At 43.6% G+C, this 72089-nt stretch overlaps 1 protein-coding gene across 4 annotated transcripts; it reads left to right on the forward strand.

The window, feature by feature from the left end:
- The first annotated feature begins 13041 nt into the window (after window positions 1–13041).
- Window positions 13042–42789, forward strand: LOC147898502 (histone deacetylase 19-like). 4 transcript variants are annotated; one of them, XM_087378886.1, is made up of 8 exons: window positions 13042–14197; window positions 14317–14757; window positions 14926–15159; window positions 15298–15428; window positions 16777–16855; window positions 16985–17050; window positions 42022–42078; window positions 42185–42423. In XM_087378886.1, the coding sequence occupies exons 1-8, from the start codon at window positions 13673–13675 to the stop codon at window positions 42293–42295; spliced, it is 1644 nt and encodes a 547-aa protein (XP_087235012.1). In that variant the 5' UTR covers window positions 13042–13672; the 3' UTR covers window positions 42296–42423. The 4 variants fall into 4 exon arrangements, with proteins under 4 accessions (XP_087235012.1, XP_087235013.1, XP_087235010.1 ...); XM_087378887.1 differs by having other exon boundaries at window positions 42164–42323; XM_087378884.1 differs by having other exon boundaries at window positions 42022–42789.
- The last annotated feature ends 29300 nt before the right edge of the window (window positions 42790–72089 follow it).

The following is a 72089-nucleotide window of genomic DNA, read 5'->3' on the forward strand; positions in this document are numbered from 1 at the left end:
ACCATGGCTTGTAGGGCATCCTTTCTACTTTCTACTAGAGCATTTTGTGCAAGGAGCTGTTGCTGCATTTGTTCTGTCATGCTTTCCTTAAGCTTAATAATTTCAGTCTCAGCACTTTGCAACTTGGTTTGGAGTGATGGGAGCATCTGTCTTTCCATTTCTCTTTCCTGCTCATCTGACGCCATGGTAGCAAAAAATTGAGACCATTGTTGTAACTGTTGGCTATGATGTTGTATGATATGGAATGTGCTATGGCCTTGTTTGTAATGGACATACAATTGACTCCCATGTGCCCATGTGGAATTTTGATCTATTTCTTGAACAACGGTCTGGTGTATGGTGCCATTAGAGACATTTGGGGGTTGTGACTTTAGAGTTGTGGAGTCGTCAACATTGGTGACTTGTGATTCTTGGAGAGGCATGCTATTTGGCTCTCTTGAAAAGTCATTATGTGGCATGGTATCCTCTTGGATTTCCACGCTCGAGTCCTTCTATTGCGGGAGCAAGACTAAACTGAGTTGCAGTATTCTTTGGCAAAGTTCCACATTGTCATTCTTTGGGATTTGTTCAGATTGTTGCCCATCCAAGTTATTCACATTGAGAGTAGGTGAGGGTCTAATTCCCATTCTGGCGATAATGTCAATGTTTCAAAGTCCTATATATCTTGTGTTGAGAGGGGTGTAGAGTCTTCCTATTGCTCTATTGCAAACCCAATTATTATGGCCAATAGATGGGCAATGTAGCTTTTGCCATGATGTGTAGTGGATACATAATTGGTTAGCAGCAAGAATATGTGTTGAGCCTAGTCTTGTAGTTTTGGTCTACCAAGGAGTGTAAGAGTTTTTATTGACATATAATTTTTTCTCTCCTGTATGATTGAAAATGTCAGCCAAAAACTTAGCTGCCTCTTTGCATATGGGATCTAGAATCATATCATAGCGTATTCCCCTGCTTTGTGACTTTGTGTTAGGTGGGAATAAATCTTGAATTTCAAGGAATCTTGCATTTAAATGTTTCTTTGGATATTCTTCTTGTGCCTCTGGAAATGAGAAAGCCTCATGCATAGTGGATCTACTGAGGTAGATCTGTAAGGGCTTTTCTTTATATGTTACTATGCCATACTTATCTTTCTCCAACTCTCTGCTTTTATATGATGTTATGAATTGACAGATGTATTTTGTCATAGCAGGTGTTGGTAAGAAGGATTTTAGCTTCTCAAAAGGACTACCTAGTCCCTTTGACTACAAGAAGTTGCAAGCATCGGGTGACATGGCGAACGTTGAGACTCATGGCCATACAAGTTGTATTGTTCCATCAGTTTGCTAGCTCTTTGTTGGTCTAGTCATCAAGGTGTTCTGCACCTGCATCCTGCATAGTCAATTGCTTTGCCTCCGTTTCTCCTGCCTATATATGCTAGTGAGTGCTCGTGATACAATCTAGTCCTAACTATGGAAGACTTGGGGCCCCCAAATCTTCATTATTGTTGAGGATGGCTTGCATGTTGATGTAGTAGCACTTGAGTCGGCTTCCATTTACTGTTGTGAACTAGATTGCATCTAGTGTTTCTAGCAACACAGCTCTGATGGGATTCATTTTTTTGACTCTATATCTCATACGTTCTTGTACTGCTATGCATAGACTAGGTATTACAAATTCTAGTGGGACCACAACTTCAAGGCTGTACACCAGTTGAAAGGGTGTATTTCTTGTACTAACCTTGAGTGTGGTTCGGTATGCCCATAAGGCTGCATTTAGTTTCTCTGCCCAATCAGAACGCTTTAGTTCTACTACCTTGGTGAGGACAATGCATAATATTTTGTTGGTGGATTTTGCTTTTCCATTTCCTTTGGGGTAGTAAGGCGTGCTCTTTCTATGGATCACCATAAAGCTAGACAAGAGTTCTTGGATGACCTCATTGATAAAATGTGTGCCTCTATCTGACACAATTTCAATGGCACATCCAAATTGGGTAATCACATTCTCGTACAAGAACCTTGCTGTGCTTTTGGCATCTGACTAATTTAGCTTTAGCCCCTTTGGTAAAGTAATCAATGGCCACAATGATGTAGCGTGCCTGTGTTCCCTTTGCTGCTGCTGGATGGATGGGACCCACAAAATCAATCCCCAATTTTTCAAAGGGTTTTTGTGCAATGACTGTTGTTAGGGGATTGAAGTCTTTGTGTTGTGGTTTAGTAGTTCGTTGGCATACATCATAGCTTTTGACATATTCATAGGCATTTGACCAAAGTGTTGGCCACCAGTATCCAGCGAGAAGGACTTTTCTCGCTATTGCTTCTCCTTGGAAATGTGCACTTGCAATGTGCTTCACTAAGGATTGGTATGATCTCATGTGGCATCACACATCTCCTTAAAACCTAGTCCTTGCCCATCTTATATAGTTGTCCTACAATGAGTTAATAGGGTGCAACTGTTAGAATTAGTTTCCTAGCATCCATTGCTTTCATTTCAAGAGGTGGTCTTCCTGCCATTAAGTACCCAATGATGTCTGCACACCAATCAGGCACAGTGTCTATTTGAAATAATGCGGCATCTGGTAGGCCATCTTCTATTCCTTCTAGCTCTTCTCCTGTCCTTAATCGTGACATGTGATCAACAATGAAATGTTGATCTCCTTTTCTCACCACGATTTTGAAATTGAATTCTTGTAGCAGTAGAAGCCATCGAGTGATCCAGCCTGTGGTACATGGCCGATTCACAAGGTATAATAAGGAGTGATGATTTGTGTAGAAGATAAAGTCAGTATCCAATAGATAGTGTCAAAATTTCACCACTTTGTAGATCATTGGCAAGGCTTCTCTTTTTGTTGGTGTAGTTCACCTCCACATCATTTAGTTGTCTCCTTGCAAAGTATATTGGGTAGACTTTGTTATGTTTGCCAGGTTGACAAAACACTCTCCCTACTGCATAATTGGAACCGTCAGTATGTACATGAAATTCTATGTCCCAATTTGGTGCCATTAGAACAGGCGTTGTGATCAATCTCCACTTGAGGGTTTCGAATGCTTGTTCACATTCGTCTGTCTAGATGAAGTTGACTAGGAGCTTATATAGGGGCCTTGCAATCATGGCATACCTTAGTATGAATCTTCTATAGTATCCGGCATGTCCCATGAAGACTTGGACTCCCTTGGCATTTAGTGGGGGGGGAAGTTCCATAATGATCTTTATTTTGTCCATGTCAGTTGCAATCCCATGTCGAGAGACTATTCCAAAGACTACTCCTTGTGTGACCAGGAATTGGCATTTTAGAGGATTCAAAGAGATTCCATACTCCCTGCATTTTTTAAGGACTTCTTCAAGGCATTTCAAGTGATCCTTTTTTCCTAAGTGTATGCATAAGTCATCGAGGAAGACTTGTAGGAACTTATTGAGAAATTCCTTGAAGGCGGTGTACATTACCCTTTGAAAAGTAGATGGGGCATTGCATAAGCCGAATGGCATGACTCTGTATGCAAAAATGCCCCATTCTGTGGCAATCGCTATCTTTGCCCGATCTTGAGGTGCAATTTGTACTTGGTTGTACCCGCTGAACCCATCCAAGAAGCTATACACTTCAGATCCCGCTACCCTTTCTAAAACTGTTTCAGTCAATGGTAGGGGATAATGATCTCTGATTGTTGCTGCATTGATGTTCTTGAGATTCACACATATTCTGAGCTTCTTGTTTTTCTTAGGAATAATCACAATTGCTGACACCCAATAGGTATGCTCGATCTCATAAATGAAACCAGCATTCAGCAATTTTTCTAGTTCTTCATAGACATGGGTGCCATACTTGGGATTTGTCCTGTAAGGTTCGCATACCTTTGGTTTCGATCCTTCCCTTATTGGTATGGTATGTACTGCAACTTCTAAGGAAATCCCTTTCATTTTTTTGTAGGACCAAGCCATGCAATCTCTATATTCCATCAGCAATGCTTTCAATTCTTTTTCTTCTTCTAGAATGAGCTATTCGCTGATGTATACGGGATTTTCTTCTTCTTTGTCCAAGGCAAGATTCAGTTTCCTTGTCTTGGCTGGTCCTTCATGAACTGGGGTATCCTCAATATTCTCTATTTCTATGAGCTCTGATTCCCTAACTGCTGGCCTAGGCATTGCTATTGTTGCTTCTCCCTAGTGTAGTTTTTGAAGTAATCGGGAACTTCCCTTAGGCCTTCATGGCATTTTGAGGTGCTTGCTTGGCTGCTAACTCCACTAGAAGATATTTGGTCCAATTCACCTGTGTTCTTTTGTTCTTCTTTTTTGTTACTATTCACCATTTCACTCCATTCATTCTCACATTGGGTTTGAACTTTCTAAGCTTTTTGCTTTGTGAGACCAGTAATGGATTTTCAATGGGAGTCGCACTCCCAAGGAGTGGTTCTTCAGCCATACAAACACCTTCAAGCCCTTTAGGATCCCATTCAAAATTTGGGGACTCGGGTGCTTTTGTGGGCTTAGTTAAGTACAATTCCACCACTCTGGTCTACATTCTTTCGAATTGGTTGAAGTGCTCTATCTTGGCCTTTTGCTATTGTATACCCTCCTTCTTTTTCCTGGACCAATTGCTATTTTCTATTGCTTGAGGGTTGATCTTGGGGTATTCTATGTCCATTAGTGCTTGTAGGATTGCCAAGTCATTGTCAAATACTTGGCCCTCCAAGGTTGCATTATCAGCTTCTGTTTCCATATCCCAATCAATGTTGGCACCGTAGCCTTCTATTATGGACTCTTTAGGGTCACTATCCCACTCGACGCTTGCCATGAAGACTGGCATTTCCACTACTTCTGATTCATCATCCTAGATTGGTGCTTCTAGTTGTATCATTTGGGCATCCACATCTGGCAACATTGGATGTGTGTTGTTTTACAATTATCTATTGTAGCCAACGTCTGTGTCCAATTATTGATGTCACTTTGTGTGTCCCCTTCTATGGGCTTTAGTAGATTGGTAGGTATAGGGGATGCATGACTGGTGGCTGTAGTGGAGGAAGTGTCTTCATCATTTCTAGGAATAGTGGATTTGATTTCCCCTGTTCCTAGATTTATCTTGACAATGGTTTCTCTATTTTGGATAGTGATTCTATTAGTGCCCCAATCATTTAGTACCAACGATTCCCAAAGACATGGTCTTCCCAACAATATCTGGTATACTGTGGCTCCCTTGGGACAAGAATTTTTGTTGACACATTGTCAATGATTCCCAATGGCTTCATTTTTGTGTGGTCAGCTAGGCAGATGTTAAATGTGGCCTTCTACATTGGAGGTAGGCCCCATTCTTCATATAGCTCTCTTGCCAGAATGTTTACTCCGGGTCTTCCGTCTACTATTGCCGCATATTGACCAAAGGCTTTATGCTCCAGCGGGATGGTTACATTTTTTATGTCATCCCTAGCACCGAATTTTACTGAAATTACCTTTTCCTCTTCTTCAGGTGGGGGGGAGTATTGTGAAGATTTGATCCATCCCTTGAAACTCTCCCACATTGTAGGTCAATTTCTTAGTAAGGTCCCAATTGGCATCATGATGGGGTAGCTTATCAAGCTTGCTAGTGCGGTGCCATCCAATTGGGGATGTTTTGCATGTTGCTCTATTACCCATTGGAAGTTTTTGGGATCAATCATTGTGTCAATGTTGGGTGTTGATGGTGCTCTGACCTCTTCTACTGCCATCCTATCTATCTCAAATTTTTCTTGCTCCTGTTGTACCCATTGCTTCAAGGCTTGGTAACGCACCTTTTTCAGTTTCAGCATTGGGGTATGCTTCCTTGGCTCCTTGGCATTTTTCATGATGTGCTAAGCATGGTGTCACTATGTTATGGGATTGGCATGGCTTGTTTTGCCAGAGGGCTCTTTGCTTTTCTAGCAGAAAGGAGTTTTTGCCATGCGGCTTCTTTCTGCTATCTTGTTATGATCAAGACTAGCTATGATGCCACACTTTGTGTTGCCACATTGTGATTTTCCACACTTATCATCCCAAGGGGTACATCAAGCTTGACTTCCATGGTTGGTTGAGGCTTTGTTCTTAGTGGGCAATCTATGCAAGCATGCCGAACTCTGCATTCCCTACACAGGTTGGAATGTAATGGGGTTACCCTTGTGTGGGCATTCTGCTATGCGGTGGTTTTCTCCACAACCAAAACACTTGATGGGTGTTCAATATGTGGTGGGCCTTACTTAATTAGCATACACTAGGATGAGTCCTTCGGCACCATCCATATAGTACATAGGGTATTCTATTTCATACTCATAGTGAGGTTTCAGCTCTTCAGGTTGGAGTTGTCTCATCGGAACTACTAGAGCAAGATTGGGAGCCTGTGGATATTGTGGAGGATTGGGATTCCTCATTAGTTGAGGCACTTGTGTTCTCACTAGGAGTGGGTTGAGACGTGGCACTTGTGCATTAGGTGCTAGTGCCGGTTGTCTGTACACTGGGATTGGTAGCTGTTGGTATTGTTGGGGCCGGGGTTGGGCTACCCTCATATTGTAGAAACAAGTATTTACATCATGCCCTGCAACATTGCAAATGGGACACCATAACCGTGGGGGCTGAGCCACTTCTGCTGGGTTTAGTCTGTTCCTTAATATTGGGCATTCATTGGCTGTATGGTTGGCCATACAGTGTGGGCACCAAACATTTTCTCTTCGTGGGTACTGTGGTGGGCTAAGAGACATGCAGCTTTTGCTTGATGGTCTACATCATTTCATCTTTTACTCTTAGGGCCATGGCTTCCACTCTGTCCTTGATGGTGTGATCTTTGTTGGAAGTGCCTCCCTTCTTTGAAGATTTCTTGTCGTGTTCACTTGATTTATAGCCATCACTATCGCTATTAGAATCGTTCATGCCATCCTCAATGTCAATTGCAGCTTCATGAGCGTCGCTAAAATGTGCATAGCTGGGGTGCTGACTTTTTTCATGTCCTTACGAATGGATTTTTTCAGGCCAGAGATGAACCATGCTATGAGGTACTTGTCATCTAGACGGGGATCACACTTTGCTATTAATCTTTTCATTCTTCCTAAGTATGTTCTGACCTTTTCTTTCTTGCGCATATCTATATTGCCTAGTTGTAATGCGGGTTCATATTGCAGTCTTTCTATTTGGAATCTTCTTCCAAACTACTCAGATATCAGTGACCATGTGGTTCTTTCCTCTACGAGAAGGTCAAGGTACCATTTCGAAGCCTCATCGATTCGGGCCATCAGGAACCAAGTCCGATAATGGCAAAAAATATGCAATCAATGAGTCAAAATCAACGCCTACGTAACGATGACTATTGAGACTAAAAACGATGGTAAAAAGACTTGAAAATTATCGTTTGAGATTGAATATTGCGTGAGTGAATCTTGGCATCAGACTGGGTGCGATTTGATCTTCAAACGGCCAAGATACATGCTCCCAAAGGAGGAGTAAAAAATGTTAGGGGGGTTAGAAATGCGTTAGTGTAGTAGGGACCATCGTGTAAAAAATGTGCCTAGGATTGTCCAACATGAGTGGGAAAATGTGCCGCTATAGACTGATTGTCAATCAGAGGTCACAGTGGAATCTTATGAGCAAAATAGTACAAAAAACGATCCACACGGGGACACAAATTGACGAGTGTTATGGATGCCTAAATGGTGTGGGATTGGCTAGAAAAAGTTCTCGTAGCTCAATGGTTTCGTGTCTGAATTTGTGGTTCAATCCGAGTCCAATTTGGGTCCCAAATAATCAAGTTATAGACCTTTAAAGTTAGAGGAATTTAGGGGCCCTTTGGTCTTTAGGTCCAAGTGTGAATGGACCTAGACCTTAGGCCTAACTAGGGTTGTGAGGTAACTGCTAGTTAGTTGGGACACAGTTACTTTAACTGGTCTTTATCCTAACCTAGTTAATCTAACTATCCAGTTAGTGTGACTATCAATTAGTCGAGCAAGTGTAGTTAGTCCAAGTAACTATAGTTAGTTACTAACTAATCTAGAGGTAACTTGACTCTAGCCTCAAGTTAACTTAACCTATGATCATCTAACTTAACCTCGGTTTCACTAACCTAACTAAGGTTAGTTTTTAAGGGTTAGTTAGTCTCTTTTTTTTTTAACTGGTCACCTACAGTCGTGTCATTGCTCGTTGTAGCATAGGTCCTCAGGTCGTGTTTCGGTGAGAGGTGTAGGCTAAAGCGTGGAAAGAAGAACTCATGCGCGCATGAGTGAACAAGAGAGATTGATCATTACGATTGATGGAGGCTCTCTCCTCCACAAGAGTTCAAGGGTTTAGAAGGGGATTTTAGGGTTCGAAAGGGAGACAAGGTTATGAGAGCTAACTAGGAGCTCCAGGGTTCAAAGGGGGTTGCAGGGTTTAGGAGGAGTCCAAGGTTGAGGAGTGGAGAGGTAGTCTCCTTTGCGGATTCGAGGGGTAAGGGTTGAGGAGAAGGGACAAGCAAGGAGGAGGAAGAGAGAGGTGAGTGGAGGAGGGGGGAGGAGGGAGGAAGGAGGAGGAGATGGGAGGAGGAGAACGAGGGAGGAGGAGGAGATGGAGGAGAAGTATGAGGGAGAAGGAAGGAGGAGGAAGGAGGAGGAAGGAGTACAAGGGTAAGGGCATGCTAGAACACGATAGTGTAAGAGAGCATGGACACAATGGAGATCAATTGCATGAACACAATAGTGAGCTTGAACACTGAACCCCAAAGAGTGGGAGCTTCGTTCCATTGAGAGATATTTGTACATGTTGGTCTCTACACAATTCGTAGGTACCTTCGTAGTGGGACCTCTTTTGTAGGAGACCTTTTGGACAGGAGTCCCTCCACTTTTAGGGGGGACGTTTTGGGTCTCTACACAAAGTGGGGGGATCTTTTGGGTCTCTACACAAAGTGGGGGGACCTTTTGAGTCCCTACACAAAGTGGAGGGACCTCAGAAAGTGTAGGCTTTTAGTCTCTCTCTCTAGATTTAGTCCTTCTCTCTCTAGATTTAGTCTTTCTCTTTCTCTAGATCCTGATTTTGTAAGTACGATTGGATCTTTTCTAGAGACGATTTTGGTTATCCTCATCCTTTACGATTCATCATACCATCTTTCAGGCTCAAGATATTATAAGCGGAGCTTTTCCGCTACTCTACACACATAATGCTCTCATAGTTGTTGTCCTAGACTGCACTTCTGGCCCTTGTTGCCACAGGGTTAACATAGACAAAAATGAACATGCCTTTTGTAAGATGCTTAGGGATGATGTGGTGGTCATGCCACACCTTTCATCATCATTGAATTACTTGCTAGGCCCACGTTGCTCTTGCTCGAAGTTCATTAAGCTCAATTAGCTGATTGAGTCATCTTTGGATGGCTTTAGGTTCACCAAGTTTATGCTTTATTGCTACTGAGAGACTCCAAACTTGGAAATCCATTAGCGAGCTAGATGTCAAGACTTTGTTGTTTGCTTTAGCTTGCCCATTGCAATGTGGATAGTAGGTGGCAACTCGATGTGGAGCCATAAATTTGCAAACCACAAGGTCAAAGGCTTTGGTTTTTGGTCATTGACAAACTCGATTTGGCAACCAAATCTTCAAATGATGTGCTCAAAGATAAACTTTGCAATGCTATAGGCATCTAGGAGTGCCTTGGCTTCTACCGATTTCATGGTATAATTAGTAGCCACAAGGATGAACTTATTCTATGCTAGTTAGGCCACTAGTTTGAAAAGCCCTGTAAAGTCTAAGCCCCATCTTTGGAAAGCTTCCCATGGCAAGCTCTATTGCAATGACATGCAATATTATGGGAGGGGATATCTAGTTCTTTGGCATGTATTGCAAGAGGTGCTAAGCCCATGGCATCTTGAAAGATTGTGTTTCACCACAATCTGACTTGCAAAATTTTTCATGTTGTCAGCTCAACGCCAAAATTGCCATCTACTAGTCCTTGGTGCCCTTTGAAAAGCACCACGATCCTTTTTGCAGCAATACCCATCACCTCAATATAGCATCTGTACCTTGATGTTACAGCTGGCCACCAATGAGGATGTATTACCCAGCTTCTAGGGCTAACTACCTTTACTGCTCTTGGGCATCTTGTTGGGAAAGCTTGCTATACAAAAGTATTAGAGCAACTCGTCCTACTCCAGCTTGGGGATGTCAACTTGCGATACCCAGGTATTGGAGCAACTCATCATACTCCAACTTAGGGATGTCAGCTAAGAACAAGTGTGAATCCCAAAGCTCAATTGAGACTCCTTTGTCTTCTTGAGGTGTTAGAAGCCAAGATATGCAGTTTGCACCCACATGTGACTTTTGGGGCTTATGGATGATTCAAAATTAAATGCAACAACAACAACATCCAATACATTGGGAATCCTTGTATGATAACTGTATTTATTAGTAGGTACAACAAAGTTCGGTGGTCAACATAAAACATAAATGATTTTCCAAAAGATAATACTCGAATTTTTGAATGTTGTAAACCATTTTGAGGGCTTCATGCTTAATGATGCTACACTTGTTAACCATTTCAAATGATGTAAACCATTTTGAGGGCTTCATGCTTAATGATGCTATAGCTGCATTCTAGAGGTGTCATCATTTTGCTGCATAATAGTCAGGCTGGACCAAACATCCATCAAGCTGCATAAGGGTGTATGTTGAAGAAGATGCCCCCTTTGGCTTCCCAAAGGATTGATGTTGTGGTTTCTTGACCTTTGTAGGCTATAGCTCGAGCTTTAGTCCATTGGAACTTTGTCTTCTTTTGGTTCAGCTCTTGTAAAAGGTGCAGCGTCTCGAGTAGAATCTTTGATGAATCAACAGTAGAAGCTGATAAAACTAATAGATAAGCAGAGTTGATGTAGGTTTGCTTGGCTTAAAGCACTTGCTTGATTGATCTTGGAATGCTAGGTTATTATTCCTTCTTGAGAAACAAGGTGACCAAGTAAGATACTAGACTTCACACAATGAGACACTTTATGGATTTAGTTAGATGCTTACTTCATGACAACTATTCAAGACTTTCTTCAAGAGCAATATAAGTGATTATTTTCCCTTGTGTAAACACAAAAACCATCTAAGTTCAAATGGCATGACCTTACATGCATAGGCACCTCACTTAATGATGAAAAGTTAACTACAATTCATGGTGCTACTTGTTGGAGTGTGTGGATGCAAGGAGACACAGAGTCGTGAAGTTGGAAACTCAAAGTGGATAGAGTTGGATTGATTTAAGGGACAAGAAATACTCACATCGACAAGACATGCAAAGTACAACCTAAGAACACCCCATAGGTCACATGAAACTATGCTAAGCACTACATAACACGGGGGAAAAACCTCCACTAGTTGGAGTAAAAAGTGCCTCAACTCTACGCCGCTATGATACCCAAGCTCCCGTAACATGAAATCTTACAAACCCCCCTTGAGAGATGTGGTGACCAAGTACTAGGTAGATGTGACATCATTTGCCAAAAGGGCATGAACTACCCATTAAATAAATACCAGAAGTGGACATTCACGTGTCAAAGCAGCTAGCCCATACTGATTACAAAAAGCATGTAGTTGGGGGTTGAACAAACCAAGGTGCTCACTACCTTGTAAATAGCCTTGTAAATAGCCTACAAATAGCAAACAATTCGCTTCTAGTGCTTACTTCATAGGATGTGCATAAATCTACTCAACTGTGACACCCCATACTGAATGTTTGGCCTCGTATTGTATAAATAAATCAAACAGTCCATAGCCTACTAGTAGTCTGATCAACTGGGTTTCCTGAGTCCTCAAGACTAAACCTCATACCTGTCTCCATAGGTGTGGCAAACTGGCTTGCAATCCTGAAAAGAAAATTATTGTAGCAGCTTTTGTATATACTTTGTATGCATCATGAAGATACCATCTGCTCACTATAAAAATTGTATCCCTAAATAGAAATGCAACAGGATGAGTTCACTCATCTAAATGAGGAATGTAGCTCAGCCTTAAAGGTTGGAATGTCTTGCTCATGGGGTGGTCGTGTGAGCAAGATAAGTGTGCACCTTCTTGTAGGATGCTCCACCCTTCAACACAAAACCATAATGCTAAGATATATATACCTCCTGATGCAAATTTTCGTGCAAGAAAGCAATCTTTATGTTCGCCTGATGTATATGGTGAGCGAGTGCCCAAACTACATATGGCTCGTTTATGTATACATCCAGATGCAAATTTCATGCAAGAAAGCTGTCTTTATGCCCAATTGATAAGTGTGCATCTTGTTGTAGCATGCTCTACCCTTTTGCACAAAACCATAACATTGAGATATGTATATCTCTTGATGCAAATCTCTGTGCAAGAAAGTAGTCTTTAAGTCCAACTAATGTATATGGTGAGTGAGGGCCCAAACCGTATACGACTCGTTTCAAACCTTAATCATGTTCAGGCGAGGCACCTTTACACAAAAGTTTGAACAGAAGCCTGGTGCAAAAAACGAAGAAATCTTATAAGAAATGCAACGTCCCGCTCCGAGCTTATCGCTTGGACGGGATATCGTTGTTCGGACGATGAAGAGGTATGGACAGGTGAGAAGCCCGCCTTATTCAAACTGTAATCTCCTTTGGACGCGGGGCAACTTTACACCAAAGTCCGAAAGGGAGCCTGGTGGCAAAAGGAAGAAATCTTACAAGAAATGCAATGTCTACTTGGAGCTTAAAGCATGGGGCGGGATATCGTTGTCAGGACAGTGATGAAGTCCAGACAAGTGCTCGGAGCTTAAAGCTCAGGACGGGATATCGTTGTTCGGACGGTGAAGACATCCGAACACGTTAATCGTGTTCGGGCGCGGGGCAACTTTACACAAAAGTCCAACAAAAGCCTGGTGGCAAAAGGAAGAAATCTTACAAGAAATGCAACGTTTGCTCGGAGCTTAAAGCACGGGAGTGTGAAACCCGACTAAAAGCTGCCCCTCGTGCTCCTCCTCCTTCTCCTCCTCCTCCTCTTGGGCATGCATGTCAAGGCGAGCTTGCCTCATGATTGATGATGATGATGATGATGATGAAGAGGTTGATGGGAAGATGGCATAATTATAGTCATTGTTTCTTTTCTTGTTGTGAAAGTATTTGAAATCAGTTGTGGCTGTTGGAGGGGAAACTCTCGCATTTTGGTGGAAGACGTCTTGCTTGCTTTCATGGCGACAACACGCATAGCGGCAGAATTCAGTTGGATATTGCGAGATCTTCAATCTGCTCAAGCACCGGAAATCGCCAGAAGTCCATGACAATCCGCTGATCAGCCGGAATGTATTACTCTTCAAACCACAAAATTCAGTCTTCTCCTCAGAAGCAATAGCTTTTTCACCCTTTGATCATCAGTTTAGGTCCTTCGCCCGCCAATCTATCCCTTTTCCTCATGATCAGTGAGCTTCGTAGGTCATCGCAGGGATTATCGCCACCCGTGGTGCGCTTTGATCTCAAGTAGCTCCTTTTCGGTTTCGTAATGAGGATCGTAAAGTGTCTATGAAGCCGAATTTTCTCGCTTGCTGTTGACGAGGTGTTGCTGCCGGAGGCTGGTGCTACATCAGTGTCAGTTTCAAGGGACGTGTCGGCAGCAGCAGGAAACTTTTCAGCCACCTGACAAGAACTGTGAGTGTCTTCCTAAAACCAACCGGAAACAATCAAGTTTGCCTCAGCGTTCGAAGTTCGTGTGCAACAGTCGAGCAGAAACGAGCGACAGCGCAAAGTGTCGCTGGTAATTTTCGATCATGGACGGAGGTAACTCGTTGACGGCTGGACCTGAAGGAAAGAAACGGAAAGTAGCATACTTCTACGATTCGGAGGTTGGAAACTACTACTATGGGCAAGGACATCCCATGAAGCCACATCGTATTCGTATGACACACTCTCTTTTACTGCACTACGGTCTTCATCAGAAAATGGATGTTCTCAAGCCCTTTCCTGCCCGTGTTAGTGACCTTTGCCGCTTCCATGCGGATGACTACATTGCATTCTTGCGAGCAGTCACGCCAGAGACCCAGCACGAACAGATGAGACAACTAAAACGGTTTAATGTTGGAGAAGACTGCCCTGTTTTCGACGGTCTCTACTCATTTTGCCAGACTTATGCTGGTGGTTCCGTAGGTGGAGCTGTCAAACTTAACCATTGTCACTCTGATATTGCCGTCAACTGGGCTGGTGGTCTGCATCATGCCAAAAAGTGTGAAGCCTCTGGATTCTGCTATGTCAACGACATTGTGCTGGGTATACTAGAACTCCTCAAGTATCATGCAGTATGTCTCTTAGACCCACCTAGCTATGCTGGAGTAATTTTGACTTACCTTTTTGCTCAAAGATTTGTATAATTTTCCACACTGTTTGATTGATTTTGACATTCAAATGTAATATGCAGCGGGTACTCTACATTGACATTGACATACATCATGGTGATGGGGTGGAAGAGGCTTTTTACACCACTGATAGAGTTATGACTGTATCATTTCACAAGTTTGGAGACTATTTTCCAGGTACAGGTGATCTTAGAGATATAGGGCATGGCAATGGGAAGTATTATTCTTTGAATGTGCCTCTTCATGATGGCATTGATGATGAGAGCTATCAATCATTATTTAAGCCCATCATTTCAAAAGTGATGGAGGTATTTCAACCTGGAGCAGTTGTCCTCCAGTGTGGAGCAGACTCACTTTCAGGCGACAGATTGGGCTGTTTCAACCTCTCCATCAAGGGCCATGCAGAATGTGTGCGTTTTATGCGTTCTTTCAATGTCCCTCTTCTTCTCGTTGGGGGTGGTGGCTACACTATCCGCAATGTGGCTCGATGCTGGTGCTATGAGGTTTGTTATCCATTTACATTATGAAAAGCCACCGACTGCTGGTTTTCTTTCAAAGAATGAAGGAATGCCTTACTCATTAACGAAAGAACAAAGGAATGCCTTACTTATTAACGAAAGAACAAAGGAATGCCTTACTCATGAACAAAAGGTGTATGTTGGCTGACACAGACTGCTGTAGCGGTGGGTGTTGAGCTGGATGACAAGATGCCCTACAATGAGTATTATGAATATTTTGGGCCGGATTACACGCTTCATGTGACTCCAAGCAACATGGAGAATCAGAACACAAGAATTTATCTGGATTCTGTAAGGGAAAAGCTCCTTGATAACCTATCTAAGCTTCAACATGTACCCAGCGTCCCATTTCAAGAGCGACCTCCAGATACAGAACTGCCTGAGCAGGTGTAATTTCTTGCATTATGATTGTCGTTTCGCTATCCAATAATCTGTGTCCCCTCAGCTCAAGTGCTAAATTAATGTTTACCTACTGCTTTTTTCTATCCGATTGTGAGATAAATTATGGTATGCAATTGAACCTAGGATGAGGATGATGATGATGTTCGTGGTAGAGTTCGAAAATGGGACGGCGAGTTTTCTGACTCAGACTCAGAAGAGAATGAATCAAGGCGCCGACATCGGGACACTGATGGTGGAAGTCTCTTCCGCTTAAGGTGTGTATTACAATCGGTTGCTAGTTTCATCTTACCATGGTATTGTTTCTATGCATACTGGCATGCCTTTTTGCAATTCACTTGATATGAATCTTATTTTGCTTGTAATCAGGATTTTTTTTCAAAATGAACTAGATCTGCAAACTTCTACAGGGCTTTCAATAGCTCAAAACCACAAATAAATGTGATTTCATTTGTGATGAAATCAGGAAATAGATTATGGAGCCTCACTCTGACTATCAAATTTGAACGTTCCATTTGTGGCTGGGTTTTTCTGCCATGCTTAGGGGCTATACACTGATCAACTGCAGGCACATATCTGCGAATTTGGGTGAGATGGGATAACCACTTCTTGGAACATTGCTGTCTATGCTTCTATACACAACTCGGTAGCTGATCAAGAATGACAATACCATATGAGAAGATGAGAATAGTGCCTTCAAGGAACCAATTAGGAATCCTTGTGAATCAGTTTACAAGGGCTTAAAATATGCCTTAGGAGGTCCTGTCACAGGAGCAGGCTGGATCACATCCAATGCCCATAGGTGTTTCCTATAGTTCCATTATATTCCAGGTTCAAGAAATCAGAGTGTAACTGCTGTATAGTGAAATTGGGAGAATGGAATCAAATGCCTCTTGGAAGTTCTCAAATGCTGATTATTATGAAGAGTGCCTCCTCATCTGTCTGTGTCCAATCTTGCCCTGCTACTGGATTGGCGGTGTCATGACTCCTTGGATCTGTCGCCCCCTTCAGTGAACCAAATGACTACATAGCTTCACCTTCCAGATAGGATAGCTAGTCCCATCTGATTTCCAAACTTAGGAATTGGCATGTGAGAATGTTGGAGAATTAGGGTCGTGTCTCTGACTTCTCATGAACTTCAAGCTTGATCTGAGATATATGCACATCGTCTCCATCCTATTGTGCTACTCCAAAAATTTTCCAGAAAAATAGGGATCTTTATTGAAGCACAATGTTGCAAAACACTGATTATTGTCTATTCACATTCTTTAAGCAGTCCTTGTGTACCTTTGGTAGCAAGACATGCCTGTCTAGGAAGTTGATTCTTATGTATGTGTGCAACTTCCGAATTTTGTTTGGAGATTATTTGCCAGTGCAGTGGACGGTGTTCTCTGAGCAAAAGGTTGTCTGTGAGATGCTAGTTATTGTACTGGGGTCTTGTTTTCTTGGGGCAGCAAAGTATTACTGAGGGACAATTAGATTGATTGGTGATGAATTTTGAATTTTGACTGGTGTTGTTTTCAATGAGAAGATGGGTGACAGGGGTTGGTTGCTAGTGGGTAGCTTGCAAGAACCTTGTATTTGAAATGGCTCTGCATTTTTCAGGCGGCCTGCACCATCAATTCTGGATCAAACCTCAAAGCGTGTAAAGCACGAGGAGAACACAACAGACATGGCAACTCCAGTTAGCGTCTTACGTTTTATATAATCCTCTTTTTTTTCCTATGTGTAACAATGTGAGGAAAGGGAGAAATCTTTCTTGGAGGGAGATATATACAATGCATAGTTCTTCAGTTGTGGTTGAACTTTGCAGGATGAAAGTGATGGTAAGGAGGATGCAGCTGGCTCTCCAGATTACATGAAAGAACCTAAAGAAGAGGTAAGTTTTTGACTCAATCTCTTCTCTGTGACATGCATATACATCTTGACATGCTTATGCAAATGGACCTCTGAATCTAATACGGAAGTAGTAAAGCTGTGCATGTCTATTCATTACCATAAATGTACGTGAAGGGAATACTAGCTATTTGTGATTGTCTTACTATGTAAATTTATGCTTATTATTTGTAATTGCTGTCAGAATTGGCCAAACCATGCACACGCTAATGGGGATTAGTAGAAACAAGACTATAAATCAAAGTCTCCCAGAGAGAACAGCATGTTGAAACTGATCTTCTCCTTGCAGCCCCGGAAGATTGGCCACTTACTGAAGGTGTGAGCTCATTCTAGGCGTCAGTGTATTTGAGGGAACTGGGGAATACCACCTATTTACAGGCCAGAGACTGCTCTATGTTGACCACCTACTCTGCTGCTTATAGTTGGCTATGTAGGCCACCTACATGGTTGGTTGTTGGCCCACCTGACTGACCAACTATTTGGCTTGGCAGCCTTCAGGAGAACCCACAGAGTCAGCAGCAGGGCCTCAGCAGCATATACAGCCCCTCAGTCATCAGCAGCCAGTACAGCACTTACAGATTTCAGTTCGAACAGTCCCGCCAGCCTCTTCAGCAGATCTCAGCCTTTCCTCATTAGCCCCTGCAGTCAGTATAGTCTTTCACTTTGCCCTTGCCCTCCTTTCATGCGCACAGTTTCCCACAGCTAGCTACAGTCTAGAGCGCCAGCCTAGCCTCAGCCATACAGATCCAGCCTTTAATGGGACCAAGATGAAGCAGCTCAGACCACTTCAATGAGGGAAACCAATTGTTATATGTCAGAGGGTATCTACTGATTGCCAGGCCTAACCCTATGAATTAAGATCAATTTCACATAACTATGTGTGCAACTGCTGGGTGTTGTATCTTATGCATGTCCACAGTATCCCTATCTCTCTTCTCAATTAGAATTCATGCTCTTGCACCTAGTTGTTAGTATGGGCACCGTTAGTGAGAGAGGGAGGAGGAGGAGTTGGCAGGAGGAGAGGGAGAGGAGGGGTTGCAAGGTTGGAGGAGAGGGGAGGAGGAGTTGCAAGGTTAAGACATGCTTTTGGACATGGAGTGCAAGGAAGCATGGACATTTGGAGACAATTGCTTGGAATACCAAGTAGAACTCAACACAATGCCCCAAAGAGTGTGGGCTTCATTCCATCATGGGGTATTTATACAAGTTGGAGATCTTCTCTCTCTGCATGTAGGAATTGTAAGACATTCTCTCTCTACATGTAGAGTCTGCATCTAGAAGTTGCATGTAGGAGTTGCATGTTGCATCACTATGTTGGTATTAGAGCTTTGTAGCCGCTCCATGACTCCTCTCCATCATTCCGTCTCGGTGGGAGATCCACTAGATCCAAGCAGGACCAACTAGTATATGGTGACGGCCTACTTCAGAAAGGCATCATGAGTATAGAGGTAGCAGACAGTGCAAGTGACGATGAGGAGGTGGTGTTCATACTTGTAGGTGGACCCATGCTTGAAGCATCCATGGCGCTAGTTGGTCTGCTAGCCATGATGTAGATGTAGGCACAACAGTCACAGGCTCTTCTCACGAGTGTCTTACAACACCGGAAAGGTTGTGCTAGAGAAGAGTGTTAGGATAGAGAATTGTGAGAAGAACATGACCATGAAGATAGGGAAGCATGAGCACAATGGCACTAAGCCAAAGAGGAGTGGGCTGGGAGACTTGAGACACTAAAGATGAATAGGATCGAGCATTGATCCTGTCTTTGTTTCGTGCCAAAGTAGTAGAGCCAAGAGGACCTATTCCACCCTCCACGAAGTCCTCATTCTTAGGGAAGTTCAATTTTGATAGGTATGATAGGAAAACAGAACTTTTGTTAACTTGTCTCGAACATTTCAAGAGTTACATCCTCGCTTCTGAAGTTGAGGGGGAAGCCATCACTTGGTGGCACACAAATAGAAAGTGGGACATAAGTGAGGTATGGTTGGGAGGAATTCATCAAGAACATCTGAGCTTGATTCTTGCCACCACAGTACATGGACTGTTGTCATGTCCAATTTTTTGAGGTAACATAAGGAGTGTCACATGCACCCCTGCACTTGGGTGCAAATTGACACCTGGCCACATCGACAAGTGCTAGTAGATTCCTAAAATAGGTGATGTTGTTGTATGTCGTGACCTCTCTGTGAGTCCTAGTCCAGGGACAGTCAGGCACGAGCTACGTAAGTCAGTCTCTCAAGCCTTAGTTCAATCCGTGTTCACTGGTACCCACTGGAAAATTTAGTAGGATTAGTGTTTTCGTCTGAGGGTGTAGTTAGGTCTAGGTCATAGCCTAGGGTAGGAGTCCAGAAAAGCCCCCAAAGTCTGGCCTAAGGAAGAGGGCACGAGCAGCCAAGGCAGGAGCCTCAGAAGGGCCCTCAAATGGCAGAGCTCTAAGCAAGGAAAATGGGTAGGGGAAGGCGCCTATTTATAGGCTTCCTTTGCCCCTCCCTAGACAACCCATTGGGCGGTGCTTTATGGCCCAATCAGCCAGCCAACCAGTCGACTGGCTGGTTGGCTATTTTGGGCTGGCTGGCTGGGTCAGCCAAAACAGGCCCCTACAGCCTCCCATTTGAAGGGGGCCTTGCCCCTTCATTCTTCATCCAGTCCCTCTAGCATTCAGCCATCCTCTCCAGCTCTGGTGCAGCCTCTAGTCCTTCTAAAACTTCGCAGTATAGTTGCAAATCCTCAGCAGTACAAATCGCGATTCAAGGAAGGTGTCCACGTAGCAATAGCTTAGGCTTGGAGCAGAGGTTTGGGGCTCTGTTTCAGCAGCTTTTCTGAAACCAGAAGGTAATCTTTACAACACAAAATCATCACTTAATCAATTGGAGAAGAAGAGCACAATCACACCACGAGAGTGACAGCAGACTGGGTACAATCTCCTCCCCCTAGATGAGTGGCTCACGCTTCCTCATCTAGAGTATTTATGATATTTCATAAGAGCACCAAGGAGCCAAAATTATCCCTCTCATCCAAAATGTCATCTACAAAATATACTGCTCAAACTTGCAATAATAAAACAAATACAAAATTGGCCCATGGCCATATATAATGCACTGTGCAACACCTCAATCGGTACCCTCACACTAACTCCAATCCTTGCTATGAGTTCCATCACCTGTACTCAAGCCGCCAATTACATTAGTTATTAACAATCGATCGAACGAATCACCGAATTAACCGATCCCAACATAACCGCGCTCAAAGCATAATAATCAAGCACAACACCAATAACACTAGCGACATCAGTATTAACATGGAATTGCCCACAATACTGACCATCTAGCATGGCAGAAACACAAGCTAGTCAGGCGTCCCCAACTAATCACACAAAGTATCCACTAGGACCCCCGCTGTGTCCGGTGCGCTCCTATGAAGTACTTAGCCATAGTCACACTCGACTAAAAATAATAATGTCCAAAGTAAGATATATCAGAAATATAATTTTCGTAACATCCCTCTTGCTTGGATTGCAACTGACCTCAGTTGCGTGTTTGATTATAGGAACTAAGGAGGTCTGGAAAAGTTCGAAAGAACCGCTCAGGCATCCATTGAGCATCATCTCTCGGATGATTCTTAAGTTTGAGCAAGTATTTAGTATAGACATTTCCTTTTCGGGTCGAGGTCTGTTGATGATCAATAATGCATTCGGGTTCTAGAATTTCTTCTTCATCAACAATCAATGGAGTCTCTTTATAGATAGGATGAATAAGTAAAGGCCCTTTGAAGGGCTTTAAGAGGCTGATATGGAAAGCATTATGTATTTTCCAATTATCAGGTAATTCAAGCCTATAAGCTAGATCATTGATTTTCTGAATCACCTTGAATGGTCCATAACATCTTGATTACTGGCGATTTCTCAACACTCTTCAATCTTCTTTTCTCAATCCGAAGAAGTACATAATCACCTTCCTTAAAAAGCATGTGTTTCCGTTTCTTATTAGCTTGTTTTGTGTACTTCTCTTGGGCGATTGCAATGGCTTCTCGAACCTCTTTGAGAATATTTTGATAGTCATGGGTAAATGCATCTGTTGCCTCCACTCTATGGGTCAATCGTGTGATAGGAATAGGTAAAACCTTCCCATAGATAATCTCAAAGGGTGCTCTTCCAGTTGCAGAATGTCGAGTATTATTATAAGCAAACTGTAAGAGATGAATGTATTTGTCCCAAGTCTTTGGTTGACTTCCGGCATAAGCTTTTATCATATCCAGAATAGTACTGTTTGTAACCTCAGTTTGTCTATTTGATTCTGGATGAAAAGCTGATGAGAAATCTAACTTAGTGCCTAAAGTATGAAATAATGCAGTCCAGAAATTACTGCAAAACTTCGAATCTTGATCAAATACTATAATCTTTGGCAAGCCATGGTGAACAAAGATATGCTTGATGAATAAATGTGCAGCTTGCTGAGTTGTTAAAGTCTTCTTGCATGGGATGAAATAAGCTTGCTTACTAAAGCGATCTACTATCGTCCAAATCATATCATTTTGATTCGTTGTAGTAGGAAAACCCGTTATGAAATCCATAGATATCTGTTCCCAAGGTTGCGTAGGAATAGGCAAAGGCATTAACAATCCTGGGGTCTTTCCTTTGTAACTCTTGATCTTCTGGCAAGTGATGCATTCGGCTACAAACTTAGCTACATCTTTTCTTATAGTAGGCCAATGAAATTCCCTTGCTATCACTTGTAAAGTGGCAGTCACTCCCCTATGTACCATATATGGTGGTTGGTGCATTTCCTCCATCACAATTTATCTAAAGGGTCGAGTGATGCATAATTTCTTTTGATAAAAGAGATATCCATCATTGCATGAATGGTCCAACATAGGATTCCAATTATTATTATCTAATTTGTTCCATATATCGGAGAAGTCTGGATTTCCTTGATAAGAATTCTTCATACCTTCGAAAGGCTGGGTCTCTACAGCAGTGATGTGATTAATACTTGGCTCTTTGCTAAGAGCATCAGCAACTACATTCTCTTTTCCAGGTTGATACTGAATCGTGGGCTGAAAACTCTGTATAAATGATGCCCACTTGATGTGCCTATTGGATATAAGTGGATGAGTCAACAAATGTTTGATACTCTGCTGATCGGTTTTGATAAGAAACTCAGATTCCATCAAATAATGTTTCCACATTCGTAAGGCATGCATAACAGCGGTTAATTCTTTATCATATGTGCTATAATTGCATTCTGCTGGTTTTAATTTTTGGCTCTCATATGCTATTGGATGTCCATCTTGCATAAGTACGGCTCCAATTCCATATCCACTAGCATCGGTTACAACTACAAAGAATGCTCTAGAGAAATCGGGTAGTTGCAACACAGGAGCTTGTGTGAGAACTTCTTTCAAAGCTATGATTTATCTTGACGCTCAGTTCTTAAGAAATGCTTAGCTTTTCTAAGAAGGTCTGTCAATGGATGTGCAATGTATGCGAAATTCTTGACAAACTTTCTATAAAAGCTACACAATCCCAAGAATGATCTCAATTCATGTATATCTCGGGGTTTAGGCCATGTGACTATGCACTCAATCTTCTTTGGATCTACTCGAATCCCATCGACGGATACAATGTGACCCAAATACTCTATCTGATCTTGAAAGAAACTGCTCTTTTTAGGATTAATGTACAATTGATTTTCTTTCAAGAGTGAAAAGACTAGCTTCAGATGTTCCTTATGCTTCTCAACATCTTTGCTAAACGCCAGAATGTCATCGAAAAATACTACCACACAAACTTGGTGTTTAAGAAAGATTCGGTTCATCATTCTACTAAAAGTAGCTGGAGCATTAGTTAGCCCAAAAGGCATAACTAGGAACTCATAATGTCCTGTTTGAGTTCTAAAGGTAGTCTTGTATATATCCTCTTCTACCATAGAACTTGATGATAGCCAGATTTAAGATCTATCTTACTGAAGACCTTGGCTCGTTTCAATTTGTCCAAAAGATCATCAATCCTAGGGATTGTATATTTGTTTTTCACTGTGATTTTGTTTAGTGCACGATAGTCTATGCACATTCGATAGGTTCCATTTTTCTTTTTGACTAATAAGACAGGTGCTCCATAAGGAGAACTGCTGGGTCTTATCAATCCTCTCTCTATCAATTCCTCCACTTGCTTTTGAATTTCCTTTTGTTCTAACTGATTGACTCTATAAGGTGTTGAGATTGACATCTCCAGGTGTTGTGTCCTGAGTGAGGGCCTTTGATGTGGGTGTGCCCGCCCAGTGAGAGAGGTCTCAGTCAGTCAGTATTCCGGCTCCTTTTTCGACCTCCACAGGACGCGCTCCTGCACCACACTAGCACCCACGCGACAGGGCCGAAGCGGGGGACAGCCCAGGCCGACCAACCCTGGCCGACCAGTTCCTGGCCGACCAGCCCTTGCTGGTCGGCCCAGTTGGCTGACCGACCAGCTGGTCGGTCTAGGCCAACTAGACCGACCATCTACCCTGGCCTTCCCTATATAAGGGCCCTCCCCCTCCTCATTTCACTCACCCACTCCAGCAGCTCCTCAGGGCTTCAGTTACTGCCTGCTCTTGGCCGTCCCTACCTGAGCCCCTTAGCTGCCCTGTTGGCTGCCCACGCTCCCTTTGCAGATCCCTCATCCTTGCCTGCTGCTGCCCCTCAGTTCAGTCCTCTTTCCTCCTTCTTCTCAGCCCGGTTCTACACCTCATCTTCCAACTTCTCTCATTGCCTTGAAGTGCCCGCCTTGCTGAGATTCAGGACAGCAATACTCTGCCCTTCTACAGCCCCTCTTGTGCTCTTCCAGCAGGCTGTACCTCAGGTTCTTTATTGCTGTTATTGAACAGTCTTTTACTCCTTTAAGAGAATTGTATCCATGTTTTACGGCTCCATTGAGGGCAGATATACAGCAGCTATTTCAGGCCTACTGGTGTCTCTCATGTTCTTGTATATTCGCTTTCCGCTCTATATGTTTTCATGGTATCAGAGCACCAGAATACTATGTGATCTTGGAGCTCCTGTATTGATGAAGTAGAAGGAGCTCGTCCTCGTCGGCAACTCTCTTTCCCGTTGACTACAGAGCTCTCTTCTTCCCCTATATATATATTTTTGCTGCCTTCCTCTCGTCGGCAGCCTTGTTCTAGATTTCGATCTGCTCACCAGCACCTATTCTCCTGGTTGGCTGTTCATTTCAGCCCCTGGTTGCTGTCCACTCCTTGGTTTCAGTCATGGCTGCTGAAACAAAGGATTCTGCTCCGGATCTTCGCGTTTCCCCTATGTCCAGCTTCTTTCAAGAGTCTGACAAGCCTGTACGCATCCCCACTCTTCCTACATTTCCAGATGCTCGGCAGTTAGATGGGACCAACTATTCCCTTTGGAAAATTCAGATGGCATCTGTATTGGAATCTTATGATCTTGCCGAGTTTGTTGATCCCGGGATCCCTCATCCGTCTCCTGAGGAGGATCCACAGGCTTCTCTTATCTGGGACAAATTGAATGCTCGTGTGCGCTCGTTCATCTTTCTCAATTGTCAACCAGGGGTTCTCAATCATATCAAGCACCTTACTTCTACACGTGCTATTTGGGAATTCCTGATGGCAAAGGGGGTAAACACTCCTCTCGTGTTCTTTATGTTCTGTCTCTCGGCTTTCATCTCCTTTCGGTTCATCAGATTTGTCAAAACAATATGAAGGTCGAGTTTGAAGCGACCTCTGTTACCATCCGCGATCGTGCTACAGGACAGCCGGTTTGGACCGGCCATTCTACCAATGGTATCTACAAGCTTGTCGCCCTTCCCTCCCTTACAGGCACCTCCCTTGGTGACCTTTGGCACTATCGGTTTGGTCATCTACACATTGATGCTCTCCATCGTGCATTCCATGACCAGCTTGTCCTCGGCCTCCCTAACGTCAGCACTCGCGAAGGTCTCTGTCCCTCTTGTATATTGGGCAAACAACATCGCGAGCTGTTCGCCCATCATGCCTCTCGCCGTGCCACCGTTCCGCTTGGCCTTGTTCACCTCGACCTATGTGGCCCTATGCAGGTTATGTCACTGGGGGGCGCCTCGTACTACATGCTCCTTGTTGATGACTTCAGTCGCTATTCTTGGATCTATTTTCTTTCCCACAAGGATCTGGCTTTCAGTCGTTTCCAGACCTGGCTGGCCCTGGTCGAGAAAGAATCCAACCACTTGCTCAAAATTCTTCGTGCTGATAAGGGTGGTGAGTTCACCTCTCTCGAGTTTGATCGGTTCTTGAGTAGTCATGGTGTCAAACGGGAATTTGCCAACACAGGTACCCCTTCTGATAATGGCGTGGTTGAACGTAAACATCGTACCGGCGTTGAAATGGCTCGGACAATGCTGACTCACAGTCAGCTCCCTCAGTTCCTCTGGGCTGAGGCCATGATGACAGCGATCCATACTCTTAACCGCTCTCCGACATCAGCGGTTCCAGGCATGACCCCTTATCAGGCTTACTATGGTTCTAAGCCCGATGTTTCTCATTTTCGAGTATTTGGCTGTGATGCTTATGTTCATATTCCTAAATCTGATCGTGGAAAGCTTGATCCTAAGTCCCACAAGCTCTTGTTCGTGGGCTACAACTCCGTCTCCACTGGATATTGCCTATATGATCCCTGCCGCCGCATAATCTCCGTGAGCAGGGATGTCCTTTTCGACGAGCAGGTCCTTCCGCCATCCTTCGACACTCCTCCTGTTCTTAGAGATCCGTCCGATGCCCCGGAGCCCTCTATCCCTCCACCTGCCTCGTCCCTCGTTACATCTCCTCCTATTCTGTCTCCTCCGCCTCCTTCTCCGGCTCCACCCTCGTCTGCTCCTCCCTTGGAACCCCGCTCGGTACGTGTTCCGCGATGGCTCATTGATACTCTCCGCTCCTCCGGTCTTGAGGATCCCTACTCCGAACCACACCCTAATGATGGGCCTCGTCGCTCTCATCGCCACCCCCCATCGTCCTCTTCTGATCCCCTCCATGTCAATTACGCCCTTATGTCTTGCATCCTCGCCACTCGCGAGCCAACTATGGCCCAGCCTCATTGGAAACAGGCTATGGAAGCGGAAATTCATGCTCTTCTTCGGAACCATACCTGGGTACTTGTTCCTCGTCCCTCTCACCGTTCCGTAATCGGTGTCCGGTGGATATTCAAAACAAAGTACGCCTCTGATGGTTCTGTCGACAAGTATAAAGCTCGGCTGGTGGCTAAAGGCTATGCTCAACGACCCGGCATCGACTATGGGGAGACCTTTGCACCTACCGCCCGGATGAGCACCATCCGAACGATCCTTGCTCTTGCGGCCCACCATCAGTGGCCCATTTTTCAAATGGACTTCAAATCTGCGTTTTTGAATGGCGATCTTCAAGAAGAGGTATATGTGGATCAGCCACCCGGCTTCATTGATTCTCGTTCTCCTTCCATGGTCTGTCGCCTTCGCAAGGCCCTCTACGGTCTCAAGCAAGCTCCTAGGGCCTGGAATCAGCGTATTGATACCTTCTTCTGCCGCCAAGGGCTTCATCGCTCTCTGCCTGATCCCAATCTTTATCTCTTTCATGAAGGACAGCTTCATACCTGGATGATCTGATTCTTATTGGGAGTCATACCAATCATATCCTTGCCATTAAAGTTGCTCTTCAAACTGAATTTGAGATGACGGATATGGGCCGCCTCCATTTTTTCTTGGGTCTCGAGATTTGGCAGACCAAGAGGGGGTATTTTGTCTCTCAGCAGCGCTATGTTCACGAGCTCCTCGAAACTTTCCACATGGCTGACTGTCGGCCCATCACTTCTCCCATGGATCCCAACTCTAAACTCTCTGCGTCTGGGTCCACTGCTTATCCTGATGCCTCCCTCTACCGCCAGCTTGTTGGTTCTCTTATCTGGCTACTTAACACTCGGCTGGATCTCGGCTTCTCTGTCGGCACCCTCAGTACCTTTATGCAAACCCCTTCGCTTTCTCATTGGCAGGCTGCTCGACGTCTCCTCCGCTATCTTCAGGGGACCTCTACTTTCGGGCTCCTATATACTGCCGGTGGCTCCTCTCCTTCCCCGCTCACTCTCCGAGGTTGGAGTGACTCTGATTGGGCTGGCGACCCCGATTCTCGCCGCTCTACCACGGGCTATGTTTTCTCCTTTGGCTCTGCGGCTATCTCCTGGTCCAGTAAACGACAACCCACGGTCGCCCTATCCTCCACCGAGGCTGAGTATCGTGCTATGTGTAGTGCCACCTGTGAGGCTGTGTGGCTTCGGCGCCTTCTTCTCGATTGTGGTTTTCAGCAACACGCTCCTACCACACTTTTTTGTGACAATCAAAGCTGTATCGCCCTTGCTCGCAATCAGGTTTTCCATGCTCGGACAAAGCACATCGAAATTCAGTACCACTACACTCGGGAGAAGGTTCTTGACGGTACCATTTTGCTCCTCTTCAGCACCACTACCGACAATGTCGCCGACATTTTCACCAAACCCGTTTCCTCTCCCCTTCTCCAGCGTCATGCCAGCTCTCTGGGTCTTGTGCCACACCCTGGAGCTGAGAGGGGGTGTTGAGATTGACATCTCCAGGTGTGTTGTCCTGAGTGAGGGCCTTTGATGTGGGTGTGCCCGCCCAGTGAGAGAGGTCTCAGTCAGTCAGTATTCCGGCTCCTTTTTCGACCTCCACAGGACGCGCTCTTGCACCACACCAGCACCCACGCGACAGGGCCGAAGCGGGGGACAGAGGGGGACAGCCCAGGCCGACCAACCCTGGCCGACCAGCCCGTGGCCGACCAGCTGGTCGGCCCAGTTGGCTGACCGACCAGCTGGTCGGTCTAGGCCAACTAGACCGACCATCTACCTTGGCCTTCCCTATATAAGGGCCCTCCCCCTCCTCATTTCACTCACCCACTCCAGCAGTTCCTCAGGGCTTCAGTTACTGCCTGCTCCTGGCCGTCCCTACCTGAGCCCCTTAGCTGCCCTGTTGGCTGCCCACGCTCCCTCTGCAGATCCCTCATCCTTGCCTGCTGCTGCCCCTCAGTTCAGTCCTCTTTCCTCCTTCTTCTCAGCCCGGTTCTACACCTCATCTTCCAACTTCTCTCCTTGCCTTGAAGTGCCCGCCTTGCTGAGATTCAGGACAGCAATACTCTGCCCTTCTACAGCCCCTCTTGTGCTCTTCCAGCAGGCTGTACCTCAGGTTCTTTATTGCTGTTATTGAACAGTCTTTTACTCCTTTAAGAGAATTGTATCCATGTTTTACGGCTCCATTGAGGGCAGATATACAGCAGCTATTTCAGGCCTACTGGTGTCTCTCATGTTCTTGTTATATTCGCTTTCCGCTCTATATGTTTTCATAAGGAGCTTTGCAAGGTGGAGTATTGCCCGGTAGGATTTCTATCCTATGATCTTCAGGTCGAGAACATGGTAGTCCAGGCGGTAAATCCTCTAAGAAAGAATCAGAAAACTGAGAAAGAAACTTTTAGTGTGTAGGCTTAGTGTTTGGCTGAGTAGCCGTTACTGTATTCACCAAAATTAGATATGTCTTCTCTCGTTTCCTAATTGCTCTTTTGGCTTTTGTGTGGTTGAGTAAAGGACTGATCTTAGGTTTCATTGAGCTTTTCAGACATATTTCTTGTCTGTCCTTCTCAATCCACATCTGATGTGAATCGTAATCTATCTTAGGATTGTATTGATGCCTCCATGGCATTCCTAAGATGATGTCCACTCCCTGTAGGGGTGCCAGTAGAAAGTCTCGTATATCCTGTAGGGTTTGATTGAGATTTCAAGATTCTTGACTTCTCTAGTGCAATTGTATTTTGTTTTGGTAAAAGTAGCTTTGACCTTATAGTTAGATGGGAAAGACTCTAGGTTTAGCTTTGCTAAGGTTCTTTCCGAAATGAAATCATGTGTACTACCATCGTCATGCAAAATAACAACCTCTTTGCTATTAATGAAACCTTTATCTTTATAAGAGCATGACAATTATACTTACCTCCCTCTTGCTTGGCTGCTTCGTCATCAATCATGTCCACTTTCGCTGTCGGGGTCTTCTTTCTTTCAAGACACTCAGTGGCTATGTGTCCCACCTTGTTGCATTTGAAACACCTTATTTCTTTCTGTGGAAAATTTCCATTGTTCGGCTTCGAAGAAGAATCTGTCTTCTGTGGAACAAAACCATTTTTAGATTTAAAGAAGGGCTTTTTATCAAATCTCTTTTTCTTATGGAAGGGTACATGCCGTTGAGAATCTTTCCCTTCTTTTGGGATCCCATTCTTCCTCTCACAATTCATTGCAAGAAAAATCGCAGAGCTCAGTGAGCGAGGATGAAACCTCCCTAAAGTCAAATTTTGCAGCTTGGAGCCCACCAAAGGCCATCCACCATCCACCAAAGACATCCTAGGCCCTTGATCTATCTGCCTTTCATCTCCATCTGAAGGCCAAGGCTGCCCTATTTCAAAATCAAGGTACCCATGTTAGTTGATTCGTTTCTATGGGATCCTTTGCCCATGGGCTATCATAGTAGGTTCACTTTCAATTAACTTTATCCATTTCTTACAAGGCCTTTTTGAGACCCCAAATCTTTCCTAATGATCATGCCTCGGGCGATCTACCACCGCAGCTTCTGCCTCATAGATCAGAGGACCATCGTATTGAGTTAGTACTAGACTCCACCCCTCCCAGTAAGTTTCCATATTGAATTTCTAAATCCATGTAGGGGGAGTTAGGACAATAGTTGACTCAGTTACTGCATGCTGGGTTTATCTGGCCATCTTCATTGCCATTTGCAGCTCCAAGCTTATTTGTTCAGAAAAAGGATAAGTCGGCACGATAATGTGTGGACTATAGGGCACTCAATAAGATCACGACCAGCAATAAATTTCCAATGCTCTGCATAGTACATCTTAGAGCGGTTGAATGGTGCACAATAGTTTTCCAAGATAGACCTTAAGAGTGGTTACCATTAGGTCCGAATCTTTGACGCTGACATTCCAACGACAACATTCAGGACAGAGTGAGCTCATTACGAGTTCGTAGTCATGCCATTTGGTCTTAAAAATGCGCCACCTACGCTCAATAAAATGATGTCACGAGTGTTCACTGAGCATATAGGATGGTGCCGATTCATCTTTTTAGATGATATCTTGATTTTTAGCTAGATCGGAGTAGCACGTAAAGGATGTACGCAGCCCTCCAACTTTTGCACGACAATCAGCTCTATCTCAATGCCAAAAAGAATGAGTTTGGGCTGACGGAAATATAGTATCTGGGCTATATCATCAGTGCAGGTGGCATCCTTTTGGACCCCGAAAAGGTTCAAGCCATCACAAGCTGGGCAGTCTCCACAATGGCTTAGGAGATTCGATCTTTTGTTGGGCTTTGCCAGGCAAACAATTCTCACATGCCTAGATTCTCCACCACTTCAACACCCTTAACAGTTCTATTAAAAGGAATCAAGACACGTCGGCAAAAGATTTGCGTCACTGGTGCAGCTTTGCAGACCTTCCATGATCTTACAGTGGTTGGCCATCACAGCTTCAGTTATGAAAATAGCATCTTGGGAGGATCCATTGTTGGTCATCACAGATGCAAGCAATGTGGCCATTGGGGAAGTTTTACAGTAGGGAGACAAGTCAGTGGCTTATTATAGCATAAAGTTGAATGATGCCAAAAAGAATTACTCGGTCTCTGACAGAGAACTACTCGGAGTTATTCAAGCAGTGAAGCACTAGAAGCCGTTTCTTTCTGGAGGACTTTCATACTCAAAACGGATCATCAAAGCTTGAAATGGCTTCAAACAATGCCAAGCTCACAGTGGAGTGATCGGGAGCTCTGATAGAGTCAAATATTTTAATAATTTGGGGGTATGATCGAATATGCCTCTGGAAAGATTGCCGACAATCTCAGTAGGAAAGCATCTATTCAGACAGTTCAGGGGGCCACTGTGCTCTAGATTCAAGGGGAAGACCTTGATAATATGAAGGCATAGTACATGGATTCACCTGAGTTTGGCACTCAGTATGAGCTAGCCACGACTCTTGCACCACGACGCACTCACAGATGGCCATTTAGGCATCAATAGCACATTGGAGAAACTAGAACGTGCTTTTATTGGCCAAAAATACAGAAGGATGTGTATAGTTATGTGTAGAGATGTCAAATCTGTCAAAAAGTTGAGGTGCCCTATCAGAAGGCAGCAGGTTTGCCTACACCCTTACCTATTCCAGAAGGTCCTTTTCAGCATATCATTATGAATTTCATCCCTTCCGGCATTTGCAGCTACACGAAATATTGAGTGTCTAACCGTTGTTGAACGATTTAGCAAGTTTTGTATGCTTATTCCTTTCAAGCAGACAGCTAGGGCAAAAGATGTAGCCCACTTATTTATGAGGTATTGATATCCTATTCGAGGTTTGCCATGGACCAATACAAACAGGGATTCAAAATTCACCTCATATTTCTGGAGGGCTTTGTTTGAAAATTTCGGCACCAAGCTCTAGATGTCTAGCACATTCCATCCGCAGACAGACGGGGAATAAGAGGCATATAATCAATTGGCATTTGATGTACTAAAATCTTATTGTCACGATGCACAATCAAAGTGGGAGCAATATCTAATGCTCGTACAGGCCTTCCTCAATAATAACTATTCATCGAGCATTGGTCGTACACCATATGAAGTAGCTTTCGATAGCAGGTTTTTATCACTCCTTTCCCGGATGATCTCCTTGTCTCTTGAAGCCAATAAGACTATAGAATACATGGAGAGATTTTAGAGACAGTTAAAGACCGCCTTGCTAAAGGGCAAGCAACGCACATGTGCCAAGCCAACAAGTCTCGTCGAGATGTTAATTTCAAAGAAGGAGATTGTCACGAGGGCGTGAATTTCAGATTGTAAGATATACTAGTGGATACCTTTAGCTTGCATGTGGGCAAGGCCATTGACCATATGTTGTTAGGTGTGCAAAGGCCCCTTAGGGATTAATGGCCTTGGGGGTGAATTTATTGTGGGGGCAAAGGGCCCTTAGGATTTAATGTTGGGCCATTGTTATGGTGTCGAGAGAGCCCCATAGCGGGGGCATGGGGGCAGAATGAAACGTAGGTGCCACGTGGCACCTTCTAAATCGCAAAGGCTACGTGCATGCAATTAGGAAGGTTGGAAGCATGTGGAAGAAATTGCGTGGGCGTCGATGGGGGGGAAGGAACCTTACGTATGGCGAATTGGCCACGGGTTGGGGGAAGATTGATGATCTCACATACGGGATCTTTGCCAGGGGTAGGACGTTGCGTTTTGGGCTGTGTTGGTCCGTTTAATGTCCATACGAGTGGCTGTTGAGATAGCTTGCTGGACCATGGGTTGTCCATACGGTGATTGGCCAACAGTGAAGGCTCATGGGCTGTCCGTACGGTGATTAGCCAACTGCAAAGAGGCTTGCGGGCTGATGAACTACATCCATAAAGAGCTAGGAGCTCTACCTGTATGTCGTCATTTGCAGGAGGGTAATCGTGGCTGGTCGCCAGGGGCTGACTTGACGTCGAGTATTGGCTTAGAGATCTTGGCTGCCCAAGGCGTCACATTTGGGACAACCTAGCTGGACATAAGCATTGCAAATTCGGCATTGAGAGCCTGGCTTGCCTCAAGTTGACACTAATTGATTTTGGGAGCTGGCTGAGCATTTCGAAGCTTGGCTGGACACATAGGGGTCTCACATGGGCAATTGGTTCTTCTGTTCAAAGCATCCTTTGATGCTGGCGGTGTATATGTGCCTTATTTCCCTGCTCTGAGGAGATAAGTGGCCTTGTGAGCAATAGTAGCTGTTGTGGAGGACTATGGCCAAATGTGGCTGCTAGAAATAGTTTCGGGCTGTGTGCCTACCATTAGACAGAAATAAATTCCTTCTGCCAGGGACTGGTCAAAGCAGAGTCCAGCATAGGATATGCTGGTGTGAGTAGTGAACAACAGGTGACTATGCTCGGGGCATTGATGTCTAATGGGTTGTGGAATGCATTGAAATCAAGAGAGATTGTATCCATTGTGTAACCCATCAGCACGGTCTTCCAAATAATAAAGAAATACCGCCAATTGTGTCTTTTTGAGCAGAAGCAATCAGCTCTGTAGTTCTTTGGTTAACCGTAGTTAACTCTCTTGGCCTAAGCAAAGTCTTTCTAACCGGGGTTAGGGTTAAAATTGTCCCACAAATCTGGAAGATTATTGTCAACTAGCCTCTTCTCATCATGCATTGACAGTTGGTCTACCAGGTCAGGTCTTTTAGTTTGTTTTCCAATGGCCATTACATTTTTGGCCCTCTCATATCCTAAGCCTGCCAAGCTATCTTTTAATGCCTAAAGTTTTTAGTGTTGTACTTGGTTTTCAATGTCTTTAGGCTTGGAGTTTTCAGATTCCTAACCAAAGGGAGAGTATGAGCCTGTTGGCAGTTCTCATCATAGTTCCTGAAATTCTCCCTTGGTCGTTTCTCTATCCCATCTATGATACCCCACATTCTGAGCTTTGCATGTATTCTCAAGCTTAATTTTTAAGATACCATAGTTGGTTCCTAGACGCCAAGGGGGACGATTGGATGGACATATTGGTGCCTGTGTATCTTGGTTGTTTGTCTATCCCATCTATGACACCCCACAACGTTTGAGCTTTGTGAATATTCTCAAGCTTAATTTTAAGATACCATAGTTGGTTCCTAGACTCCAAGGGGAAGATTGGATGGACATATTGGTGTCTGGGTATCTTGAAGACTCAAGAGTGTTCGTGACTTGGACCGTAGACTGTGCCACATATGCACAAGTAGGAGTGAGAGATTTGCCACATGGGCAGCGAACAGACTGCCACGTGGGCAGCAATCACTCGTCTTCCTTGGGCAGCCACATGGGCTGCTGTCCAGGCCCTGGGTACAGGTAACAGGCCCATACATGGGCAGGACTGGTACAGGACCAGCAGAAAGGCGTCTTCAAGGCAGCACCTGTACAGACCAAGAAGGGACCTGACAGGTCAGCAGAGTCTGAAATAGACCTGACAGGTCGGCAGATGGGAAGAACAGGTCTGCGGTGCCGCACACCAAGGTGGACCACTGCTAGGATGCCATGTGGCATAGTCATGCAGCGACAGCACAGGGTTAGACCTGGTCTGGGTCAGCTGGTTGGCTGACTGAGGCGGCCAGTCAGAGGGCTACCAAGCGCTATAAAATGCCCTATTGTGGGGGCAGTTGTCAGTTCAGTCAAGGTGCAGCCCTCAGCCAGTATTGGCTCTACAATGCACATACCTACTACTGTAGGAGGGGGAGCTCACCCTAGAGCAAGCTACTGAAGCCTACGGTGATCGAGGAAGGGTTTCTGCAGAGGCTTCAGCAAACAGAGATCATGTCGGTGCCAGACCTCAGTGTATGTTTGCTGCAGGTGTTGGTACGGTTTTGGAGCTTCTTGTGTGATGAGATCTATTTTGGATGTACATCTGTGTATTCTCTCTCTGAGTTTTGAAAGTGTTCTCTAGTCTATAAGTGAGATCACTGGGTGTTGTACTGTGTCAGTCATATCTTCCACATTGGATGTCTTGTGTTTTGTAATGAAGGTGGGAAATAGCAGGGAATGAGGTGGGAAATAGGTGGGGAAAAAGAAGGGAAATTGGTGGTAAGATAGGATTAAGAAGGGGGACTATATAAGTCAGCCCCTTTTTTATGTGACATCTAATCCTATCCACTCTCCGTTCTCCTTCTTGCTTCCTGCTGCCTACACTCACACTCTCTCTCTTCTTTCTCTCTATCTCTCTATCTCCTCATCCTTCTCTCTGCATGCCATGCACGTTGGGGGCAGTTGAGATAGAGGAGCATTTTCTTTGTGTCTGCCCAGCCTACTACGAGATTGGGGGACGCTACTACTGTCTCTACCTAGAGGGGAGTGGCTTTGGTCCTTTGTCACGATTGATCCATTTCCACGACCAAGTCTGTATTGGGCTTTATCTGATGGAGATGTGGCGACACAGGGAGGCACTTCTACGATAGATCAGAGAGCAGCAGGGGATGGTCAGACCACTACAAGACATAGAGGGTGACCGGGCACAGCGGCATGTCACAGACTTCTATACATTTGAGTCATCCCCCGGACATAGTGGAGTGGAGGAAGAGCTAGCCGATATGAGAGCAGTCTAGATGAGCAGCCGGCACAGTACCACTGAGAGAGGTGTGCAGAGGCCACATGTGCGACAGAGAGCCCCCAAAGTACACTCTATTGAGGTCTAACCTATCACAGCTTTCCTCAAGGGAGACCGACAGAGACGAGGGGTCACTCTAGACATAGCCCAGAGAGTCCAGAGAGCGAGGAGACTGCGTCCCCCACCACAGCGCGACAGCTCCGACAGACGCAGATATGAGACATTTTTGCAGCCCACCAAAGAGCCATCACTGTACCAGGCTTCGGTTTCATCCCAGCGCGTGGATAGATTGATTGATATGATTATGATTATGATTATGATTATGATTCTGTTAGCATAGACTAGTACTCAATAGTACTCAGCAAGGGTCCTAGCGTACCATTTGCTTCAGCCCATTGAGGGTTGTATGAGTTCGCTTTTCTGTGCACTTTGTCCCATAGGCCCGCGAGGTCTCCTGTGGATGTTAATATATCTTTCTTTCTTTCTTTCTCTTCCTCTCTCCTTCCCCTTCTCCTCTCTTCTCCTCCCTTCCTTCTGTTATTCTCTCCCCATCTCCAAATCTGCCCCTTCCCCCTTCTCTACATTGGTATCAGAGCTCCGATCTCTGGCACATTCACTTCCCCCTTCATCCTTCATTCCAAATTCTAGTCGATACCTCTCAGGCAGGATAGAGTTTTGTGCTGGTAGCAACAAGTGCAATGCACATGCCAGTGGCGCACAAGGTATGACCGTGTAACACCAAGCATGCGATTGACGAATCAGGCCAGCAAGCATTTGATGCTAGCATCGCCAAGCGCTTTTGCCTCGCCTCTGGAATTCCCGATAGCAACACCAGAAATGTCTTGCATTTCGGAGAGCTCCTCCTCAGTTAGGGTATTCCGGATTGTACCCTAACGGATCTGCCCTTCGTGGCCTGCACCTAACGACGCTCTTGCATTGCTCAGCTTCAGAGCACGCCAACAATACCGTGTAGGTCTCGCCAATCGTTGTCCCTGCTTCCTTTGCAGGCTGCCATCATCCCCGTCATTGTCGACCTCTATTACCGTCACCCGTCCATCCTCTCTGCCGGTCATCGTTGACCTCCGTTACCATCACCCGTCCATCCTATTTGCCCTTCCGCTCCCGTGCGTCTCTCGATTGCTGCGCATCCTGATTGCGCCTCTCTCCGCCCGTTTGCACCATCTCTGCGTTGCCGTCTGTGCCAGTGCGTCGCCTACTGTGCAAACCTTAGCCTCCACCTCCACTGGTACACAATGGGTCCGCCACAGCTAGTCACTATGACATGAGTACATGGCAATATGGGGCAAATACCTATCCTCACGAGGGGTAGGCATACCCACAACACATGCCCTTACTCATCCACCCTAGTCTCTCACTGGATGGGCACACCCACAAGTAAGGCTCTCTCTCTCTCTAGGGGATACAGGAGATGTTGACCTCTAGCACCCCTTCTCAGCTCTTAGATGGAATAGAGACGCGAGGGAGTTGGATGTGTCGCTGAAAAAATTGGAGGAATCCATCGTGTGATATCCCATCGCCAAAGACCGTCACATGTATTGTCGAAGAAGCCTCCTCTTGGCGCAAATTGCCTTTGCATGATCACAGGAAACCTAGAACTATTGCTCCCAGGCCACAAGTGCTATGTATACTCCTTTGGTCTGGTAATGGTACATTGGGTCATCTGGTACAACAATCCAACTACTGGTCCGAAGGTACTGGAACAATATCCAACTGATACTACCACCGGTGCAAGGTCTGCTTCCACGCATGGGCACCTGTATCACAGAGCTAGATAGCCCGCTCTGAAGCCCCCTCTCAAGTCCAAACTGGTACATTGTCGCCAGATCAATGAACTTTAGGGATCTAATGATAACGGGCATATAGCAGCTCACAAGGATCAATCAGCTGTGTCTGGATTCCCGAATTGGCAATCTGCCGACCCATCCGGATCTCTAGCAGCATCAGACAATAGCTGCAGCAGAGACCCCCTCTGGATCTACTAGGTCGTGACGTCCAAAAAAAAAAAAAAAACTGGTAACATACACCCCTTGAGCTAGTAGGAACAACTCCCTCGTGGCTCGAGGTCCTACTTGAAAGCCTGCCTCGATTAATGAGTCCCTTCCCCTTTCACTTGATTGACAGTTCCCGTCGCCACAAACAAGCAAGCAATCCTCCATCTGGATCCGTAAAGCTTGTTAGCAGCGCCTACTCCGTGCTTCTAGAAGGCTGGAGTATACGTCGTCGCAGCAGTAACACTATTGGCCAATTGGTTACTGGGTCCCTCAACGTACTTTTGGGGACATTGCCACCAATAATGACCATTCTGGCCACATCGGTTACATGTACAGGATGCCTTTAGTGCTTCTCGTTCCTCAGTTGTCAACTGCTTTCCGCCTTGTTGCTCAAGCCTCAGGCTGACTCTCATAGGTACGATCGACAAAGCGCTCCTCCTGGTCAATCACCATTGGGACCAATTCCTCCCAGGTCAACTCATTCATCCTATCACTGGTGATCAAGGACAAATAGAAGGCCCCATACTGAGAGGATAACTGGGATAGTAGAGTCATGGCCATGTCCTTGGATGATGTCTGCTTCCCTACCTGGAGGATCTCTTGCTGAAGTTCCTGTAACTTGTTGATGTGGTCCTGCTTGCTAAAGTCCTATAACTTGTTGATGTGGTCCCGCATTGATGAAGACGTCTTGGGATCCAACAACCGCATTTGGACGTCCAAGGAAACCCTCTTCATGGGAGAGGTTCGCTTATACATGGATGCCAAATGCTTCCATATACTCTTGGCCACTGTCATGTGCTTCACGTGATTAATCACTTGAGGAGTTTAGTTAAGGAAAATGAATGATCTTACCCTTGCATTGACACTGTCCCAGTTGATGAGATAGGGTCTCGGCCTCCTTCTGCGCTAGGATGCCAAGTCCTTCGCAAGGGGATCTGGTCTAGCAACACCTACCAAGATGAAATCATCCAGGTCGTATGAGTGTAACACAGACTCCATCACTCCATCATCACCCGCCAAACACCATGATTGCGCCCATCCAACTGCCAGTCAACCGGGAACGTGGGCAACACTGTCTTTCCCATCTCTTCTAGGGTAGCCATGTGGAAAAAACATGAGAGAATACGGAGAGTGGATGGGAAGAATACTGAGATACAGACAAGGCCTGCATAGATCTATACAAGGAGGGAGGGGATGGGGTGGAAAAAGAAGAGGTTTCTGGCCGAAAACAGCAGCCTCTGTACCCCCCCTCTTGACCTAAACAGCCCGGGTCTCCCTCGCAAATACTCCATGCAGGATCTGCCCTGAAAATGCACAGCTTGCTGGCTCTACGACCTCTCCATGCCTCTTGGATCCTGAGTCAATCTGTGCTCTGATACCATGTCAGAGTGCGCAGTCGAATGGACATACACAGTGGGTGAGAGAGAGCACTCAGCAAAGAAATGCACACAGGGAGAAAGAGGGAGAGAGACTGCACAAGGAATCTCCTGGAAAATCCCTCTATATCACCGGGCAAAAAACCACACAAGAAGATGGATAATGAGGGGAGGGGGAAGGCACATATATAGCCCCTAGCCCCCCTAGTCGGCCAGTCTGCTAGTGCAGCGACCAGCTGCTCATAATGGGCCAACCCCACTGCTGTTGGGCCGACCCACCTCTAGGGCTGCCTACAGCCCTATAAGAGGGACTGGTACCAGCCCTACTGCAGATCTGGGATTTGACTCCCTTTGCCCAAGCACGTGCCACATAGGAGGCTGCCTTGCAGCCATCTGGAGGCTGCCAAGTGGCTGACCAGCATGTCGGACCAGCACAACAAGAAAAGCTTCTGCTGGGGCCTACACAACTGCCCACAGAGCTGCCTGCAAGGCCACCTCCACTGGTACACAAAGGGCGCCTCCACAGCCAGCCACTATGGCATGAGTATGGGCCAATATGGGGCGAATACCTATCCTCATGGGGCACTGGCACACCCGCAGCAGAGGTCCTCACGCATCTACCCTAGCATTTCATTGGGCTGGCACGCCGACAAGCAAGGCCCTCTCTCTCTAGGTGACATCAGGAGATGTTGACCTCTAGCAGAGACTACACCACATCCTTACCCGTGGGCTTGGGGTCTGGACCGAGTCGGTTCGGGGGAGGGGGGGGGGCAGGAGGTGGAACAAGCGTTTGGAACTGTTGCGGAGGGAAGAGAAGAGAGGGAAGCAGAGAGGGAGAGTGATTGCAGCGGGGGGAGGGGGGATGAGAGGGAGGGGGCTGGTGGTTGTCGAAGCGACGAGACCTCTGAAGTCCTGCTGCTATGCAGATGACTTGGTGCTCTGGATCCCTATCGGGTGGTGTCTTTCGGAACATCAAAGAAGGCCTCATCCTCTGGAGTCTAGGGACGGCCTACTGGGGTGTTCTCTACTTGCTTCCGCTGGAACTGGGAAGCTGCCTCTCACTTTTCCCTCCCACGCTCGCGGAGTCTAGCATGCCGCTGCAGTTTTTCAAAGCCTTCTTGTGAGGCTTCTTGCGCTCAACTCTGGTCCGAGTCCCCTTAGAAGGCTCTACCTAAGGTGTCTAGGACTCCATCTGCTGTCCGGCTGCACACTATGCTCTCTCTAGGAGTGCTGTCCTCTGCTCCTGGCAAGCCTGAGGAGGTGCCCTGTCCATACCCCTTTGACAGTCCTGTCCCATGTGTCCCATCTATTTGCACTGTAGACACGGACCTAGTAGACCCAAGCTCTCGATGCGCTGTTTGAACCCTCCTCCGTCGAGAGTCTCAAGAAGGATCTCCTTTGGTATAGTGTCTGGGCATCAACTATCAACCTGAGACAAGGAACTTAGTCATCTGCTGCCACCGACGTCGTTGTCTGGGACAGAGACTGAAATCACTGTGCCAAAAGCTCTCCCCCAATGGACTGAAGGATAGTCCAATACTCCTTTGGGAGCCTCGGAAAGTGGGTCGAATCCAGGTTGTCACATGTGAAGTCGTGGTACCACGGGATAGAGTATACTAGATGCGGGCCGAGGAAATGGGGGCTCCGCTCCACTAGGGCCAGGATGGTGTTGGGGGAGCTCAATTGGAGGAGGAAGGATGTGATCACCCTCTAGTGTTAGGGTTGCCTGAATCCAACCATGCACATGACTCCTCGTGGACGTGAGTCGAGGATACTGCCATTTGACCTCCCCGTCCACAATTGCTCTGTCCTAGAGTGACTTGACTGCTTTCTTCACCTACTACTTGTCTTCTGGGAATGGAGCTTGGTGAGTTGAGGATACTGCCATTTGACCTCCTCTTGCCAGACCAAGGGTCGCCGCTAATATTTGATCCTCAGAAAGAACAAGCACAAACACTGCGCTGCCAAAAAGGGAAAAAGGGAGGCGGAAAAAGGGGAAAAATGAGGGAAAAGAGGACCTCAATCCTCACAAAAGGATGGCTGGAACGGCCAGCACAGCGAGAGAGAGCTCACCCCCAAGGAAGGAGACATGAGCTTACGACAAAAACTGCCAAACAATCTCACAAGGAACAGCCAGGCTGAGGGAAGCTCGGGGCTAAAAGGGGCTGCTCTCTAAACACAGAGAGCAAAAGCTCCAAGAGAGCCCAAATAAGCTTCTCGCACACCTTGGAACCAAGAGAGAGCGGAGAAGAGCTTTAAAGGGAAGGTCCCTCAAAGAGATGATCCAAGAGAGCTCCAAATAAGCAACGCTGGCCACCAAGAGGCTGCCCAGGGCCAATGAACAGACCTTGGGCCAAGAGAAAGCCAGAAAACAGCCGCAAGCAGGCCTAAGAGCTGTATAGGTAGCGATGGAGTCAAAACTCTTCAAGACTCCGCGAACTCCAAAGGGCCAACAGTGTGAACTGCTAACCCCCCTCTGGAACTTTGAATTGCTTTAGTGGGCTGCAAAAGTAGTTTCCTTACCGCTTCATTATCTGGCAAATTACTGGTAGTCTTCCTTCTCTGTAGCCATCCAAACCCCTTTATATACCTATCTTTGTCTGTTGTAGGTGCCATATGCCCAAAACAAAGTTTGCTTGAGTTTTAAAATTATGCTACATATTTTCTGTGTAGCGTTTTCTAAAATCTTTAAAAAAATATACATTCCCTTAGTTTCCTTACCGCTTCATTAGTTGGCAGATTACTGGTAGCCTTCTCTGTAGTCATCCAAACCCATCTATATACCTATCTTTGTCTGTTGTAGGTGCCATATGCCTAAAACAAAGTCTGCTTGAGTCCACCTTGAATTTTTTAAATTATAGCTTCTACTCCTGAAGTCAAAACTCTGCTGGGGTGAGCAATCACCAGCTTCTCTATCAAAAACTTCTTCTGAACTTCTGAATACAGGTTCCTTTAGCCAAACCTCATATCCTATGCTGGGTGCTACTAAGTACATGCTATTCCTCTGATGTTTTGTATGTTGATCACTCTATAGGAGCATGGGTCGAGTCCCTCAAGCTCCACCTTTCTGGGAGTGTACACCTAACCATTTCAGTGTTTCTCCATTTGCTAGCTAAGAGCTTCTATTATGAGTTTACTGGATCCGCCACTTAAAGGGCTCCCCTTACAACATGGAACTGCCCTCTTCCTAGTTCCTCTCAGCAAGTAGCGTGCGTTTATTGTCTTTGATAGAAGGCTAGTTTCTCTTTTGGATTCTCCCAGACCTTGGTTGTAGTGTTATGATGTATGAGTTTCCTCTGTGTGTGTGTATGTGTGTGTGTGTTTTTGTGTGTGTGTGTGTGTGTGTGTGTGTGAGAGAGAGAGAGAGAGAGAGAGAGAGAGCAAATTGCTAGTTGCTGTTTTGGCTTCTTTGGTGCAGCCCTTGGATATGGACACAACAGCAGCAGATGGCTCAGAAAAGTCTCCTGATGAGGAGGTAAGGGAAAATGCATCTGGTCCAATGTATACTACATGTGTCTCAGCAACTGAGAATTCTCAAGGCCTGGTTTCTGGTTCGACAGCTTCCACAGTTTTGACCGCAGCGCTCGCCAGGGATTCTTTACTTGGGATCAACATGCAGGAGGAAAAGCAATTATCAGGAAAAGATGTCAATACTCCAACTGCAGGAAGCAGCACAGGAGTTTCCATGCTGAATGTTTCAGTTGCTGTGGGGAGCCTTATTGCACCATCTGCTTCTCCAGGGCATACGGTGGGGAGTTCCAGGCCTGTCTTTTCAGGTCTGCTTCCCAGTGCTGTATCAAGCTTGAATAACTCAGTTGGGCTAAATATGGGCTCACTTCCACCTCCAATTCCACCTACATCTTATACTGCTGGATTGTTGCCTCGGCCCTCTGGATGGCATGGTGCAACAAACACTTCACAATTTTCTTCCCTTTTTTCCGGAGTTACAAGGTATTCTGGAGCTTCAGGAGTGTCCATAGGTTCTACAGAAATTGTTAGAAATGTATCATCTATAGACGGCTCTTCTGCTCAGTCAAATACTCTACAAAATGCACCTCCTACCCCGTAAGTGCAGGGTGGAGAACACTTTCCTTTGTCTTGTGATTTGAGAGCTCTGTTCAGAAAGAATGTGCACCCTGTGACTGTCTGCTAATTGAGATGCTTCTCATGTTTTCCGTTACATTGGCTAGTCTCCATTTCTCTAGTAAATGAAATTCTTGCTTTCAAACCCTCTAAGATGCTAGTCAAGGTTTGTTTAAAAACCTGAGTGCAATTACATGAAAATTACTATAACGAGAGTTTTTCCTTAACTGGATGCAATTATATAAAAATCATTATAACACATTTGTGTTGAAAAATTACTTTTACCCTACTATTCATACCAATTGCCTTATGCTTCTTACCTCTAGAGCAGAGGGTACACTATCATTATTATCACAATTGTCAATGCAAGGTTTTTCTACTTATTCCGGCTTGGAATTCTAAGGTAGATGTTTATCCCTTCTGATTTATCGAGCTATATTGTTAAAGCTAACAAGTTCATGTGCATTTCCTTGGGGGATGTATGAGAGGGCCTTTTGCTACAGATGTGTGGTAAAAGTATTGAATGCTTCCACCAAATTTGTTTGCATTCGTTCACACCCAGCCTTGCCCATCCATGTCTGTCTGTACACCCACACATACTTGTGTGAGTCATGAAGATGGACACAAACCCACGCACCACAAATGTGCACATATGCATATGCACATGTATGAACATGCATCCACATGCACAATACCCACCTAGCCCCTAGAGATAGCCACAACCGTAAGTGGGTCTACACATCCACACGCCTACACCCATTTGCGCACACACAAGGATGTGTGTGCTCATACATAGAGAGAAGAATACATTGTGTGTCACAACACACAGCTAGCATTATAGAAGACATGAATTGAATCCACGATATCTTTGACCAAGTTGCTTTTTGAGGTCCTAGGAGGCATAATAATAGCTTATCTTGTGCTTTATATGAGGGGTAGATTCTTTATATCCAAATAAAAAGACAACATTGCAAATATTGAACTTATATTTACACATTCAAAAGTACATGTGTAAGTACCTATCTATTGTTGTCTCTCTAGTAGCAAAGAAATTCTCCTATTCACTCTCTCCTATTCAAAAATTCATAGCTACTAGTCTACTTATGATTCACCCAGATCAATTCCAATGCATTCCTAAATTTCTCAAGAAAATTCATGCACCTCTCGTGCTTCTCTCTTGCTCCTTGGCTTTGCCTCTCTCGCTCCCTCATTTCACATTCTTCTGCACGCTTGCTCATTCTCTACTTAAACTAAGACGTTTTTTAAATTAATGCCTCCCTTCCACCCTCTTCTCCATCTTTCGCACTCTTCTCCATCTCTTTCACTGCTTGCCCTCTTCTCTATATGTCGTCCCTTTTGCATCTCTAGCATTGGCCCTTCCTACTCCATTCCTCGCCTTGTCTCTACCTCCTCTCTGCCTGCCTCTCTTCTCCTCTCATCTTTCTCAACTCCCCCTCTTTCCTCACCTCTCCCTTCCCTTTGCCTGCCTCCCCTCTCCCTCCTTTCCTCACACTGCACCCTTGGGGATTGCCCTCTCCTGTGCTTTATACTCGCGTGAGGCGGTGGAGAAGGATCTAGAACGCAGTGGAGAAGGATCTAGAACAAAGGATTTAGAATTTCCAAGTGCAGGTGCAAGTTCTAAAGGAAAATTGGATCAATTGATAGTTTCTCAGCAAGAGTGATTTTTTGATATATTCAATTATAAGGATCTTCTGTAGCTTAAGTGGTGTTTGGCTAAGGTGCCTTTTCATAGTGGTGTTACAATGGTTCCGTTATCTGAACTTAGCAAGAGCTTCAAATGTCCAAGGAGTCTCTTTCAATCATAAAATTCAATAGAAAGATTTCTTTTGTATTTATTGGCTAGATAGAAAAAGACATAAAGGGATGTAACTAGATAATATAGGATCCTGACAAGACCAACTTCGGAGTGTTTCCTTACAAGCTTCACAAATAAGAGTAATAAGAAAAAATATGAGTTTTTGTGAGCTTCCTTTTTGTGGAATTTTTGTGAAACTGCAAGAAGTACTACCAGGCCACTTTTCCTATGCTGGTCACTATAGGTGATACATAAATTGAAATAAAGAAACAATAAACCTCATAGAGGCAGGCCTAAAAATCAGAATAGTATGTGCATGTGTGAGACTAGGTTTAAAAAATGGAGAAAATGGAAAGTATCTACTAGGTAAGTTTCTAGTTGTACGAGCTAATATTGGCTTAGGGACTGTCATAGAAGTTGAAGATAAAGATCCTATTCTCCTTCAAGATTTGGATAAGTCTAAAAGCCTTTTTGATAGAGCCTTTTTTAAAGAAGTCATTTAGGAAGCATTTTATGCCTTTCAATTGATGTCTAAAAGTCCTTTTGACAAATTGAAAGGCACTAGAACACTTTCTTGACCAAATCTTGCTAAAGGAGGATTGAAAGAGAAGAAATCTTGTTATGGCTCATGGCACATAAGGCTACATGGATAGGTTGCAAGAAACAACAATAGGCAAAGGCCCTCCCACCTACCAACATTGTCATAGGGCCCTTGGGGGGGGAGAGAGAGAGAGAGAGAGAGAGAGAGAGAGAGAGAGATTAATGTCCACGGAAGACCTCCCGGGCCTATGGGACAGAGTGATACAGCATCATAAAAAAAGAAACTCATACATGCCACCAAGGGTTGATGCAAAAGGGCGCGCTAGGGCCCTTTGCTGAAAACTAAGCTAAACAGAATTCCTAGCTCAGACTCAGAACTCAAGCTCAAATTCTCCAACTGAGCTGAAGCTTAAGCTGGGGCCCGGTATCAAGATCCGTCGTCTGGTATCAGAGCGTCCCTCTTGTGGTGAAGATGTCGTGGATCTGTATCTATTGAGTAGTCTCGCGTGGTAGCGGTGGACGCGATCATCTCGATTTGAGGACCTGACGGGCTCGACTCCAGCAACCAACACCAATTGACAACGAACTCTAGCCAACTGACTATCTGCGTAACAACCTCCAGCCGACCGACTATCATCAAACACATGCAAGCAAGGAAGCCCGTCACCAATGAATGGCATAGCTCTACAGTCTTCATGCACAATGAGCTCCTCCACAAAAATGGGTACATACCACAAAGCTTCCAACAAAGACCTGCAAATGAGCTTGTCCATCACGGTAACCTCCACGCCACAAACCTCACAGGGGAGAAAAGAAGGCTACGGTGCCTTTGATGGATCACAGAGATGGAATCTTTCTAGATTTTTTAGTATCTTTGTCGAATTCTAGAGTGACGTGTGGCACGGTCAACATTAGACACGTGATATAGCCTTATCCCAAGGTCACCACACAAGAGGGGGTAGTGAAAGAGTTGCCATGCGGCAACCATATCTAGTTTGTCATGTCACCTAGGTTATCCTTCTTGCCCATAGTTGGGGTCCTTTTAACAATCCACCGTGTGGCACCAGTCCTATATGTTAGGTCAGCAGGCCCATCCATCTCACACATCACCGCGACACGTGTCTTATCTGCTGCCACGTTAGCAGACCCCACCAAGGTACCACATCATCACCAACAGCCACATGGTACCTGACTACCACATCCACATCCATGTCACCCTATCCAATCTTCAGGCCATGTTAGCATTGGTTGCCACGTATGCAGTGATTGCCACATGTTGCATGTGTACATAGGTGACACATCATCACTACTTTACAGACACACCTCTTGCTAAGCACATGCTCTGCATGTCACTTTGAGTGCCACATCATCATTTTGCACCCTTTTTGCCCCTCCACCTAGATCAAGCCGTATCTCTTGATCGAGGAAGAATTTGAGGGCGCTCCAAAATGGAAAAATGCTCAATTTTTTGTGCTCTACGCGCTCATCACATCATGTGAACATTTTGGTCAAATATCACACATTTTTAAGCCTCAAAGATAGATCCACTTCTTGCATGCACATCAACCACTATATTGATGCATCTAACCTAGCACCTAAAACAAACAAAGAAAAGAAATTATTTGCTATTTTTTTCACCACTCGATGGTTGGTCTAAATCTAGATCATAGTACATTAGATCGTCCATAGTGGATAGAACTCCAAAGCACTCAATCAAAGCCATGCCCAAAAATTCCCAAATAGTACCTACTCGGAGTCAGTCTCTACATTTCCTGAAACCTGATGTTCCATAGTACAATGAGAAAACTTCAGAATTTTCAGAGGCATGAGCCGATTGATCATAGGGTAGATTGCACGTGATTTGATTTTACACACACATGCCATCATTGTAAAGCCTATTTAGCTATTTTTCGGCCTTGTACACATCATTTCAGCCTCGGAAAGCCTCTTGGCTATTCCCGGCATCATTTTCCTTGAATAGATTGGATATATATTGAAGTTATACCTTCATTGATAGTTCATATTTCACTTGATATAGTTAGTGTGTTGCAATTGATTTAAACAGTGATTTTCATAGTAGATTGAGTACATTTTCTTGCACCATGTCTACCACTAGCAACCTCAATTTGGAGGCATCTTCTACACTAGACAACTCCAATTACAGCACATGGAAATACCAAATGGATACCATTCTTGTACTTTAAGACAAATGGGAGTATGGCGATGGGTCTACACCAAGACCATTGGATGATCCAGCCACACTAGTAGCTCTAGTAATGATGGAACACAACTATTGAGTCATCTTTGATGGAGATTAATGCACTATCATAGATAAATCCAGAGGATTTCAGTAAGTAGGAAAAGCAGTCAAGGAGGGCGCTTGTTCCCAAATGCTGGCTTGTTCCCACATTTGCATGCCATGTCAGCTCAACTGCAACAGATGCCACTTTTCGCAATATGGCACAAGAGATATGGACAAGTCAATTTCAAAAGCTTGATACAGCTCAGAAATTAGAATATGGCAATTGGAATTCTGAAACTATAGTTTCTTGGAAAAGTTTGCAAAGTATGTTGCTTCGGTAAACGAAAGCATACGAATTTTGGTAGAAGCACCTCTCGAGCAACCGGCATTCTTGATTTAATTTATATAGATGTATGGGGTTATGTATAGACCCACAGCATCAATGGTTCAATTTACTAGACTTTCATCGATGACTACAACAGATATTGTTGGGTCTACTTTTTGAAAGAGAAAATTGAAGTCTTTTTTAGATTTCAAGAATTCAAAGCTATGGTAAAAAACTAGAGAGGCAAAAAGATCAAAGTCATGAGATCAAACAGAGGAGGTGAATACATGTCTTCAGCATTCATGAACTTTTGCAGAAGTAATGGCATTCGAAGACAATTCACTTGTGTAGATTCTCCTCAATAGAATGCAAGAGCTGAAAGGAAGAATGGGAGACAGTGCTAGAGCAATGCTCAGAGAGAAGGATCTTCCGAATCAATATTGGGTAGACGCAATTGCCACTACCAACTACTTGCTTAATCAGCTTCTGACCAGGGTATGACACCTTATGAAGCATTCACTGGACACAAGCCACGCATCGGGCATCTCTGCATATTGGGTTGCATAGCATATGCTCACTTACATGACGGTCATTGGAGAAAATTGGATATGAAGTCACGTAAATGCATCATGTTGGCTACAGTGAAGAAAGCAAAGCATACAAGCTATATGATCCCATCAAACCCAAGGTCATTATCTCCAAAGATGTAAATTTTAATGAAGAATCTAAATGGAAAACCTCAAATATACAGGTGATAGACACACTGATTACTTAGTAACCTACAGAAAAGGTTGATGAAAAAGAGCAAGAATTGCTAGAAGCACCCCGAGAAGAGAAGCAACTCAAATGGTCTACTAGGGAAAGCAGACCACTAGCCAAATTGACATATGCTAAGAAAGGAAAAGCAATTCAGCTTGAAACCACCAATTATGCTCTTATGACTACCATCATGGCTAAAGAAGAGCCAATGTACGTCAAAGACACACTTGACAATCCAGAATGGCAAACTGCTATGAATGAAGAAATGGAAGCTTTATAAAAAAACAATACTTGAAAATTATGCGACCTTCCACCAAGAAAGAAGGTTATAGCAAACAAATGGGTTTACAAAGTGAAGTACAATCCAGATGGAAGCATTCAACGATACAAAACCAGACTAGTTGCAAAAGGATTTGCAGAGCAATATGGTCAAGACTGTGATGAGACTTATGCTCCAGTAGCAAACTTAGATGGATTCCATATGGTTCTTGATAGCACTAGTAGCGACACTTAGCAGCAGATGGAATATGTACCAACTCGATGTCAAGAATGCTTTTCTCAATAATTACTTAGACGAGGAAGTCTACATGCAACAACGAGCAGGTTATGTTGAAAAAGGGAAAGAGAATCAGGTTTGCCATCTCAAGAAAAGTCTCTATGTCTTAAAGCAAGCACCTAGAAGTTGACATAGTAGAATTGACACTTAATTTTCTAATTTGGGATACATGAAGTCCCATGCAGATCATACTATCTACTACAAAGTTCAAGGGGAAGACATCACCAATGCACTTTTGTACATAGATGATGTGATTGTGATAGGAGGTAATGATAGCTTCATCAAAAAGTTGAAACAAGAGTTATTTGCAGAGCTTGACATGAAAGATCTTGGACTTGTGCACTATTGTCTTGGAATTGAGTTCTGGAGAGACTCAGATAGCACCTTCATGACTTAACTAAAGTATGTTGATAGTCTCCTAAAGAAGTTTAATATGGCAGATTGCAAGATTGCAGCCACTCCCATGGAGCAGAGTCTGAAATTTACTCAATATTTTGGAAAGCCTATTGTCAACAAGTAGTATCGAGCGGTAGCCCATTGAATCTCTTATTTATCTGACTATTGTACGGTCAGATATTTGTTAGAGAGCACTTCATCAGAGAAAGAGTGTTACTTGGTGACATCACAATGTAGCATATTGCAGACATCTTTCTCCAACCACTGTTACTTGGTGACATCACAATGTAGCATTGTGATAGCAAAGAAAATATTGTAGACATCTTTCTCCAACCACTTGGCAAAGAGCTTTTCAAGAAGCACCGATAGGCTCTTTCTTTGACTCAAAGTAAGGACATTCCCATTAAAGGGGTGTGATGGAATGTAATGTTCAGACCTTCTTCCATTCCCCAGAATCATCATCTTGAGGGAAGGCCTACTTCATGATGTTGATCGTCAGGGAAGGTGTTGAGAAGCCATCTGAACATCATGTGTTCAATACTGTGCATAGCACTAACACATAGAGTGCTATAAAGGAAAGGGTTAGAAACCCCAAACATAACCCTAAAGGGGTTTGTATATATTCTACATTTTCAACTAATTCTAGTGTACATTTAGTTATTTGTGGTGCGCTCTCTAACTGTGCCCTCTCTCCTCATCTCCACTCTTCTCCTCTCCTCTCTCCATATTTGGTCATACATGGGAACCCCTTAGGGTTAGGGCTAGGGTTTTCCCCCAATGCCTTATCTAGATAGTGCAATTTACACCATCCTTAACTCACCTTTGCAATTGTTTCTAGTTCTAATAGGCCAAATCCCTTTCTTATAATACAAGTTTTTATCTTTTGTACTTCATTTTCATATCTGGTTTTGCTTGCAATGCTTGTATTAATCTACACTATCTCAATCACCTATCTTCATATTATTCCTCACACATCTCCACAATCGTGTGATAGTGCCGTGCTTCTTTCTCTACAACCAAGAACTAAGTAAGTTATGTTGAAGAACTGAAAGGAAAGCATGAAATTGAATAGGAAATGAGAATGCTTGCTTGCTTATGGAATGAAGAAAGGTGAGGTACATATGTAGGCACCTCTTACATGAGCCACTAAGCTCCACAATCATCTCCTCAATCAGCTCAATCAGCTCCTAGAATTTCTCAATCATCCTATGTGGCATCTACCACCACCTAACAGTGCTTATGGGCACCTAACTGTGCCTCTAGCACACACACATAGAACCCAAAGTGTGCCTGGGGCATACACCTTGAGATATCCCATCATACCCCCCCCTCAAGGGAATGCCTTAGGCTATGTCAAGGATACATCTAGTCTCAGAGTTTCTCATGCCATCTCATGGTGGTCAAGGATAAATCTATGGCTAGGATCTCATGCTAGCAAGGGTTCCCAAGGGTGTGAAGTAAACAAAAGGGATATATAAGACCTTCCAATGGTTATCTCCCCTGCATGTACATGCACACAATGTCTGTAGGAGGTACCATGGAGCAAAAGACATACACATGGCCTACATCATATGGTGACCAGATGTGTTTACAAAGCACACAATAGTTTATTCCATTCATTTTGGAGGACTATCCAAGTAGAGTACCTTGACTCAACATAAAAGGAGAGATCTGGAGCATATATGGAGATGGTTCAAAAAGCATAATCTTCATAAAAGGCCTCATCTTGTGGAGGCACATCAACTGAAAGTAGATTGGCAGTCTCTGGTTTTGGAGTCGCTTTCTTTTTGGCCTTACAATACTTTTCATAGTGATTGTTTTTGCCACAATGTTTGCAAGGATTGATCTTGAAGCAATCTTTTAAGAGGTGATTAGTCTTCCCACAATGTTTGCAAGGTGAAAACTTGCCCTTTTGAGTTTTTATGGCATAGGCTGTGTCATTGCCTCTCTGGAGTTCCATGTGCCTTTCTTCTTCTTGAAGAGCAGTAATAAGACCTTCAAGAGTAGGATTAGGAAGATTTTTCAAAGTGGTAACAACATGATCATAATCTTCAGGCATACTTTTGAGCAACACTACTATTGCATCATCTATAGTGATTGGAGAGTTGATAGAAGCAAGTTGAGTCATGAGACTCCACATGTGATTAACATGGGCAGCCAAAGGAGTGCCACTAGCTATCTTCAATTCAAAGAAAGCAATCTTAAGTGACAATTTTGAGATGTGAGAGCTAGCATCAAAAATAATATTAAGCTTCTGCCAAGCTTCAGAAGGAGACTCCAAATCAGAAATGTGATGAATATAGTCATCTCCTAAGCCAAGAGCAATGATGCCATAGGCTTTCTCCTCTCTAGCAAGATCTCGTGCTGGGCATGTAGGAGCTGAGGATTCTCCAGCATTAGAGGCTGTTGAAGAAGAAGTTGAAGCAGGTTTGACAAGCCCCCAGAGGTTTTCCCTCATCAATGCAAACTTAACTTTCATCTGCCATGTGTGAAAGCCTTTACCATTGAACTTATCCATATTCAAGAAGGTAGCCATGAGAGGGTCTAACACAAAATGGGTAGTTTTACTCTCTTACAAGGCTAGAAAGAGTTGAAGAGCTTCAAAGTATAAGCATTTAGAGTAGCAAAGACTTGTAACCAAATTCCATACTATAAATCATAATGGAAATGATGCTTCCACTTGCATGCTTCATAGAGGTGGCTAAATGAAAGTATTCCAAGCAAATCTAGGTATAGCAACTTCAATGAAAGTTGTAGCCACAATTGTACTGATGCTATTCAACACTTTAAAACATCAGAAATGCTAAAGTAGCATCTAATGTAGCATCAAACTCACAACATTGTCAAAACTGTCCAAAATAGAGGCCTGAACTTAGAGGGCTTGTATCTCACTATTCAAAGCAAAGAAAAGAGGGCTTTCTAGGTAGAAACAAAGCTGGTATACTAGAGAAGAGCCACTGACGAAGAGAGGCAAAATGCCACGTCACGTCGCCATAGCTAGTAGCTTGAAAGTCGATTGGTTTTTCGGCTATTTCTCCCTCCTTGGTGGACCATTTCCCTTCAAATCTGGACAGGAGCTAGCTTATACTATTGTGCAAGCTTGGCTGAGAGTCGCATTGCAAGAAATGGCATCAGGAAGAAGACGACTGTTGCACGATTTCGTGGGCACAATTATCTAATTCCTCTGACGTGGAAGTTCACCCATATGAAGTGTCTCTCCAACCAGAAGGACCCTGGGAATGGTTGTTTGTAGGTAGAGAACTCAGCCCTCCAAGTGGTTGGGCAGAAAGGGGCAAAATGGAGAGGAAGGTGAAGAAGAAGAAGAAGATGAAGAAGATGACATGGCACAAATGGGCTCAAGGAGGATCATAGTGCTTTGATACCATGTTGAAGAACTGAAAGGAAAGCATGAAGCTGAACATGAAATGAGAATGCTTGCTTGCTTATGGAATGAAGAAAGGTGAGGTCCATATGTAGGCACCTCTTACATGAGCCACCAAGCTCCACAATCATCTCCTCAATCAGCTCCTCAATCAGCTCCTAGAATCTCTCAATCATCCTATGTGGCATCTACCACCACCTAACAATGCTTATGGGCACCTAACTGTGCCTCTAGCACACACACATAGAACCCAAGGTGTGCCTGGGGCATACACCTTGAGATATCCCATCAGGTTATTGCATGCAAAGCATACCTCAAAGTGCAAGAGAGGGAATCTTCCACACCAAGCACTATGCATCTCACCAACCATTTGCCACACATTGAGCCCTAGGTACTTTTGTCAACCGAGTGTTGAGAGTTCGAGTTCTTCCCTGGTGAATATCTATTGTGAATTGTATCAGGCACTACAAGTTGTGTTCAAGTGCTAAAAGAGGAAATGGATCCAAGACTAACACAGCATTGACTTTGCAATAGTATTTTTATATCTCTTAAAGGAAACCTCGAATCCCAGCTGAATTAACTTCAAAAAAAAAGTACACGTGAATCTATAGCACTACCTCTAAGGAGGTAATGCTTTTCTCTTGACAATAATCATGAATAGAAAAGAGTGTAAATACAATATTTCAATTTTAGATTCACTAGAACAAAAGACCTATTGCAAAAAGAGCTCAAAACTTGAGCTCCTTGGTCTTACTTTCAAAACAAAAAACAACTCACAATGAGCTATTCCTCTAATTGCAAGGTGATAAAAACTCCTGCAAGATGGTATCCCAAGTTTTTTCAATGAGGGAATGTGGCCCATATAGCACCCACAAAAAGACTTTGCCCATTAGGGACTCTAACACCACCTACATCTCAACTTCATGGGGCATTCAGGCCATCATGATGATTGATGGGTTGACATAGCCATCATAGTGGTGGTTGGGATGGTCATATGTCCTCCACCTAGAATCTTTTCATGGCTTCAAAGATGGGTGATTATTGCCATGTGTAGAAACAATCATGGTGGCCACAATAGATTGAATATAGCATCTAACTCCATCTAGCATGCTTTAAACACACAGCAAATTTGATAATACAAGCAGTGTTGGTGCAATAAAGGAGTCTACAATGAGATCACAATTGGGAAAATTTTTAGTTTAGTGAGAATTGGGGATCTCCCTTTTATGCTGCCAAAAAACTGACAAGTGGGTGGGCTATTCCATATGACTGCCATCACCCACCCAGTGATTTTGTAATCCCTCCACTAGTGCTTCTGGGTAGTTCACTATGTAAAACCCCATATAGCACGTGCAATCACTCGAGGGGTTTTATTTTCTTATGAGTTACAAAAATATTTATAATTTAGAAGTATAAGGAAAACCCCTTATGGGTATAAGGGGTACAAAAACCCCTTATATTAATTGCACATCCTATCTTATATTATTTATTAGTGAAAATCGTCAGTAGCACATAGCATGCCCCAAAAGTAGCTTCGTGATTGGCTACACTCGATCATGCATTGACCCAATATAATTTCTGAGTCAAAAAACGATTCAAATAGAATACTTGCATCATTCAAAATGGATTACAAATCAATTCATAAATGTCCCAATGATTGCATCATTTACATAGGAACAAATGAGTCCTCTACATATCTTGTCCACAATGTGGAGCATTTGATATAAGTAAGAATCACAAGGAGATAAAATTACAAGAAATATATTGGAAAGCATGCCCATCTTAACATGCATTACCTATTTACATTGTGGATCATTGGCTAAAGTTATGGATTGGCATTCTTGCAAATGCTCCGCAGATGAAATAGCAAGGATCCTTTAGATTAAAGGGCTTGGAGACACATAAAAAAGAAGTGGCTAGAGTTTTGACTTGAGCCTTGGCATTTACATCTTGAATTGGCTATGAATATTGTTAATCCTTTTGGGCAAAAGTCCACATTGTGGTCCACGTGGCTATTGGTAGTCACAATCTACAATATTCCTCCTTGGTTAACCATAAAGAAGGGGCATCTGATGTTAGCCCTCATTGTGCTAGGCAATAATAAGGTGACAAACATGGATGTCTTTCCACATTTTACACTCTTCCTTATTGAAAGCATCTAATGTCGCAAAAATTATATGGAAGCATATGATTGGGATAGAGATAGCATGAAAGCATCTATTGGACCCAATGCATGTATTAGAAAATGTCGCAAAAATTATATAGAAGCATATGATTGGGATAGAGATAGCATGAAAGCACGATTGGACTTAAAAGTGATGGGAACAAAAAGGGCCTTCTATGTAAAAACATCAACAGCAAGGTGATTTTAGTTAAGGAACCATGAGTTTTGAAGCTATGCAAAAAGTTTTATAACATCGGGTATGAAAACCATGACTAGGTATATGCATAGCTTGAAGAGTGCCTTTAGTGCAAATGGATATATGGCTCAGAAGACTATTGTTAGAAACATATTACTTTGATGGATCAAATCTAACAACAATATACTGTGATAATCAATTAGCTCAAGCATTGGCCAAGAATCCAGTATATCACTCCAGGACAAAGCACATTGATGGCAAAGAGCACTTCATCAAAGAAAGAGTGTTACTTGGTGACATCAGACTGCAACATTGTGATAGCAAAGATAATGTTGCAGATATCTTTACCAAACCACTTGGGAAAGAGCTTTTTGTGAAGCACCAACAAGATCTTGGTTTGACGCAGAGAGGAAGGACATTCCCATTAAAGGGGTGTCATGGAATATTCCTTCTTCGATTCCCCAGAATTATCATCTTGAGGGAGGGCCTACTTCATGATGTTGATCTTGATGGAAGGTGTTGGGGAACTATCTCAACATCATGTATTCGACACTGTGCATAGCAATAACACATAGAGTGCTAAAAAGGAAAGGGTTGGAAACCCTAACCCTAAACCTAAAGGGTTTAGATATATTTATCCTTTTTAACTAAATCTAGTGTACAGTTAGTTATTTGTGGTGCTCTCTCTATCTGTGTGCTCTCTCCTCACCTCTTTTCTTCTCCTCATATTTGCTCACAACTATGCCATCTTCTTCAACCCTGCATCTTTTGATGAAGATTATAGTTCTACTGCAACATAGCTTGTTGAGAGTTGTGGTGCCATGAGCACATGTAGCGCAAAGGTATGAGCAAAGGAAAAGTTGCCACATGGCATGGAGGAGATATCCCACATGTGAGCAAGCAAAATGGATGTAAGTACCCTCACCTATAAAAGGGAGGTTCATTTGAAGTAATATCAATGAAGCACTTTGCACTATCTCAAGATTCTCTTTATGAGTCCAAGCTAATCTATCTTGGAACCTAATTGACTTGAGATACATGTCATGAGAACTCTCTTCATCATGTTTCCACATAGGTTTCATCCACCTTAGAGCGCTCCATAGATCCTGAGGCATGCATGTTTTGTCATGGTATCAGAGCTTAGGTCTAGGTCTTTTAGTTTAGCTCATTAGTAGTTCACTAGGATTGCTTCCATTCCTAGATTAGTTGTAGGTATCTCTTAGGAGCTCATGTTTTTCTCCTAGGTTAGTTTAGTGGTAGATTGAGTACAAATTTCCGTCCCTTGAGAGAGAAATTTTCCGTCCATCCATTTCATGAGAGATTCATTGTGAGCTTGAGTGATCCTTGTTGCTGTGAGAGAGAGAGAGATAGGGAGAGTCTTTCAAAGAAATATTTGTGAGAGACCTCCTGTGGATCTGCTGAGAATGAGAGATGTTTTTAAACATACTCTTGACTAAAAGAGACAAAGCAAGAGAAGCTCCCAACAACTCAAAGAGCGCAGGTTTGGCACTACTGCTCACAACGTCGACTGCACCAACTGAAGCAAGCCAACAGCGTCTTCTTCTCCAGCTTCGCCATGAATGGCCATCCCTGTCGCCTGAGCATCTTTGTTTGCAGCAATAGCAAGCAAACACGAAGTGCAGCAACCACAGAGGTACGAGACCTCCAACGAAGCTAAGCGCAACAGCAGCTTTAACAAGAAGCCCACGCTACCTAGTGACCTTCACGGACTGGCTGCTCACCAGCCAGCAGCCTCAACATCCCTGCGATAGAAGCGGCTCCATAGCCAACAGCAATACACAGTGCCGTCTCAGCATGATGGACTAGCTATGCGCACAGCCACGGGTTGCAATACCGGCTAGAGAAGAACGCTCCAGATCACTTACCTTTTCCGAATGACCAACGAAACCTCCAAAGCCTCACGAGCTTCAACGGCCTCTACAAACTATGGGTACAACAATAGCCAACTGCAGCTTCTCCAAGAATCCGCCACGGCTCCAAGTCCAAACGGCTCCTACGACGACTCGCTGAGCTCCAGCCTCCCGCAGCGCCATCATCGTCACAGCGCAGAGAAGCTTCAAAGCTTCCTCATGTTCTAAGGTCCTAACCTTAGGACACGCGGCAGCCTAAGGGAGAGACACGTGGCAGATAAGAAGTCACCTTGGGTTAGTCTACAAAGGGCCACGTGGCAGATAAGGTGTCAAAGCTAACTATGGTTAGGTTCAGTTACTTGGGTTAGTTGAACTATGGTAAAGTTTGTGTAAACCTTGGGTTTAACCAACTTGGGTTCAAAGGTCACCACAGTGCCACCTAAGCACACAGCCTCTTGTTAAGCACAGTATGGAATTCAACATGTGAATCCCTGTGCCACATCATCAAAGGCCCCTCTTCTTCACAAAAGCTTCAACAAGCCATAACTTGCAATCCAGGAAGAATTTGCACATGCTCCAAAAAGGAAAAGTGATCGTCTTTTTGAGCTTTACGCGCCTGTTAGATCAAAATCATTGTATGCAATTAGACACTGCCAATATTGAAAGAAATCAATTGGTAAGACCTTTGCAACAAATGAAAAAGCAACGCATGAATGTAGAAAGCATGCCAAAAGCACAAGTGCATGAGATGACCATAGCAGAAAGCATGGCATCCACACAAAGCATCAAGGCACATGGAAGAATAAAGCATCATGCATGAAGCTACACCAAGCAAAGAAGCAAACGACATCGTCATCAAGCCATGAGCCAAAAGGTGACATCAATGGAATGTATTGAAAAGCAAATACCTTGCCAACCTTGCCTATGTTTTGTAATCAAGCCTGACCACCTGAGAGTAGCTATGAAAGCACCCAGGGGAGGTATTGACATGTAAAAGCCACACTTGACCACCGTAAGTAGCAATGCAAGCACTAAGGGGAGGTGATGGATTTGTAACTCACATCTGACCACCTTGCAGTAGCCAAAGGATCATGGCGCCAAGGGGAGGTGTTGAGAGTTGTGGTGCCATGAGCACATGTAGAGCAAAGGTATGAGCAAAGGAAAAGTTGCCACATGGCATGGAGGAGATATCCCACATGTGAGCAAGCAAAATGGATGTAAGTACCCTCACCTATAAAAGGGAGGTTCATTTGAAGTAATATCAATGAAGCACTTTGCACTATCTCAAGATTCTCTTTATGAGTCCAAGCTAATCTATCTTGGAACCTAATTGACTTGAGATACATGTCATGAGCACTCTCTTCATCATGTTTCCACATAGGTTTCATCCACCTTAGAGCGCTCCATAGATCCTGAGGCACGCATGTTTTGTCATAGCTCACATATTGCTACTATCAGTTTTTTTCGGTTAGTGACACCCTTGGTTAGCACAACCTACCGGATCACATCTTCATGGCTACACCAACTAGCTTCATATCTGGATGCCTCTTCTACAGAGCAGTTGCAGAGTCCACGATGACACATGACATGTTCAGTTTTGACATGTTTGGCATGCTGCGATACCTATCATTCTTCACATAGTTATTTTTTGATCAACCAGTCTTTGATCGAGGTGGGAATCTTACTTTTTGGATTTGCTTCCTCTTCCCTTTAGTTGATTTTGTGGGGTTTGTTGCCAAAGGCGAAGGATGACCTACAACTTAAGAGGTAAAAATGCATGTTATGTACAAGATCTAACAAGTTGTACTCATTGTGCATGCCGCTACGTAGTGAATGTGCTCACACATGAACATACTACTCTGATTCTTTTTTGTGTGAATGTGCTTAGAAAGAAAGACTAGTGAAAGACTGTCATCGTAGAAAAATCAAGATCTAAAATAGCGAGTTAGAAATTCAAAATTCAAGTTCACAATTCTAAAGTAAGGGTGTAGGAGATAAAGAAGCCAGTAAAATCCAAGGAGGTCTAAAGAAAACTTAAGAATTTGAATGACATTAGGGAAGAAAATGAAAAACAAAACACCACTAACATTGTCACTATAAGCAAGGAGGAAAATGGTGAGAATGATGTGACTTTGTAGGTCTAATTCCTCTTCTACAAGCCTTACACCCTTCCTATGTCCCTTCCCTCTCACCACACCCCACTTCTCTCTCTCTCTTCTCTCTCTCTCTCTCCCTGGAGTCAATATCACATGCGAGGCTGCTTGGAGGGTAGGCAAAGCAGATGCCCCCACAATGCCACTAGTGATCAAGTTCCGAACTAAAGGAGATAGGTCCACTTTCATGAGCATGAGAGCTACACTGAAGGGTATGAGGACCTTCCTAGACAATGATCTCACCATACTACAATAGGAACATTGTAGGGAGGGTATGGTGAAGGTAATGGCAGCAAGATAGGAAGGAAAATGGGTGGTCTACAGAGATGGGAAAGTGGTCATATGTGAGAGGATAATAAGATCAGACAGAGATGATGAGGAGGATAAAGAAGAGGGGGAATTATGACGGTTCAAAAATGATGGGTTGGGCACACAGAAGTTGCTAAAATTAGCAGTTTGGAACTGTAATGGCACTCTCTGGCCTGACCCAGGAGGGTTCTTGGAGACCTATGCTAACTGTGACATGATTTTCTACAGAGAGACACATGAGAGCCTAGAGAGGGCTACCCATGGTGACATGATACACATGGGAGTCAACCCACCAGATGGAGCTGAGGAGAGATAGCAGGGTTCGAGGCTTAGGAGGGGTGGTTGTCCTCTTTAAGACACATCTGATATCACTTATATCGGTGGCACGGAAAGAGGAACATGCCCGACATATGTGGATATGGATCTAGCTGCCAGATCCCTATCTTCTCTTCATTGTAGTCTGTTACTTCCCTCCCATGATGGCGATGTATGCACGTGAGGTCTCCACGAAGGGAACAGCCCATTTGAGATGATTCATGAGGACATCATTGAGTTCTCTCGATTGGGTGACATGCTCCTCTTTGGAGACTTCAATGCACAGACAGGGGATAGAGAGGTGGGCCTCCTGGACTTCGCACATGAGGGGGAGCCCCACCTAGTTCCAAAGCTCGATGTAGAGGAGCTTGGGATACTAAGGCACTCAGCAGACACTGCACCTATGATAGGATATGGATAGCACCTACTAGAGTTGGGCGTAGTACACATTGAATCATCTACAATATCCTTCAAAGATGGCCATCATCTAGGGGACTCACATGTTTCCCCCATGGTGGAGGATCGAGCACTATAGACTATATACTAGGGGGCCACTAGCCTTTGCGCCGAGGATACTCAACTTCACAGTGCCTCCACCCCCACTCGGAGAAGACCACACGTACCTATCCTTCTGCATTTCTGTCACTATACCCACCATAGTGACGGCCCTACAGAGACCAATAGCTATCCAAGTCCATTTTGATAGAGTACTTGACCCAGTGTATATGGGCCATCTGAGTAGAGATCTCCTAGACCTACTTAGAGACAATGATGACATAGACCTAGCACATGCCTCAAACGCGCTGGTATCAGTAGTGCAAGAGGCTTCCATAAGGTCCTTCCCCATGATTAGGCCCGCACAGCCTCGTGATGGGAAGATGCCATAGAACCCATGGTTTGACAATGAGTGCAAGGCTCTGTGAACACACTTGATATGAGAATGCACCCTTGGTCATTTGTCTGCATCTAAGGCACATCGAATTTATCGACTGCTGACACTGTCTAAGAGACGTGCATTCCTTACACACAAGATGGATGATATTATTAGCTCATTCTAGGGGGGAGACCCCACCATCGGATGGGGGTTCCTATCAGAAGGGAAACCACCCATTCCCATCACTAACCCTTCTGTGTGGCACACATATGCATGCTCCATGTATGATGTCCCTGGACAAGCACAACCTGACATGTCTGGTATGCCTAGGTACCACATGTTATCTGTTCACCACTGCACTATGCTGTCTACACAATCTGAAGGCACAGGATCATGAAGGACTACGGATAGAGCATTTCTCACATGGGCACGAGGTCTTGGCCCTGATTTTAGCACAGATGTTCAATCACGTAGTATGCCATGGTTTTCCACCTACCTAGAGCACCACCACCATCATACCGATACACAAGGCAAGGGACCCCATGGATACTGAAAACTACCGCACCCTCATGATTGGTCATACTTTGGCCAAGATTTATGGATAAGTGTTGGAGAGGGAACTTAGCAGCCACACGGAGGTTCAGGGGTAGCAAGCACTAGGATAGGCAGGCTTCTGGAGATAGCACTCTACTTTGGATCACATCACTTCACTTTGCAGACTATCATTGAGGAGGCTAGGTCCAGACATCAGAAAGTCTACACATGCTTTGTAGACTTTCGGAAGGCCTTCGATACCATCCCGTGATCTCGTCTGATCACGAGACTATGTGAGCTACATATCCTAGACTCCATGATCTGGGGAGTCATGAGTCTATACGAGTCTGTTTGAGGGAGAGTTCGAGCCACATGAGGTATATTGGATTGGGTGGACAGTACTATAGGGGTGACGCAAGGTTGCCCCCTCTCCCCGACGCTCTTTGGACTCTACATTGATGAGATCACATCTTCCTTAGACTGTCTAGGGGGGGGGTTCACCACTGGCTGATCTCATGATACAGATACTATTATATGTAGATGACATAGTACTCATATCATCATTAGTAGAGAGCTTACAGAGACATTTGGATTCCTTGGAGGTGTTCCGTAGAGAGAAGGACTTGATAGTCAACCTTGGGAAAACCAAGGTTATGATCTTCAACACCTCACGGGTGGTGCTTCACCAACACAGTTTCACATATAGAGATGCCCTAGTGAAGATAGTGCAGTCCTACACATATTTGGGTGCCATCAAGTATGAGTGCATTCTTATGACACATCTCAGATAGTTTCTTTTGGCAGTTGTGCATATTACTTGGTGAAAAACAGGGTTTGTGGCAACATTGACCATCCAAAGCATATTAGATGGGCATGATAATTTTTACATGAATCAAAATATGCAGGATTGATGCCTACACATAGTATCATGTCCATCGGGTATGTGCGCGCTTGAATAGCACACCTCAGATCATGTTTTTTAGCAGCAGTTGTGGATGATACTTAGTAAAAAATAGGGTTTATAGCGAGTTTGACCATCCAAAGCATATCCAATGGGCATGATACTTGGCACAAGACTCATAAAAGGTGAAATTGACATGAGTGCAAGGTATCATGCCCATCCGGTATGTGTGCACTTGAATAACACACCTCAAATGCTATTTTTTGACGGTTGTGCATAATACTTAATGAAAAATTGGGTTTGTGCCGGCTTTGACCATCAAAAGCATATTCGATGGGCATGATACTTTGCATGCACCTCAACATAGTTTGGATTGATGTATGTGCAAAGTATCACACCTATCAGGTATGAGTGGATTTAAATACACACCTCAAATATTGTTCTTTGGCAATTGTGCATAACACTTGATGAAAAATGGGGTTTGGCATGTTTGACCATCCAAAGCATATCCGATTGACATAATATTTTTCATGTGTCTCTAATTATATTATATTAATACGTGTGCAAAGCATCATGCCCATCAAGTATGAGAGCATTTGAATAATACACCTTAGATACTATCTTTTGGTGGTTCTGCATGACACTTGGTGGTGAAAAACAGAGTTGTGGCACGTTTAACCATCCAAAGAAAATCTGATGGGCATGATATTTTGAATGCAACTCAACATAGATTGTATTGATGTGTGTGCAAAGTATCATTTCCATCGGGTATGAGTGCATTCGAATGACACACCTCAGATACATTTTATGGTGGTTGTGGATAATACTTGTGAAAAACGAGGTTTCTGGTCACTTTGACCATCCAAACCATATCTGATGGGCATGATACTTTGCACACAACTCAACATAAGTTGTATTGACACACATGCAAAGTATCATACCCATTAGTGTGTGCACATTTGAATAACACATCCAAAGCATGTTTTTGGGTGGTTGTGTATGACACTTAGTGAAAAATATGATTCGTGGTGAGTTTGACCATCCAAAGCATATCCGATGATAATACTTGGAACAAGACTCAAAAAAGGTTAAATTGACATGATTGAAAGGTATCGTCCCCATCCGGTATGTGTGCAATTAAATATTACACATCAAATACTATTTTTCGATAGTTGTGCATAATACTTGATGAGAAAGTGGGTTTATGCCAACTTTGACTATCCAAAGCATATCTGATGGAGACAATACTTTGCACATACCTCAACATAGGTTGTATTGATATGTGTGAAAAGTATCATGCCCATCGGGTATGAGGGCATTTGAATAACACACCTCAGATACTATTCTTTGGCAATCATGCAGAACACTTAGTGATAGATGGAGTTTGTGGCGCATTTTACGATCCAAAGCATATCTGATGGATATGATGTTTTTTATGCATCTCTAATTATTTTATATTAACACATGTGCAAAGCATCATGCCCATCGGGTATGAGAGAATTTGAATAATACACCTCAGATACTATTTTTTGGCGCTCGTACATAACACTCGGTGAAAAATGGAGTTTGTGACACATTTGACCATTGAAAGCATATCCGATGGGAATGATATTTTGCACGCACCTCAACATATATTATATTGATGTGTATGCAAAGTATAGTGCCCATCAGATATGAGGGAGTTCGAATGAAACATTTCAAATACTATTTTTTCATTGTTGTGCATAGCAATTGGTTAAAAAATGGGGTTTGTGGCAACTTTGACCATCCAGAGCATATCTAATGCACACGATACTTTGAATATAGATTAACATAGGTTGTATTGATGAACTTGCAAAGTATCGTGCCCATCGAGTATGTGTGCATTTGAATATCACACCTCAAAGCGTGTGTTTTTTGTGGTTGTGCATAACACTTCGTGAAAAATGAGGGGGGTGGCGAGTTTGACCATTTAAATCATATCTAATGGACAAGATACGTTGCAAAATACTCAACATCTATTAGATTGACTTGTATCAATAGTATCATACTGATTGGATATGTGCGTGTTCAATTAACACACCTAAAATACTATTTTTTGATGGTTGTGCATAATACTTGATGGAAAACGGGAGTTGTGGTGACTTTGACTATCTAGAGCATATATGATGGGAATGATAATTTGCACACAGCTAGAAATAGGTTGTATTGATGAACTTGCAAAGTATCATGGCCATTGGATATCTGCACATTCGAATAATGCACCTCAAAGTGTGTTTTTTGGTGGTTGTGCATGACACTTGGTGAAAAATGGAGTTTGTGGTGCGTTTGACCAACCAAAGCATATTATATGGACATGATAATTTAAAAAGACCTCAAAATAAGTTGTATTAACATGAATGCAAAGTATCATGTCCATTTAGTATGTTCGCGTTCGAATAAAACACCTTAAACTCTACTTTTTTGCGATTGTGCATAACACTTGATGAAAAAGGCGATCTGTGATAACTTTGACCATCCAAAGCATATCTGATGGGCATAATACTTTGCACACAACTCAAAATAAATTTTTTAATGCACGTGAAAAGTATTGTACCCATCGGGTATGAGAGCATTTGAATAATACACCTCAAATACTATTGGGCTTTGTGGTGCATTTAAGCATCCAATGCACATTCTATGGGCAAGATAATTTGCATGCAGCTAAAACTAGGTTTGATTTATATTTTTTCAAAGCATCGTATGATTTGGGTATGAACACATTTGAATAATACACCTCAGGTACTATTTCTTGGTGGTTGTGCATAACACTTCGTGAAAAATGGTGTTTGTGGTGCGTTTGACCATCCAAAGAATATCATGATGATATTCTTGCACATGCCTCAACACAAGCTGTATTTATGTGTGTGCAAAGTATCATGATGATTGGGTATGAGCGCATTCGAATGACACACCTTATAGACTATTTTTTAATGGTTGTGCATAACACTTGGTGAAAAACGGGGTTTATGGTGACTTTGACCATCCAAAGCATATTTGATGGGCATGATACTTTGTAGACAGCTCAAAATAGGTTATATTTATACACGTGCAAAGTATCATGCCCATTGGGTATGTGCATGTTTGAATAACACACCTGAGAGCATGTTTTTTGGTGGTTGTGCATAACACTTGGTGAAAAATGGGGTTTGTGGAGAGTTTAACCATCCAAAGCATATCAGATGGGCAGGATACTTTGTACAGGCCTCAACATAGGTTGGATTAACATAAGTTAAGATTATCGTGTCCATCGGGTATGTGCGCGTATGAATAACACACCTCAAATAATATTTTTTGATGGTTGTGTATAACACTTGATGGAAAATGGGGTTTGTGGTGACTTTGACCATCCAAAGCATATATGATGGGTATGATAATTTGTATGTGCATTGAAATAGGTTGGATTCACATGTGTAGAGAGTATCATGTCCATCGGTTATGTGCACATTCGAATGACACACCTCAAATACGATTTTTTGATGGTTGTGCATAACACTTGGTGAAAAATGGGATTTGTGGGGACTTTGACCATCGAAAGCATATCCGATGTGCATGATACTTTTCACGTGCTTTAACATAGATTTGATTAATGCATGTGCAAAGGATCGTGGCCATTGGTTATGTGCACGATCAAATAACACACCTCAAATACTATTTTTTGGCTTAAGGTTTAGGATATAGGGTATAGGGTATAGGATTTAAGGTTTTAGGATATAGGGTATAGGATATAAGGTTTAGGACATAGGGTATATGATTTAAGGTATAAGTTTTATGGTTTAAGTTATAGGAAATAGTGTTTATGACATAGGAATTTGGGTTTAGGCTATAGGGAATAGGGTTTAGGATTTAGGTGGATGCGTCAATTTCACGAGCAAAAATCTATGAGCAGGTTTATCTGAGCGTGTTTTTCAAGAGATTTTAAACTTTGTATTTCCTTAGGAAACATGGTTTTTGCACTTTTATTTCACTAGAACTAGATCCCTTTTTCAAAAAAATATATAGACTAGTCACTAATTCATTTTTACATAACATAAATTTTCTTATTCATAGACATCCTTTTGTACCCCTGTTATTACCTTAAAAAAGTGTTGAAAAAAAACTCCTTTTAGAAACATCCCTCATAATCACTCTCAATGTAATAATATTATACATATATAATTCCTTATTAAATACCTTTATATCATATGGCAATATCTTTCTAGTGTTTTTATAGCATAAATAACAAAATATTTATGGACATGTCTCTAAAGAAGTTTAAATTACTATAGATAAGTATTAACTTGGGCTTATATATCACTCTCATAAAATACATGTAATATTTAATGCTATATATGCAATATTTTCCAAAATATAACTCCATAGATGTGCTCAAATGGGGTTTTTTGATCAATTTGAGTGGTCGAATGACTATCTTTGGACATTGAATGTGAAAGTTATGTCACTTTTAAAAGTGCTGTCCAAGGTAGTTTCGCTCGCAAAACTACCTTGGAAGACCTACTTCAAATGGGTTTCGCTGGTGAAACTAACTTGATGGTTTGCTTCAATGAGTTTTCTTTGGAGAAACCCTTTCATGAAGATATGTTGAGAGAAGTTTTTCAATGTCACCTCCTATTAAGTAAAAGTTATAAGAAGGATCATAAGGGAATTTTCATAGAGAAGTCTACTCTACATGTGGGTTTCTTTAAAAGCCATCCCATTATGTTCTCACCATTCCCAAAGATTCACGTAAATATAATAGGCATTTCTATAATACTTTGCATATTTCTAAGTGAAACTATATTTTCTTTGATCCATTTTTGCCATATTTTTGCATAGTTGAATGCCTTTTTTTTCCTTCGCTCGAAAGATTTTGCTTGGAAAATGCTCATCCCTAGATTTAGGGTATGGGGTAGAGTTACAAATATTAGCCATGCTACAAATATTATCTTGTGAATTTGGTTTAAGTATAATTAAGCTTCATTCACAGGTCTTTAATAAGCTAGAATTTGAAAATTCTAACCTTATAGATGAATTTAGATGGCTTATGCTGATCGATTTGACTACTTGGAGGCTAAATTTGGACCTCATACGATAAAGTTATCTTAATTTTTGGCAAATTTATCAAATCTTGAAGTTATGTTTATTTTTGGCAAATTTATCAAATTTCAAGATTGAAAGATTAGCCACACTAGTTTGGAGAAGCTCCTAAATTCGTCTTTGGGAAAATCTTCGCCCTTAAAAATTTATCTTGGGGAACGGTAGGGAAGAAAGGAAATTAATGGAATGGAGGAGAGGAAAGGGGGGCGAGTGAGGAAAGGGGGAGGGGGAGGGAAAGGGGGGGGGAGGGGAAAAGGGGAGAGAGGGGGGGGGGGAGGGGAAAGGGGGGAGAGGGGAGGGGAAAGGGGAGAGAGGGGAAAAGGGGAGAGGGGGAGGAATGGGGGGGGGGAGGAAGAGAAGGGAGGGGTAAAAGGGGAGGTAGGGGGAAGTGAAAAAGGGGGGGAGAGAGAGAGAGAGAGAGAGAGAGAGAGAGAGAGAGAGAGAGGTGGGGTGGAGAGGGAGGAGCGGGAAGTTTAAATTCTAGAGTAGGAAGTTTGAATTCCTTGAGGGAAGTATATTGACTCTCACCTCTCTCTCCCCCTTTTCAATCACACCCCTCCCTCTCATCGTGTCCCCTTCCTTCCTCTCTCTCTCTCTCTCTCTCTCTCTCTCTCTCTCTCTCTCCCTCTCCCTTGTGTTGTGTTGTGTTCCCTTTCCCCTCTCCCTTTCCCTCTCCCTCTCCCTCTCTCTCTCTATCATGTTGTGCTCCCCTTCCCCTCCCCCTCTCCTTTATCCTCCCTTGTCCCCCTCCGTCTTTCTCCTCTCTCCCTCTCTCCCTCTCTCTCTCTCTCTCTCTCTCTCTCTCTCTCTTCTCCTTCTCGTCTCCTCTCTCCCTCCCTTTCTTCTATAATGTGTCCAACAGCACGGTAGCATGGTGGTGACTTTTTGCTTATTGCGCACTGCTGCGGCAGTGCGATCTCTTCCCTTCCTCCTCGTCACCCACTTATCTAATTAAATTTATTTTAAAAAAATTATTCATCCCTCCTCTACTCTTCCCTTCCTCTCTCCCTCTTCCTTCTACTCTCGTTCTTCTTTCTACTCTCACCTCCATTGTGGTCCCCTCCTCCTCTCTCCCTCTCCCTCTCCCTCTCCCTCGCATTTCACTCCCTTCCTCTCTCCCTCTTCCTTCTACTGTCACCCCCATCGTGGTCCCCTCCCTTCCTCCCTCTCCCTCGCGTTGTGCTCCCGTTCCCCCTCTCCCTCTTCCTCCCCTTTCTCCTCCCTTCTATACCTCTCTTCCCATTCTCCTCCCTTCTCTCCCTCTCTCTTCCCTTCTCCTCTCCTTCCTCCCTCCCTTGTATAAGAGATTGCACTGTTGCGATAGTGCGGAGGTGATGACAAAAATAAAAAATAAAAAATTATTATTATTATTATTTTGATCATTGCCTCCATGCTGTTGCGGTAGTGCGATCTCTTTCCCCTCCTCCTTGTCACCCACCTCTCCCCTCTTATCTAATTAAATTTATTTTTGAAAATTATTTCTCCCCTCCCTCTCCCTCTCCCTCTCCCTTTCTCCCCTCCCTCTCCCTCTCCCTCTCCCTTTCTCCCTTCCCTTTCTCCTCATTTTTTGTGTTAACATTCTTGCTGTTGCAACAGTGCAAGAGACCTCTCCTCCCTTCTCTCTTCCCCTTCCCTCTCCCATTTCCCCTTCCCTCTCCTCTCTCCTCTCTCTTCCCCTTCCCTCCCTTCCCCCCCTATCTCTCTCCCCTCCCCTTTCGTCTCCCCTCCTCTCTCTCTCTTCTTCCCCCCCCTCTCTCTCTCTGTCTCACTCTCTCTCTCTTTCTCTCCCTCCCCTCCCCCCCGTCTCCCTTTCCCTTCCTTTCTTAAAATTTCTTACTGCCATGACAATGCGTCCTTTCCCTCTCCCTTCCCTCTCCCTCTCTCTCTCTCCCTCTCTCTCTCCTCTTTCCCTCCCCTCCCCCCTCATTCTCTCTTTGTCTCTCTCTCTCTCTCCCTCCCTCCTTGGGGCAATGCAAGGGACTATGCCAAAATTTTTTTAATTTTTTTTTGTGTGTGCTGCTGTGGCAATGCGAAAGCTTTTTTACCACCCCTCTCTCTCTCCCTCTCCTTTCTCCCTCCATTCTATCTCTCTCTCCCTTCCTCTTCCTTTTACTTCTTTCCCTCTCTTTTCCCCTCCATCAAGATACGTCATTTGAAGGTGTTTGCTTAAAAAACCTTTGTAACTATTGCAAGGTGTTTATTGGAACCATTATAAAGTTCTTTGAGATTATACCATTTTTCTTTTTGAAACTTTGAAAGGTGTTTATTGGTTATTAACTCTTGAAGATTTTAGAGTTCCGAACCTCTAAAAGGTGTTTATTAACACCGTTATTAAGTCTTGGAGATTTTAGAGGACTCTCATGGTAAATTAATCTAATGCATGGACGTTATATATATATATATGTATGTATGTATGTATGTATGTATGTATGTATGTACATACGAATGCACACACACACATATAATTTATCCATGGATTTAAATGATTTTTATTTATTAAAGTTCTTAATAAGTTAAACTTTTAAATGAAGATTCTTAAAAATGAAAAATTATACTAGGATTGTTACAATATAGAGTAATGTAAGAATTACATTTCTTAGTTTTTGCATTATTAGTACAAAATGATAGTGTAAGTAAATAAACTCTTTATTTCAAAAGGGTAGTGTCATCTTTTGGAACATGTGAGATGGGCAAGGCTTGGAATCTGCAATAGTACCACATGACCAATGGAACTATCATCAAAGTTAGACACTATCATGGACATGGATTGGGTGCCTACTTGATTGGTCCCTACTACCTTGGTGCCTTTCAAGGTAGCCATCTTGGAACCACCCATCTTAGTGGATGTTTCTAGTGTGATGAACTTTGAAGGGGTATAAAAAGTAGATTGGGGGCCACCTTGGCTTGCTAGATTGTCTTTTTCATCCGAGACACATCGGCATGGTAGCTTACTTGGGGGGCTGTCAGGTAGCATTGTGTGTGACCTCATTAATTCTCAATCTTCTCCAAGGTTTGTAACCTATCCAAGAGGGAAGAATTTTGGTCTCACAGTCAATCAATATCTTTAGAAGAAATAGAAGCTGATGGTTTAGCATGGTCAACTCAATTTCTTCGATCATTTGTCTTTGTGCCTTAATCAGTTTGCACATTCTTGCAAGATCTACTCCAATACTCTACATGGCTATTTACTTTCTTAAAGGTGAATAATCAAAGCCGTGTGATCTACCCATAAATTTTCATGGCTCTTAGATAAGGTAGTAGATGCCACATTCAATTAATCCACTTGTATCTTATTAATAAACATTACTTGGTTGGAGATGTCTTGAGCTAACTATTGAGCAACCATGCATCACTCATGCTCTTATTTGGCATCATGGACATTGCACATCAAGACCTAGTGCTTACTAAGATGATGTAGAACATAGAAGTCCATTTCTCCCTCATTCTAGGGTGTGTAATGAATATCACATAGCTCTATGGGAGGTAGCTCTACTTCTCACAAAAGAGTATCTCATGCACCCTTCCTACTATAAAGCACTTGGTGGTGGGAATAATATAGTCTACTCCAACAGGGGTTGTTGAAGCTGAGGTGCTAGTTGCAAGGTCCCTCCTTACTTAGGCTGGGGCTCTAGGCTGGGGCTCTAGGCTGGGGCTCAGGTTCCTTTGATTTTCAGGCTGCTTGATGAAAAACTTCTCTTTGTTTATTATATTAGGCTACTTAAGGAAGTAGTCACATCATCCTTTTATTTCTTATTGGCAATCATGCCATTGCCATTTGTCTACTTTGAGCTAGTTCTTTCCTCATCATGTTTCCTAGAGGGGCAACACACTACTCATTACCTATTTACTCAATGATGATCCTTTCTTTGTCTACTAGCAACTTAGATGTAGCTTTGTTATGTCCTTCATTTTCCTATTCTTCTTCATGGAGAGACCCCATAGGGAGGTATATGGAGGGGTAGTGGGCTGCAAATGTTTTGGCTTATCTTTGATAGCTCCCAATCTTTATCAAGGGGGCTATGAAATGCTATGTCAAGTCTAGAGGGAATAGGTTTGATTCTAGGTAGCAAAAGGATAACAAAATAGTTGAAACGATGGGGCTTGGAGTTGGGCTAGGAGACAAAGGATGAGGCACAAAAGGAAGGGGTTGTGCAATCCAATGTGCATGCCATGGAAATTTTTGGGTAGTAAATATCATTTGATCATGCACAAGTGAGGCCCAAGATTGTAATGAGCTTGCCCATAAAAGAATGTATACAATTGTCTCACAATTTTCTATCAAATCTCTTGACAAAAAACTCAACTAGTCAATCAAGTTGTTATCTTCCCATCTTGTAATTGCCTTAGCCACCACTGACATATGTGGAATATTTTTGGCACTCTTTTCCAATCCTATAGAGTCTAATAAGAGCCAAAAAAATGGCATCAACTTTGGATCCATGGTCTTATTTATTTAATAGCCTTACAATGATGGATAGCTTCCCTCTTGGAATAAGTCATAACAATGCTCATTGCTAGGCAAGGGGGGGCTCTGTTGACCTGATGGAAATACAAGGACACTCTGCTATAATTTTTATGTGAGGAGAACATACCAACTATAAAAAATAGTCGATAAAGCCATCGATGAAAACTGAGTGAGGTGAAGAAAGCAAACAACAAAAAGTGAGCAGAATCCTGTTATTTTTCCATTGACTCCATCTCAAAAAAGCACTTCCAAATAAAGTGCAATCACATTCTAAAAAGGCACATGTAGAATACAATAAGCTCAAAACAATATATTAAGTATGATTTGACATCAATATATATCTAAAGTGATACAAAAAATGAATATGCGAATTATCATCTACAAATATATACATATAGATATATACTAGTATGTATAGGTATATACATGTGGGTATTATTAACTAGAAAAGAAATCAAGGCATGAGGCTAAACACTAGGCATGGCGATGCTCGAGGGCCATAGAGGGAAAG

The sequence above is a fragment of the Dipteris shenzhenensis genome, chromosome 9, assembly GCF_047967505.1.
Source record: "Dipteris shenzhenensis isolate YYH24624 ecotype China chromosome 9, Dip_SZ_1.0, whole genome shotgun sequence".
In the NCBI taxonomy this organism is placed as follows: Eukaryota; Viridiplantae; Streptophyta; class Polypodiopsida; order Gleicheniales; family Dipteridaceae; genus Dipteris; species Dipteris shenzhenensis.

Bases quoted from the DNA above. Each gene is read 5' to 3' on its own strand.
- LOC147898502 (XM_087378884.1), top strand. From the start codon at position 13,673: ATGGACGGAGGTAACTCGTTGACGGCTGGACCTGAAGGAAAGAAACGG. The intron at 14,758-14,925 runs GTTTGTTATCCA...TGGCTGACACAG, and splicing joins CTCGATGCTGGTGCTATGAG to ACTGCTGTAGCGGTGGGTGT. The intron at 15,160-15,297 runs GTGTAATTTCTT...AATTGAACCTAG, and splicing joins ATACAGAACTGCCTGAGCAG to GATGAGGATGATGATGATGT.